The sequence below is a fragment of the Ahaetulla prasina genome, chromosome 1, assembly GCF_028640845.1.
Source record: "Ahaetulla prasina isolate Xishuangbanna chromosome 1, ASM2864084v1, whole genome shotgun sequence".
NCBI classification, from domain to species: domain Eukaryota; kingdom Metazoa; phylum Chordata; class Lepidosauria; order Squamata; family Colubridae; genus Ahaetulla; species Ahaetulla prasina.
Window position 1 is genome coordinate 351,166,914 of NC_080539.1, and position 54,027 is coordinate 351,220,940.

The 54,027-nt window shown below is 43.8% G+C and overlaps 1 protein-coding gene across 1 annotated transcript; it reads left to right on the forward strand.

Annotated features, from left to right (window-relative positions):
- The first annotated feature begins 1,388 nt into the window (after positions 1-1,388).
- On the forward strand, positions 1,389-15,757 carry PTGER2 (prostaglandin E receptor 2). Its single transcript, XM_058163067.1, has 2 exons — positions 1,389-5,174; positions 13,557-15,757. The coding sequence occupies exons 1-2, from the start codon at positions 4,284-4,286 to the stop codon at positions 13,776-13,778; spliced, it is 1,113 nt and encodes a 370-aa protein (XP_058019050.1). The 5' UTR covers positions 1,389-4,283; the 3' UTR covers positions 13,779-15,757.
- The last annotated feature ends 38,270 nt before the right edge of the window (positions 15,758-54,027 follow it).

Sequence of the window (54,027 nt, forward strand, 5' to 3'; positions counted from 1 at the left end):
ACAGTAAAGTGGGTAATGGGCCAGAACACAATGTTAGTTGATTGGTTGGAGAGTGTGGGTTCCTGCATGAGGCAACCTACGTTATGATTAGTTGCTGGGTGTAAAGGGGAAGTTTCCTTTTCCCCCGCCTTTTTCTTCTGTGTGCTCCGTATGCTGTTTTGTGATTTACCTGATGATGTAGTGAAATGCCTGACTATCTTGTCTGCTGTAAATATAGATGTAAAATATATTTATTTATACAAAATGACAAGTTTGTGTCAGCGTCCCTGACTTCCATTTGGAAACCTTATTTTTATTTTATTTTATTTTTATTTGATTTGATTTTTATACCGCCCTTCTCCCGAAGGACTCAGGGCGGTGTACAGGCAAGATAAAACCAGCAATACAAATATACAGGTTAAAATACCATTTAAAAAACTTATTTAAAATTAGCCTGAAATTAAAATTACCGTAAACTAAAAACCCCGTTTAAAAATTAATAAAATTTCACATTAAAAATCCAATTTAAGCCAGCCCCGCGCGAATAAAGAGATGTGTCTTCAGTTCGCGACGGAATGTCCGAAGGTCAGGTATTTGACGTAGACCCGGGGGAAGCTCGTTCCAGAGTGTGGGAGCCCCCACAGAGAAGGCCCTTCCCCTGGGGGCCGCCAGCCGACATTGTTTGGCGGACGGCATCCTGAGAAGTCCCTCTCTATGGGAGCGTACGGGTCGGTGGGAGGCATGTGGTAACAGCAGGCGGTCCCGTAAGTACCCAGGTCCTAAGCCATGGAGCGCTTTAAAGGTCTTTAAACCTGCTGCACAATTCCCTGACAGTGAAGATATTGAAGTGGTGGAAGCTTCTGCCTTTGAGGGTCAACCATCTGCACAGTAAAGGAAGTAGCGGTCAAGAAACATGCACAGATTAGCACTTGGTGCAGTAGCAATGAAAGGCTTGGAAAAGATATTCAGATGTTTGAATAGAATAGAATAGAATAAATGGGCCGTAATAGCTCAGGCTGTTAGAAGCCTGTTATTAGAACACAGCAGTCTGCAATTACTGCAGGTTCAAGCCCGGCCCGAGGTTGACTCAGCCTTCCATCCTTTATAAGGTAGGTAAAATGAGGACCCAGATTGTTGGGGGGGGCAATAAGTTGACTTTGTAAAATATACAAATAGAATGAGACTATTGCCTTATACACTGTAAGCCGCCCTGAGTCTTCGGAGAAGGGCGGGATATAAATGTAAATTAAAAAAAAAATAGAATAGAATAGAATTTTTATTGCCCAAGTGTGATTGGACACACAAGGAATTTGTCTTGGTGCATATGCTCTCAGTGTACATAAAAGAAAAGATACCTTCATCAAGGAACAACACTTACTACACTTAATGATAGTCATAGGGTACAAATTTAACACTTAATGATACAACATTTAATGATAGTCATAGGCTACAAATAAGCAACCAGGAAACAATATCAGTATAAACCATAAGGATACAAGCAACAAAGTTACAGTCATAAGTGGAAGGAAATGGGTAATGGGAACAATGAGAAGATTAAAAGTAGTGCAGATTGGATGTATCTATATCACATATTAGAACTGTGCAGGGAATGCTTTTCCCTGTCATAGTTTATTGAAGCAAAAGTTGGAAGAAGCAGGATTAAAAAAAAGTATTGATGTTTTTTGAACTTTGGTGTTGGAGAAAACTTCCAAGTACCAAAACAAAAGCAGAAACCAAATGGATCAGTGAAGAAATCAACTCAAAGTTCTCACTCAAGGTACAAATGACCAAGTTCAAATTATCCTACTGTGGGCATCTTATGCAAAGATCTAGCTCTCTGGAGAAGTCTACCATGGTGGGAAAGTTGGAAAGGAAAAAAAAGGGATGATTAGGAGCAAAAGTGATTAGTGAACCAGGAGAAAGACAGATCATCATGGAGAAAACCCATGTGGTCACCAAGAGTGACTTGATAGAACATAATCAATCAGATCCTATTTAGTGGTGTGATATACTCTTGAACCTCTTTTGCAGTGTTGGACTATTGGGTACCTCCCGTGCAGCCATTGACAATAGTAGATGGCCCAATTACCGTATCTTAAGTTGTAACCAGCATCTTTGGTTCTTATAGTCTTTTGTTGCATAATCATACAGGATGATCAGCTGGTGATGCACTACTAACAGGGAATTTCTGTATACAGTATTGTTGAACGCTATAACACCATCACTCCCTAAATTTGGAAACATGACTCTTCTTCAGCTGACAGAGAGGCAGATGTGTGAGAGAGTATGTGAGAGAGAGAGGGGTATGTGCAAAAAAATCAACATTTGTTTTAGAAGAGAACAGTGGAAACATTAAAGTTGTGCATTTCACAGCAGAAAAGATATATACTGCTGAATGGAGAACAAAATCAATTTATAACCTATGGCATTCTTAATGTCATGAAAAGAAACACTGCCATAAATTTGGCTATCTGGATTGCCACATCATTCTCTGCATAGCATCATATTAACCAAATGTATTGTTTTCATGGGTTAGGAAGCTAATAGTTTCAACTGGATGATTGTTCAATGTCTAGCCAATGGCTTTTGCGGCTTTCCAGTTTTCTTTAGTGAAGATCCCAGCAACCCACAGTGGTACCTGCCGATAAGAGTTACTTTGTTATATCTATTTCCAAACACTTTGGTTTCTTATGCAAGTGGGCATTTTCCCCATCACAGCCAAGCATAGTTCGCAGGATTGAAGATCAAGAGCTCGGAAAATTCGCCACATTTGGTATGCTCTGCTATTTTTGTAGATTTATGGTCTCTGCCTTTGCCCTTTTCTCCTCTCCAATTCCAAACCCATTTGGAGATATTTGATTAGGATTAAGGTGGTGGAGAGTTTCAGGAGGTACAAGTCTGAGTGAGTTACAACTGTAAATGGTAAGTCAAGTTGCAAGGAGATTCCTGCCATCTGACTCTTGACTGTTGTCTTGTTTGTCTGCTGCTCATTGATTTTGCCAGGAGACATCACTACCTCTAAGGCGCGCGCGCACACACACACAATCTCCAAACCTAGTTTCAGTTCTAGTAATTACTGGCCACTGAATGTCATTGTCAGGACCTGCTGTTCACTGTCAAGAACCAGGCTACACAGTCTGTAGGAGCAATAAAGCCTCTTGGCATAATTCAAGCAGCACTGTAGCTGCTTCAGGAAAAAAAAGTTATATATACAACAAAAAACCAGCAGTTTCAGCAGCGGGAAAAGAATGTGATATTTGGTTTTGCATTCAGCTTTGACAGAGGAATAATAACCACAAATCAATTCTCCTTCCCCAAATGAAGAAAACAGGGAGAGGGAGGAAGTCTGGAATGTTCTCTTGCCCATGTCCCTAGCACCAGTGCCAACCCTGGACTCAGGAATCATATTTGGTCACAGACGTGTCACAGGGCACAATTTAAAAACAAATAAATCAACAGGCCATTCATGACTAAGTCATTGAAGCTCTGTCTGTTTTATGTGTGAAGTATTTTAATTGTTAGAGCTGCCCTCTTGACTCTGCAGCTGCCTCTGGTTAGTCAATTCGATCTATCCTATCTGACTTGTGATATCCAGGCTTCTCTGAAAATGCTGTTCACATGTAGGTCCCGGTTCTACAGGTCACAGAGGTGCAACTATCTAAACGTCACCGAGGTACCCTGTTCTGAATTACATTACAAATTTATCTGCTATATTCCTGGTGATCCTGTGCAAAGGGCACCAATTCACACCCATTTTCTTTTTTTGGAAAAGAAGAAGTGGCAAACAAACAAAGGAGACACCCAATCTACCCATGGAGCTCTTCTTGGTTCAAACGGTGCCAGAGAAATAAAATTTATCTCCATAATGGAAAAAGACGAATGAATTCAAACTTGCTTTTCTATGCAACTGTGCCACCAATGCGCGCGGGGTGGGGATATATTTGGGGGTGGGGGGGCAAAATAAGTTTCGTTGTAAGGTATGGGATGGTTCCACTTCCGAAGTTTCATTCGGAAGAAGAGAACGTGAGAAAGTTCGTTCATTCCGAAGTACAAGTGAGAGCAGACACCGCCCTCTCAGCGCTGGGACTACCCCTTCCACCCCCCACGTGGCGCTTTCAGGAGAGCAGCGGCTCCTGGGGAAGCCGCAAGGGTAACCCCGGCTCGTCCGGAGTCTGGCAGCGATATCAGGGGCGGGCGGGTCGCGGGGTGGGGGCGGCAGAAGGTGGTGCTTAATCTTCGGCCGCCCGCCCGCCGAGCTCTTTTCCCTTTCCACGGAGGAGCGGCTGCTCCGCCAGTTCACCGCGATGATGGACGAGGCGGGCCATGGAAGCACGCGGCCGACCCCGCTGTTGGATAACAAGGGACAGGAGGCGTCGTCTCCGCCGGTCTTGGGCGAGGGCCCGGCCGTCTCGGCGGTCATGTTCACGGCCGGCGTGCTGGGCAACCTGACGGCGCTGGTGCTGCTGCTGCTGGCTCGGCGCCGTCGGCTGGCGCGGCGGGAGCGCCTGGCGCCTTTCCACGTGCTGCTGATGGCGCTGGTCTTAACCGACCTGCTGGGCACGTGCCTGCTGAGCCCGGTGGTGCTGGCGGCCTACGGGCGACATCGCAGGCTGAAAGAGCTGGACAAGCGCCTCTGCGACTACTTCGCCTTCTCCATGAGTTTCTTCAGCCTGGCCACCATGACCTGCCTGGGCGCCATGGCGCTGGAGCGCAGCCTGGCCATGGCCGCGCCTTACCTATACGAGCGGCTGCTGAGCGGCCGGCCCCTAGCGCTGCTGCTGGGAGCCCTGCCCGCCCTGTACGGCCTGGCCGCCGCCTTCTGCGCCCTGCCGCTGATGGGCTTCGGCAGCTATCAGGAGTACTGGCCGGGCACGTGGTGCTTCATCCAGATGCGTTCGACTGGCAGACCCTTCGCGCTGCTCTACGCTTCGGTGCTGCTGCTGCTCATCCTGGCCGTCCTGCTGGGCAACCTGGTGGTCATGGTCAGCCTCTGCCGCATGTACCTGAGGCGCGCGCACTCCCGCCTGTCCGCCGCCTGCCGCGGCCCCACGCTGGGCGCCTGCCGCCAGCCGGAGTCTCGCCGGGAGCGCGCGCACGGCGCCTGGAGACCCTTCTCCATGTCCGAGGAGCTGGATCACCTCATCCTGCTGTCCATCATGACCATCATCTTCGCCGTCTGCTCCCTGCCTTTTACGGTGAGTCCCTGCCCAGTTCGAGCAAAACTTGAGCTTGAAGCGGCGGCCTGGCCTTTGGCTGGAATAAGTTGTGCCGAAAAGCAGCAGGAAAAAGGGTACAGCAGCTTTTCCCTACCTGGCGCTCTTCGGGTACCCTGGGCTACATCCACCTTAACCGTCCTGGCAAGGATGATTGGATCTGTAGTCCGGCATAACTGAAGACTGCTGGGTGGAGAAAAAGGAGACTGACACACACAGATTTAATTTGGGTTTTTTTGTTTGGGCTTCATATAATGAAAAAAGGAAAGAAGCCCTGTGAATGAGCTCAGCCCCTGATGGCTATTGTATGGGGGAATCACCCATGCCATGGTCATGGCAGCATTGCAGAAGTGGTGCATTGTTGTCTCCTCTGGGAAAAATGTTCAGCTTCCCAGTGAAGACTCTCGCTGATGGTCTCCCATCCAAGAAATAAGATGCCCAATGCTAATTAATTTCTGAATCAAGGGAAGTGCAGCCTAGTGCTACTGCCTGGCCAGTCTTAACTACCTTGAGTAATACTAAAAAAGATCTAATTTTGATAGACCACAAGAAAATATTGAGGGTATTGTTTGGCATGCAAGTTGAAAAAGTGCAGTAATGGGAAATAATTCTTCAATTGTTGCCAAAAAAATTATATAGATGGGGCAAGCAAGGGCTATATCATTTCAACCCAACCAATATTTGAGTCACAAGAGAGCTTTTACTTATCTGATGATATCCTCTTCTGAATGTGCTGGATATCAATGACACTCTTCCCTTTATCAACATATCCACTAATCATCCTGACTAGGTATAATGGAAATCCCCATGACCAGAGTATGCCGGGGTGATGAGAGCTGTCATCAATACACCCGCAGCACAGGTTAAATTATATATTGGGAGGCCAGAAAGCCTGCTCATAGTAGGGTGTTTTACACGGTTCTTGGGTAGCCAAAGTATGCAGAACCAATCCTGAACTGAAACATCAGAAATAGATGTTAGAGATGTGACTTACGCGATGCAGATTCTGATGGAATAATGCAAAGGGGACAGGAGATTGAATGGATGCTCCTGTTAATGAACTAAACATATAGTAAATGATCTTAAGCTATGTTTGCATGACACAATTACCCATGGTTAAGGAAATAATGGTTTCAGTAGTTAACTCAATTTTCTGAGTATACCTGAATCATAAACTGCAGAAAGGCTAGGTTTGCCTGATTAAAATGTGGTGACTAGTTTGTGGCACAATGTGTGCAAGTGCAAAGGCTTTCATGTCACTGGCTTCAAAATTGTGGATAGGAGTGGGTGATTGGAGCCCTGCACTTTTCTGTGTGCAAGCAATATGTATTAAAAAGGGGCACACAAGTTGAAAAGTTGTAATATTGGGTCTTTGATTGCTCAGGTGCAATTACGGTAATAATTTTGATGCTAGTTACCACCATAGCAGAGGGATGTTCACTAGAGGGAATATCACCCTTCAAGGTAGATCAGGTAAGGAAACAAATGCTACAAGAAACACTAGCTTGATATTGATAAGGGATAAAATCTGACAGCATTTCTTCTTCCCTCCCTTATATACCAAAGAAAGGCAAAGCAGAACTCTCTCTAATTTCTTTCTCATACCTTCCTGTTTTCATCAGCTAACTTCATGTTTTCACAATTCTTGCATATTGAAGACCATCTCCAGACTCCTCTTCAGGTGAACATGACTAATTGTGAAGAGGCAGCAGAGGCATTTGAAATGCAGAAGTTTCTTGCAGCTGTTCCTCTTATATTCGCAGTTGGTAGACAAGCTAGTTTCTAGAATATTGATCAGAAAGAGTTGGTGTGCAGTTAGACCTTAGTTGTCAGCAACCAGATACTGTTGTTTTACAAAAACAAGACATCCTGCAACTGTCATATTCTCCAACTGTCATCTATAAAGTGGGGGAAACCATGCACAATATTTCTTGCAAGAATTGTTCAACATGATGAACAAAGTGATCCTTCTTAAGTGGTAATGATAACCATTGTTTAGGCAACTTTTCTTTCCCTATTCGGTGATCTCCATAAAAATTGGATTACAATTACAATCCAGTCAGGTAATAACACCTGCCTAATCTTCATTGATCTGAAAAATCCAAACAGCAAAGATCAATTAGTACTTGGATGAGAAACTACCAGGAAGCCACGGGGCTATAGACTGACTGAGAAATTAAAACCTCTCAGAAGAAAAAGCAAATCCTATCTGTATAGTTGCTAAAAAGACTACATATCAATGTAATCACCAGGAGTTGGCCATAACTCAAAGGAATCTCTCTACCTCTTTGTCACTATAGTGTTTGCCCGTGTTGGCTAGTGATGATGGAAGTTGTTATCAGATTCTGAACAATATCAGATTAGCAAGAGCTGACCTAAAGTTTCATTGACTTAAAGGTTCTTAAAACAGGATTTTTAAAAATCACTATAAAATGGGGATAGAGGGGGCAAATTGTGTGTAATGTTGCCAAGACAAACAGGGAGGAAGACACCCATCATTCAGTATAAAACACCTATTTCACATGCAAAAGATCCCAATTTTACTTTCTGGTCTTTCCAATGAAAGCAAAAGTGGACAATCTCCCCTCCCTCCCTCCCTCTCTCTCTCTTTCTTTCTCTCTCTCTCTCTCTCTCTTTCTCTCTCTCTCTCTCTCTCACACACACACACACACACACACACACACACACACACACACATCCATGCACAAAAACCAGCTCCAACTTTCTGGCTTGTTTCAGGTGCTTAAGATACTGGCAACAAGCAAACCATCCAAAAATCCAATGAAAACAAAGCACTTTAATGACTGTTAGAATGAATTTTATATGATTCTCGGTTAGTTTAATGGGACCCTTTTTCAAATAAATATGCAACAAGCGTTGTAATTTTACTGTTTATGTTTTATTGGAGGACATGTTAAAGCTAAATAATACCAAAATGTTCTCAAAGATTGCAAACTGCACAGCAACCAGAATTTTTAACATGATTTTTATTAGACGGCCACAGATATAAAAAGAAGCAAATAATGTTGAGTCAAGATATACTGTGACAGAACTGTATGACCTTCCTTTCCTCTGCTGGATGATGCGGCTATGTTTACAGAACTCCACGTCACTGCTGTGTGATAGACTTACACATTCAGTCAGCCAAGAAAGGGCTCATCGTTGTGCATCCTGGACTGACAACACTGAAACCGATTCTCAGAAGAAAGAGTTGTCAATCAGGATACAGAAGTACTGGTCTCACTTGTTTGCTTTTATAGTGAGCTATATGTGATGTATAAATTAGGCTATTGTTGTTCTTAAACTAACCACAACTTTTTAAAAAGTCACAGCTTAAAGCACAGCTTATTGAACTCAACCAATATAATTCTGGGGTCTTATTTAAACTACAGATAGTCCTTTACTTATAACAGTTCACTTATTGATTGTTACAATAGCACTTTAAAAAGTGACCTAATGACCATTTTCCACACTTACGACTGTTCAGCATCCCCATGGTCACGTGATTTACATTTGGATGCTTGACAACTGGTTCATATTTATGATGGTTGTTGTGTCCTGGGGTCACGTGATCACCTTTTGTGACCTTCTGACAAGCAATCAATGGGGAAGCCAGATTCACTTTTTAACAGCTGTGTTACTAATTTAACAACTGCAGTGATTCACTTAAGAAATGTGGCAAGAAAAGTCACAAAATGGGTCAAAACTCACTTAACAAATTTCTTACTTAGCAACATAAATTTTGGACTCAGTTGTGGTCGTAAATTGACGACTACACTGTCAAAAGACCAAGATGATGGAAGTTTTAATCTGGTCTAGCAGAGAGTGGATTGGTGCTGGAAATTATTTTATAGGTGTAAAGCACAAACAGAGAGGATTGCTTGGTTTGGGGTTTTATTTTACTATATTTTGTTATTCAAAGGCCACAAAGGTTGTAGTAGTGATGAAATGAAGAAGACTGAATTTGATCAGTCCTTTTTTTTAAAGGAGCATTGACAAGGTTTTAAATATGAAACAGGTTTTTTTTTTTAAAAAAAAAAGGAAAGTCTTAACTATTCTCAACATGTTGCCAAATTTCAGCAACATGACACTGGAGGCACTGGAGGCCACAAAGAAGCTGTGACTCCTGGGCCACTGCTGTTTTGAACCTCTTCCATTTTTATAAATTTTATTGTACCTTTTCCCCATGATGTCATTCAGAGTGTTTTCAAGAGGCCAACTGGACTTTCAGCTCTTTTTCTTCAGAGTTGAAGAAGCTTCTTGGATGAGAAGTGAAACATCTTCAGAGAAAAACCAGAAAGTCCAGTTGCCTCTTGAAAAAAGCATCTTTGGGATTATCAAGTTAAAAGACCATCTCCATTTCAGATTCAGGCTGTTGTTTGGGTCAACTAAGCATTCTATAACCCAGGTTTATCTTTCAACTGATCATTCATTTTTGCAACCCAGGATGAATTTAAGACAAAATATACTTTAAATGAAATGCACATTTAACTAAGTTTTTAAATGTAAAAGAAATGTAAAACTATTGGATGAGATGGTAGGCAAGCTGAGAAAAGGGTTATCTAATGCCAACCATGATCCTCCAAAATTGGCCATCTACCAAGCTGCTTTTCCCTCTGTGAGACAGGCACATTGAGAACAAAGCAATGAGATGAAAAAACATCCCTTCCCAAGAATGTCAACAGAATTAGCCAACATCTTCCAACGAATGGTTATTAGCTTAAACATTTAAATATTTTCAAACTACGTTGCACTGAATTTTTCCCATCCAGCTTAGTCAGAGCCTGAGAAGGAACAGCTGGTATATCAAATAGTATAACCGATTGCTGGAAAACAACTATTCCCCAGTTTTGAGCATCCGTATCCATTTCATTACATGGTTTTGATTTACTTGTATAACAGGATTAGGAATAGTTTTTAAGAATAGTAAGAAAATGGGGACAGGATACCTGAGAAGTTTCCAAGTTATGATACTTTCAGGAGTAAGTGAATCTGTCATGTACGCAAAGAAAAATGACTGAATTTCATATCCTGAGAATCTTAACATTCACTTGTTAACTAGGGAATGAAAAAAGTTTGCAGTTCTTGCAGTGTAAAAATCCCTTGGCTTCTCTTAATTTCAGAAGCCTGCAGTACCATGTGCAATGATGAACATACACTGTATCTCATTTAAATTAGATCCTATAAAATCTAATTTGAAAGTAAAATTGTTGATCTTGCCGGAATTTGTTATGGGGAAAACTATATTATCCTTTAAAAGCAGTTGTGATATTCAATTTGTTACAGACCAGATATCTTTATTGTTATTTTATAGGTCTCTATGAATATTCAATTAGGAAATATCATTAGAAGACAATGCAGCTGAATCTCTGAATCAAAGTAATATACAGTACTGTATTGGAAAATTGATTCAAGCCATTAAATTAAACTAAATGTGCCTGAATCATTGATATATTTGAATATTTGTGCATTCTGCATTATTTCAGAATAAATCTTTACAAAAGATACATTTTGAATTGATTCAGGAGTCTGAATTAAATCCGATCAATTTGTTCAGTCATACTGAACATTCAGATAAAGTTTACCTAGTTTGAAAACGGCTAATATTTTATTCAAGTACAGAGCAACCCGGGTTTTATTTTAATCTTTGGGGTATCAAGCTGTTCCCCACCCCCCCATTTAACGGGGTCTAATTCTCAGAGTCTGCCTGGACAAATCCCTGCAATTTTGTTGACAAGGCTTTTCAGAAGTAGTATGCCATTGCTCCCTTCCTAGGGCTGAGAGACAATGACAGGCCCAGGATTGAGAAATCCTGTCCTAAGGAACACTGCTCTAAGAAGTATACAGTATTCTCTCTAATCCCTCAGGGTCTATTGTAGCAGATAGCCTTTGTGTTTAGAGTGACTAAACTAAAAAGGTTTAGACTTTTTTTTAAGCCATCAAAACTCTATCATCGCTATAATTTGGTCAGTCAGTGGTAAACACTTTCGAAGACATAGTCAGCGCCATCCTAAGAGTATTTGCATTCATTGCTCCTAATCTTTCTGCAAACACATAGAACGTTGGGTGGTGGTGGGGGATGAGGGAGAGATGGTGCAGGTGAAAGAGAAACTATTCAACGTATGGCATTCCAAAAAGTTCCGCCAAGCATTAAATTGGAGATGAGATTGTGTTTTGGGTGGATAGTGTGGACAAAAATTACCTAGTGTTTGCAAGACCCAGATTTCAGCACTCACTCCTATGCAGTCTGTGTTCATGGGCCTGGTCTTTTTAGTCTGGTGTTTCTCAGCTGCTTCCTCCCAGCATCATTTATTTAGAGACATATTGCTTTTGGACAGGGGAATTCCATTTAGTTTTCTTAGCTAATAGAAAGTTTCAGAATCATTCTCCCCATGACCTTTTGCTGGACAAGAATTTCTACCATACTAAGCCAGGATGACAACTCAGCATGAGATATCAGGAAGAGTTCTCCATATCTTTCAGAATAATCATATTGTAGATGTGGTGCACATTTGGCCAGATAGAATAGGAAGGAGATGTGAATGATAGTCTGGAAAGATTCCAATCTCCATTTCCCCCCCCCCCTCTCTCTCCATTTTTTGGAGTGATAATCAAATAAGAATTTCGTTGTGTGGCCCTGGTGCTCTCTGAACACCAACTAGAGGAAGACATCCATGAACATCAACTAGCAATCAGAAGATATGATTTAAAAAACCGCCTTAACTCCACAACACATGGACGGACTTGAACTAGGAAACTGAACATCTTAGACCAAGGCAAGTCCAAAAACACTAAAGAATTCCTGGAAACCTAGCATCCACACAAATTGACCATCAGCAGACCCATACAGATTAATACATCTACATACCATAACAGAGAATCACAAAGTCAAAAGGAAAAGAAAAAGACCATAACATCTCCTCACCAGCAACCAACACCGAGATGAGTAGAGATTAACACGAAGATTAACAGTCCACAAAAACCAAGAAATAAACACTACCTTAATCAAGGAACTACTAATGTAGACAAACAAGTTCAATGTAAACAGCGTAATCAAGGAGCCATCAAGAACACTACCACCAACACTGAAAGGACAAGGCACTACCAGTATGGTAGTTTATAAAATGAGGGCAAACCACACTACCTTCTAGCACTGATGATGTTACCCAGTTTGGTAATGAAATGTCTGCAAGAAAACAGCCAAGCTCAGTGAGCACCAAGGACCCTACAGTTCAACCCTGAGCTACAAATGTTATCTTCCTTTTCCTATGTAGGAGTCAGCAGCTCTAATTAAAATATTCCATTCCTCCAATTGACTAAGGGAAAGCAAGGAGAGAACAGCATCATAAGCATGCATACTTTTAGGATTTATCTGCCTAGTGAGAATTGTGAAAACTTGCCTTGGGCAGGAGATAAACAGAACCTGTAAGGAAGCTGACAGATATAATGTAATTAGCCCAGGACATGCTGAGATCTGCTTTTGAACTTCAAACCGATACCGGTATGTACAGAGCTAAGCTAAGAGGCCTGCATGATGTTACTTTGCCAGCCATTAATGCAGGAAATACTTTCTAATGATTATGGAAGTAGCAGTGAGTCTTGACTTGGATTATAGCATAAAAGTTACTAAAGGATTGCAGCCAGCCAAAGAGGAAATATCCAAATATCCAGATATCACACAGACACTGGCAATATGCAGCTTTTCTGTACTTGCTCAGTTGTTGGCTAGGAAATTGGGAGAACTGAGAGTGCTAAATCGGGGGAAATTGCTATATTTAGTATCATCAGGATGGGTGGGACTGCAGTTGCCATAATTTCCAGGATGGAAGTGGTAATGAGAAGAATTGTATGGACATCTCTATGTGGGGGACTGTTGATAATATGATTCAGAGCAGAGGTGGATTTCAGCAGGTTCTGACCAGTTCTGGAGAATGGGTAGCGGAAATTTTGAGTAGTTCAGAGAACCGATAGTAAAAATGCCTTGCCTCACCCCCATCTATTCTCTGCCTCCCAAGTCCTAGCTGATTGGGAGGGGGGATTTTGCAGTAACCTTCCCTGGAGTGGGGTGGAAATGGAGATTTTACAGTATCCTTCCTCTGCCATGCCTACCAAGCCACACCCACAGAATCGGTAGTAAAAAAATTTGAAACCCACCACTGATTCAGAGAGTTCGTGATTCAAAGGTTGCTTCTGTCATGAGCTTATCAATGACAATACAAGGACATTATATGAAAAGTTGGATTAATGATAAATTTTATACATTTACTTAATTTACAAAAAGAATTGCATGAGAAAGGGCTCATAACCTTTAACTTCTAGACAGTTACTAAATATCTGTTTTGATTTAATGTTTTGTCTTTTCAGATCCATGCCTTTATGAACAGTTTTATTAAAGAAGATAAAAAGGATCTCCTAGTGATGCGGTTTCTGTCTGTTAATTCCATTGTGAACCCCTGGGCGTTTGTCATCCTGAGACCTCCTATCCTTCGGCTAGTGAGATCCATACTGTGCTGTCAGATACCCTTAAAATCGCAACCGAAGAATAGGCAGATGCCTGTGGAACAGATGGACAATTGCAGACAATAGAGCACGGACTCAGAGAAGGCATTCAGGTGCCCATTTCTCATGGTTCCTCCGGGAAAATATGGAACTGCAACTGGAATTGTAGCATGAACTCATTTCCTGGGGTCATCACTCAGCTATAGCTTCCATGATTCTGAGCTGTGTTCTCGTTCATCGGAAGGAGATCTGAGAGGACTCTCCAAATTCACTCAATCCTAAATATTTCAGTCTTAGCTGCAAGAGAATAACAAATGGGCTCAAGAAGCAGATTGGAAGGAGCTGCCTTTTGCCAATCATGACAATGCTTTATCTTGCTCCATCTTGTTGCAGTTTTTAAGGAAGCTCACCATATTTCAGGTTGGGATTTTTCCCAGCTCTACCTGCAGAGTGTCCACAGGAATGATCCAAAAAGTCAAGATGGTGGCTCAGATGATGCAATAAGAGCTTCATCTTTTTTTTTTTTAATGAGTGTCATATCTACAGAGCTTCAATCGCACTGATGCAGAAACATCTTGATTTGTTTGACCATAAACCATGGTTATCTCCTGTGCTTTCTCTCCAGGAGTGGTGCAACATCTAGAGATGCACACCATGCATGGGCCTGGGACCCCAGAAAACCTAGGATGCAAAGTTGTCACTGAACTGTATTTTTTACATCTACCAGAGGGGGGAAAAATCAATACTTAACTTATTAATTAAGCAATTTATTTAATTTATTCTTTAATTGCACATAGGTGAAATAAAATAATCAAACTTTTTTAAATCCTGACCTAGCTTTTTTTTGGGGGGGGGGGAATGCCCCATATAGGCCAAAGCTGGCCTTTGTCATGAAAAGCTATGGCCCCTTATAGTAGCACTTGGATTTTTTTAAAAAAATAAACCTTGGGATACACTAACTGGGCTGCGGACATCCAGGTAAATACTTGGTGGAACAAATATATTTTTCCGTATTTCTCTGTTATCTAGTAGCTTTTTGGATTTTTTCATCTCAGATATGATAGAACTTAGGTGTTTGTAGAATTTGATCATAGAATGAAGATGACATCCGTGGCATAAAAAAAACCAATTGGGACTTCGCTACCATCCTTACTTCATGATCACACCATGCAGACATTCCTGAGAGCTCTAGTAAAGTTTTACACTATTCCTTTCATTTTCACATTTCTGTTATCTCCCTGCATTTAAATAGTTCAGAAATAAGGCCCATTCAATTTATTACCAGATATATGAGTTTAGCATTACAGCCACAGTTAAACAAATGATCAATCAGATCTGTTTTCCTTAATGAGGGAGACAAATTACCCTGCGTCATTAAGTCAGTGCTGTGGGTTTAAGTGTGTTGCCCATAAGCCACCTGCATATCAAATCAAACAGAAGCTAACATGTAGAATTTGCTTCTTTTCTACAATCATAAAGAATTGATATTAATGAACTCACAAACAAAACATTAGTAAATGCAATGACAAAATCTAATCAGCATTTGTGGCCTGTAACAACTGACACATTTATTGTAGCATTTTATGTTTTATGAACTGCAGGCCACCTCATCAAATATATGAATATATATCAAGTGACCAGTATATATAAACTTCTAATTGAGAGGGGAGAAATGCAAATGGCACAGCTGATGAGAATATATCATACAGATATAGTTCATAAAAGTTATTTATTGGTATAGGATATTTACAAAATAGATGCAGAGAGATATGTGTGCATTGATGAGTTAATTTACACAAATTGTGTGTGTGTTTTAAAAAGAAATCTGCTCTGCTTTATTCAAGTCATAGGGCATGGAATGAGCCAGATGTGTAAAAGTAACCATTATGCTTATTCCGGGTAATGGAATAACATTTTTCTAATAAAAAGTTGTCTTCACAAATTTAATTGTGCCTTTGTTCTTTTCTGTAGTACATCTGACTCAATTTTATACACTTCTTTGGAGGAATGGAATGTTTAATAAAACAATTGTAAAGTTCAATGCTCTGACAAAAAGACCACAACTATCATTGTGTTGTATTTTACTTTATACTTGTAGATTGGGGGGAAACTCAATGGAAATCTATTAGAATGTTGGTAGCAATCTAAATTTTTCCTTGCATTAGGATAAATCAGTAGATTTTGGATTCCATTTTGGGGCATTTTAAATCCTAAAGACTGGTGAGAAGCCAGATCAAGTCTCCTTCAAATCAAGATTGATGCCTAATGACGTCCATCTAATTTTCTTTGAAATGATGTGTTATTTCCATCTTCTGAATTTTTTTTAACTTTCCACTTTAGCCTAATGCCCTAATGGTCACTACCCAAGTCTTAATCGCACTTGATCAAGCTTTGAGTAATAGTAACAAACCAACAGGTCAAAATAGAAAAGTTAAATAAAAATCAAGAATTGGAACTGACAACTCCTTCACTAAACAGTAGAGTTGTTAAGTTAACATCACATAACCTCACTAAGTTACAACATCAGCTACTGCAGGGTTGATAAGCAAATCACAGAATGTTAAGCACAGCATCATGTGATCATAATATTCTGACCTAGTCTTCCTTAGAAAGTAAACAGCAGAAACTTAGTCCCGGCAAACCTCTAATTTATACGGCTGTAAATTACTTTCATTTACAGCCTGCAAGTCTTGATAAACAGTCTTTCAGAGGAAGGTTATCCACGTATCTCACATGGGATGCTGCCAAAGAGCTAATTTTCAGACGCAGGGCAAGGCCAAACTTGGCACAGAATCACAAACAGAAGTTTCAAATATTGAATCACCCAGATGAACTAATTGCTTCCTGCAAAAGCTCACGTCCTGTTTGCTTCTCTTTTATGTCTTATGGGAGGGCCCAATCATCTCCAAGCCTTACTCCCAAGTCAACCCTGTTTCCTTAATTGTTCCTGTTTCCTGGTAGCTCTGCGCATGTGCAGACTGGGAACAGGCTCACGCTGTTCTGCCTCGATGTCAGACTCCAGAAACTCCGAAGGCAGCAAAGAACTACCAGATGGCCTTGGCCCCCACTCTGCCTCTGACTCAGAGCCCGACTCAGACTCCAGGTCTGACCCACATTCCTCCCAACCTAATTGTCCAAATCTGCTGTCAGCTCTGCTGGCTGCTGGTGGGCCACGACACATGACTTCTGATTTCCTGATGGCTTCCATATTGACTTTGCTTGTTAGAAGCTGGCTGTGAAGGTTGCAAAAGGCAATTACATGACTGTGGGACTCTGTTACAAATGCCCATTAGTTGCAGTGTTCACATGGATGCTGCAATTGCCATAACTTTGAGGACTGCCTAGAAGTTTCCTTTAGCTCCCTTATAACTTCAAATGGTCATTAAGCAAGGGCTACATGCATTCCAACATCCAGTCTGTGCCTTTCACCACTGTACATAACTGTAACATAATTGATAGTAACCCATATTTTTGTTTATATTCAATAAACCAAACGTTCTGTTTCTTCCTTTGAAGATAAAGAGTACTTTAAGGGGAAGGACTTTCTATAATGACTCCATTGGGTGGGCCAACATTACTATTCCTGTTAAATTTGTGTGTGCTTTGAAAACGAATACTTCAGACCTCACTTGAGCACAGCACCACATAGCTATTCATTAAAGCAGACCCTCTTTTCTCAGGCTTCTCTGCCAGCCTAAGATTGGTGTGGCTGGTTTAAGAACTATCTTTCCATAAAGTACAAACCACTTCAAAATTGTTTTTAGTACTTTGTAATTGTTCAGAGTACTAGCTCTAAAAAAGAGATCCAGTTTGGTGGTGTAGTTAAGGTGCTACCTAGAAATCAACAGACTGTGAGTTTTAGTCCTGGCTTGGGTGGCTTTCTTTCTTTTTTTCTTTTTTTTTTCTTTTTTATTTCTTTAATTGTCAACAAGAACAAGGAAACAAGTAACAGTATAAACATAGACATGGACACATAAAAAAATTGGCACAAAAAAAGGATATAAATAGGCAAAACATAGGCATAAACACATAGAATGATTACATATAATTGGAACAGTAGGACAGGGACGGCTGGTGCGCTTATGCACACCCCCTTAGGGACCTCTTAAGAAACATGAAAGATCCACGGTAGACAATTTAAGGTAAAAGGTATGGGACAGTGGTGGGATTCAGCCAGTTCGCACCACTTCGGGAGAACCGGTTGTTAACTTTCTGAGCAGCTTGGCAAACTGAGCTATGGGCCGGGATAGCTCAGGCAATAGAGAAGCCTGTTATTAAAACACAGAGCCTGCAATTACTGCAGGTTTGAGCCCGGCCCAAGGTTGACTCAGCCTTCCACCCTTTATAAGGTAGGTAAAATGAGGACCCAGATTGTTGGGGGGGCAATAAGTTGACTTTGTAAAAAAATATACAAATAGAATGAGACTATTGCCTTATACATTGTAAGCCGCCCTGAGTCTTCGGAGAAGGGCGGGGTATAAATGTAAACAAAAAAAAAACAAAAAAAACTGGTTGTTGGAAGAAATCATTAGGGCGGAGAACCGGTTGTTAAATTACTTGAATCCCACCACTGGTATGGGGACTATAGAGACTTATCAACAGGATCAGGTAGAGACATTCCAGACATTTACTACTCTATTGCAGAAGTCATATTTCCTATGATTAAGATTAGAGCGAATTACATTGAGTTTAAATCTATTGATAGCCCTTATGTTATTACGGTTGAAATAAAGTACTCATTTACAGGTAGAACATTTTGGTAAACAATCTTATGAACTAAGCATAGGTCGGAATGTAGACAACGTAGTTCAAGGCTATCTAGACCTAAAATTTCAAGCCTGGTGATATAGAGAATTTTATTTTGAGCAAAAAATTTGAATACTCTTCTAGTAAAATATATGATTGGCTTTAAGCCAATCATCAGGAAATTGGGAGTTCTAGGCCCATATTAAGGCATGAAAGCTGACTGAGTGACTTTGAGCCAATTACCAGGAGACTGTAGATTCTAGTCCCGTTTTAGGCATGAAAGCCAGCTGGGTGGCTGGGTGGCTTTTGGGTTTGGGCCAATCACTGTCTCTCAGCCCAATCCATGTCATAGGATTGATGTTGTGGGAAAAATAGGAAGAAAGCATATTAGGAATGTTCATTACCTTGAGTTACTTATATAATAATAAAGATGGGACAAATATCTAATAAATAAAAATCAAAGTATCATCCCAGAAGATTTGCATCTGTAGGGCCAGTGATACTACAATTCTAGTCTGAAAAATTACTTCTAGGTAGATTTGTTTGGCTTTGTTCTGTTATGAAGTATCTACCTGATATCACTTGCTATAAAATAATACTAATATACTGTTTCCCGTACTAAATAGAAAAATAAAACTCAAAAGAGCATTTTTTTTTCTCATTGAAAAGGAGTTAAATTTTCCTTCTCAACAAATGTGGAGAAACAAAATGCTTTTTTAAAAAAATAAAAAACTTACTGATGTTTATCAAACATTAATGATCTGTTTGAATGTAAAGGCAAAACATAATAATAATAATAATAATAATAATAATAGTAATAACAATAACAATAATAATAATAACAATAACAATAACAATAATAATAATAATAATAATAATAACAACAACAACAATAATTTAATTTCTATATCGCCCTTCTCCCGAAGGACTCAGGGTGGTTTACAGCCAGGTAAAAACAACAATAAATAAATACAATACAGTTAAAACCAATGTTAAAAATACAATACAGTTAAAACCAATGTTAAAAAGCTTATTCAATTTGGCCCATAATTAAAATAATTAAAATACATTACAATCATAAAAAACCCCATTAAAATTAGCAATAATAATAATTTTATGCCAGTCCTGCGCGGAAGAATAAATATGTCTTCAGCTCACGGCGGAAGGTTGCTCATCAATTTCCCTCATTGAATGGCATATTTGTTTTCAGGAATTTAAAGTGTAGAACAGTGTTTTGCAAACTTAGCAACTTTAAGATGTGTGAACATCATCGTGGTCTGGGGAATTCTGGGAGTTGAAGTCTACACATCTTAAAGTTCCCAAGTTTGAGAAACACTGGTTTAGATGGATTTTTGTTATAAAATAAAATCTCTATTTTCAAGATTTGAAAGGCAGGTTTCTTTTTATAAATTTGAGATTAACCGTACTTACCCAAGAATAAGGCCTTCTTTGAATTCTTTTGACATTATTTCTGAAAAAATGTACATAGGCTTTGACTGCATTATGCCAAATTGTAACTTTGGAAACCATTTCTCAAGAAGCATGGATATTACAGTGCACTATATAAACATTAACAGCTGTATACAGCAAACTTCCTTGCAACTTCTTGAAAATCAAGTCATTATTCCATCACAGTTTGCAATACTGTCTGTTAAGTGGTGATGGCAAAACATTTGACTCTCTTCCAAAATCTACAGGATGTATTCTGGCCTTTTGAATAAAAGTGGGAGGAGAAGGTAACAAATTGTGCAATGAGTGGAGTGACCTGGCTTGGACACGAAGATCTGCATATATATTGCTTGCATATTTATCTTGGCGCTACAGAAATATTCTATTTATGAACATACACTCACGCCCAGTGTAACGAAAGAAAACCTCTGGTTCAGAAGAAACTTATTTCTTTATCAGTCTTCCATAGTCTCAGTACTTATAATGGCATGTAGGAATGACCTTGGGAGACAAGGGGAAGAGTCACAAGCAGGAATACCATTGGATAAGAGGCTCCTTAGTCCACAAAAGGGATTGGGGCATAGCAAACAACTCACAAGGAAGCCCTTCTCTCATTTTTTGTCAATCAGAAAAGTTGGCAGTTTGAATCCCTAGTATAGGTCTCCTGCGTGAGCAGTGGGTTGCACTAGATGACTTCCAAGGTCCCTTCCAACTCTGTTACTGTTACTTTCTGACTTTGTCAGAGCTTGTTGAAGCACACACAATCAGACACAATTAAATTAACTTCAGCAGGATTCAAATTACATAAGAAACTTCTTGATATACAATACCATACAGGAGAATTCAGCATACAATACAGAGGTGGATTTCAGCAGGTTCTGACCAGTTCTGGAAAACTGGTAGTAAAAATTCTGACTGGCCCCGTCCCCATCTATTCTCTGCCTCCCAAGTCCCAGCTGATCGGGAGGAAATGGGGATTTTGCAGTATCCTTCCCCTGGATTGGGGAGGGAATGGAGATTTTACAGTATCCTTCTCCTGGAATGGGCTGGGAATGGACATTTTACAGTATCCTTCCCCAGCCATGCCCACCAAGCCACACCCACCAAGCCACACCCACCAAGCCATGCCCACAGAACCGGTAGTAAAAAAATTTGAAACCCACCACTGATACAATATCAGGAACACAGAAGCAATATTCATAGAAGCAAGTCATTACAGAGTAGAGAGATACAGAGGCTAATGTACAGAGGCACTCATTAGCGGCCAAACCAACTCTTATATATATTTCAGCAAGTCTAAGCCATACCCAGTCTCTTATGGCCCCATACAAACAAATACTATGTTTCAGTTTCCAAACTCCCCATTCGTCGACCTGTTACCATGTCTATCCCAAAAGTCTGCATTGGCTGACCCAGTTGCCATGTCCTATTTCAGGTCATGAATATACTTGGACAGACTTGTGATTCTGTTAATGTAACCTTACAATAAAGTAGAATTCATTCATCTGGGTGTGCTTCTTGTCTGAATCACTTCACAAGGCTTCCAGATATTGGAACCAACTTTTAGCCAATACCATCAGTGCTAAGAATTCTGACAATTAAAATTTGCCTGTGGGATGTACCTAGATTAGGAAAGACCCTTACTAATAGACCTCAGCAATGCTCCTGTTGATACGCAAAGGAGGTGGGAAAGGCAGTGGTGAAATCCATTTTTTTTACTACCAGTTCTGTGGGCATGGCTTGGTGGACATGGCAGGGGAAGGATACTGCAAAATCTCCATTCCCACCCCACTCCAGGGGAAGGATACTGCAAAATCTCCATTCCCACCCCACTCTGGGAGAGGTGGTATTTGCCGGTTCTCCAAACTATTCAAAATTTCTACTACCGATTTTCTGAACTGCTCAAAATTTCTGCTACCGGTTCTCCAGAACCTGTCAGAACCTGCTGCATTTCACCCCTGGGGAAAGGGAATTGATTTCTACTAGCTGTGACAGAATTTTTGAAGTGTTGCTCTCCTAGCAGCTGAATATTGGGATTTTATTTATTTATTAAATTTCTATGATGCCCATCTCCCTACAAAGTGATTCTGGGCATTTCTAATATGGTTACATCTGGAGTATATCCAGGCTACATGAAAGATGTGTCAATGAACTTGTTGATTTAATTAAGGGGCCTTATGTCCTCTTTCAGTTCTCTTTAAGTTCTGTTCCTCCTACATATGATGTTTTATCACTTGCAAAAGTATGATTACAAATGCAACAGAATGGAGCAGGTAAATATATTTTGCTGTCCTGTCATGTAAGCCCTGTGACGTATAAGATGTGCTTGGAGCTGATAAAGTGGGAAGATAGTGAAGAACAAAACAGATACATAGAGTTTCTCATGTTAGAGAAGAGGAAGTTGAACTGGGTGAAAGTATAAGCAGGAAGAGTGGTGTTTGAATTGGAGAGACAGAGAAGATGATAGAGATAAGCAAAATGGCTGCCGATGAATACCAGGTTTGAGGATGGATCAAAGTCCACTCAAGATCTGTGTATTCCTGAGTGATGGAAGATTATTGAATGCTCCAACACTGGAAGTTTTTAAGAAGAGATTGGATAACCATTTGTCTGAAGTGGTGTAGGGTTTCCTGCCTGAGCAGGGGTTTGGACTAGAAGACCTCCAAGGCCTCTTCCAACTCTGTTATCCTCTCCTCTCCTCTCCTCTCCTATCCTATCCTATTTTTAAAGATGAAGGAAATAGCATGACATATGGTAGTATTCTGTCTACCCACCAAAGAAATCCAGAAGGAGAAAAAGAGCTGTAGATTAACATTCTGGTAAGAGGCTGCCAGCTAAGTCTAACAAAAACCTTTAATTAACTCTAAGGAAAATTTAGTACAGCTATGTACATTAAAATAGCTTAAAATATACCGATTTTCAGAAGAAGCATAACTCCACAGGCAGGGAAATAGTTAATCTCACACTGGCAGAGAGAAACAGAGTCATAAAGAAATGTAATTTTTTTACTGCATGCTAAACAGCTGCTTGCCACTTACAAAGCTATCTAGTTGTAAAGGTCAAGCTGTCAGAGAAAGCAATGGTGTTTTATCTTGCATTGTTAACAATTTAAAAATTGAAATGATTCACAGAAAGGGTCTTGTATGCTATGGATTTGTCTGGCTGATTTTGAAAATCCTCAGCAGCAGCAAAACCCAACAGCAAATAGATGTATTTGGGAGAAAAGAAATTTATATCACCTCGATCAGCCATAAGGGCAATAAAAACACATATATCATGCCTCATAAAGCATATTATATACAAATGTAGCAGTATTAAAATAATCTCCATTATACAGTTTTGTTTTATGCTCCATCTAACCTACTTGGCTGGCCCCACTTAAATGGTCAACCTTGGACCAAGTTGGATCATTTCTGAATTATAATGACCCTTTCCTTCTTTTCATCTCCTCTTTTTATTATTTCCTCTGTAAAGCAGCTGCTACCTTTATGCATCATTTTATAAATATTCTCCATGGGCACTTCCAGTAATTTAAACCTAGTTCCTGTTTGAAACACATACTCTCTTTTTTGTTTGTTTCTAGAATTGGTTTGCCCTAAGTATAGACCAGTTATCATTCAGACTGCCTTATGAGAGAATGTAACATAAGGAAAGGAAATATGTGACTCTTGACATACATCTCAGTAAAAGAAAAAATAAAAGGTTTAAGATTTTAAGGCAATTTTGATGCTGATGGAGTTTTCTGCTTTGTATAGGTTCTGCTCTTTTTAACAGCAATCAGGTCTGCAGAAATTACATAAAGCTGCAATACCAAAAGAAAATCTATCAAAAATACAAAATGCACACCTGGAAAAAGTGATAAAGTAGCCTGCAGTACTGCATTCTAACCACTGTGCCACCACGGTAAGCCGAGGACTGTACTGGAGGGAAAGTGAGATGGGCAAGAAAAGAAAATGGTAGTTCTTAATATACTGAAATCTTCCATTCTTTCTTTGCTGTTTCTCTCCCACACTGCACCCCAACTTCCACCAAACAAATTCTTAGATCATCGTTCTCCTGAGACAGAACTAATGACAGGTTGTCAGAAGATAATACCACTTTATAATGCCTTGGTAAGGCCACACCTGGAATACTGCATCCAGTTTTGGTCGCCACAATGTAAAAACGATGTGGAGACTCTAGAAAGAATGCAGAGAAGAGCAACAAAGATGATTAGGGGACTGGAGGCTAAAACATATGAAGAACGGTTGCTGGAACTGGGTATGTCTAATTTAATGAAAAGAAGGACTAGGGGAGACATGATAGCAGTGTTCCAATATCTCAGGGGTTGCCACAAGGAAGAGGGAGTCAAGCTATTCTCCAAAGCACCTGAGGGTAGGACAAGAAGCAATGGGTGGAAACTAATCAAGGAGAGAAGCAACTTAGAACTAAGAATAAATTTCCTGACAGTTAGAACAATTAATCAGTGGAACAACTTGCCTCCAGAAGTTGTAAATGCTCCAACACTGGAAGTTTTTAAGAAGAGATTGGATAACCATTTGTCTGAAGTGATGTAGGGTTTCCTGCCTAGGCAGGGTGTTGGACTAGAAGACCTCCAAGGTCCCTTCCAACTCTGTTGGAGAGAGAGAGATACAATATGTAAATGAATAAGCCCCTGTCCTCATCCGAGTTATACATTTTCTGTTTCTGAACAATGCAGATGTTAATTAAAACAGTTCATGGATAATTTGGCTCTCTGTCTGGGTTCTACAAAGGGGAAGAGATGCATTTAGATTGAATACCAGGTTTAATTATAGGCAACCATCAGACCATTTTTCTGAGTTGTTTTTTTCCATTCAAGCTACCTCCAATTATTGGACACCAGTAGCACAACAGAGATTGTTTAAGAGATTGCTTCTATATTACTTCATCTCTATATTACAGCTTGCAAACCAACCCAGAAGGGATAAAATACATCAAGAGAGATTAAATTTGAAGCTCATAAAGTGAACCTGGAGGAAAATATGACGAGATTTTAAAATGCTGAACACATTCTGAAACGATTCCACTCACATCACAGAAAGATTTATTTATTTAATATTCAGGACTTGAGCTAAAACAAAGTAGAAGCAGAACTAAACTGGAAGATTCCTCTAATTACAGAGTTGTATACAGAATAAGGACAAGCATATCTTCAAATTTCACAACATATAACTGTGTTTGAAATAACTTTATTAATTATATGTCTGAAGTCTTATGCGTTTTTTGATATTGTCACCTGCCTTCTTCCTATGGTAACTACCATAGGTATTAGATTAGCAGAGGAATGAACTATTTGACATATGATTGGATCTATTAAATTTGAGCTGCAAAACTATTTAGAGGTGCTGGGTAGAGTAGTTACACAAATCAAAAAACTGGTTGTGAAATCTAGATTGCAACCTGAAGTGCCCATTCTTTATATTATCAGGATTCTTTTTCAGATAAGGAGACAATTCAGAGTTTGGATGAGTAATTTAGCAGAGTGAGAAGGTTAATTAAATGCCTTCCATTCGGCACCACTTGGTAAAATTTCGGCCTCACATCTGTTTTTTAAAATAATACGGTAATGGTCAAAGCCTGAAGATCCACTTACAGATATCCTTCCATATTGCATAGTTTAGCCCTCGATGTTTATTCAACAAAAAGCTATCCAGAAGAAAAAGATCATTAAAAGCTTCATTTAGATGAAGGAGTTTGAGAAACAAGACAAATATAACAAGGAAAGAATCCCAAGCATGGGAAAGATGGCGCAATTAGGACCAAAGATGAGAAACAGGAGACCTACCCAGAAAATTGTACAGAGCATAATAGAAAAACTGGTATCGCTTGACTATAATCTGTGAAATGCATTTGACAATCCGCTTTTAAGGGCCATTTTGTCAAGCATTTTGTTCCGAGTATTGCCAAATTATTTATCAGGTGACACAGTAACCCCTGAATGATCTTGGACTCTCTCCTCCTACCCCGCTGTCTCCCTAATCTATTTCATAGGACTTTCAAAGATGACCATCTGCCATTATCCTTGAGCTTTTGGAAGAAAAGCAGGATCACAACATGATACTTAAATAATGCACGAACACTGAAAATAATTTAAAAAATGACATAGTTGTAAACCCAAATGAGGGCACTTAATAATTTCAATAAAACTGGATTTCTGTAATAGGTTTTTCATGGGTTTTCCATTGAGGACCAAGAAAGCTAGATTGCAAAATAATTGGATGATATCACAGCCATCCTATGCTAGCCAGTGCTTTTCTGAATCATTCAAGACCCAGATTATAGAAAAGGCAACCTACACTCATATGTGACTACCTGTGTATTAAAGTCATTTTTGGATGCTCTGATTCAGCAAAATCAGTAAAGGTAAAGCTTTGTAAAGGTAATCAGTGAAGTAAAATCAGTAAAGCTTTGGCTTCTAATTCTGACATTCCATCTCAAAAATCACGCAGCTAGTTCTATCATTTTTAAAATGACCTTCTAATGGATATTTTGTGACTAAAACATTTTAAAGTCTTTGATTTTCTTTTCTTTTTTCCCCCCTTTCAATTTCCTTCCCCTCTTGTGGCTTAATAAAATAATCACAAGACTTGATATCTGATTCGTAATCTTTTCTCCCATCAGTGGAAAAAGACAAATCCCTGAGGCTCACATTAATTTCACGGTCTGGCCTCTGGTTACCAAGAAACTCTCATACCCCTTTCTAGACCGGGATGCCTTATGCACGGTCACTCATGCCCTCGTCACTTCTCGCCTGGACTACTGTAACGCTCTCTACATGGGGCTCCCCTTGAGGTGCACCCGGAGACTTCAGTTAGTTCAGAATGCAGCCGCGCGGGTGATAGAGGGAGCCACTCGTGGCTCCCATATAACACCGATCCTGCGCAGGCTGCACTGGCTACCTGTGGTTTTCCGAGTGCACTTCAAGGTGTTGGTTACCACCTTTAAAGCGCTCCATGGCATAGGACCGGGATATCTTGGGACCGCCTTCTGTTACCACATGCCTCCCACCGACCGATGCGCTCTCATAGAGGGCCTCCTCAGGTGCCGTCAGCCAGGCAATGCAGGCTGGCGACCCCAGGAGAGCCTTCTCTGTGGGGCACCTACCCTCTGGAATGAGCTTCCCCAGGACTTGACAACTTCCAGACCTCGGACTTTTCATGAGCTTAAAACATATCTATTCTTTCGAGCAGGACTGGCTTAATAGGGTTTTAAATATGGATTTTATTGGGGTTTATTTTATATTCTGTATTGTATTTTAAATTTAGGCTATTGGAATAAGTTTTTTATAATATTGTTTTTATTGAATGTATTGTCTTTATTTTATCTGCCTGTTCACCGCCCTGAGTCCTCCGGGAGAAGGGCGGTATACAAATTAAATTATTATTATTATTATTATTATTATTATTATATATTGCTTCTTGTTTATTTAATACAAACTATTTCCATTCAAGAGGCCATAGCATTTTAGCCTGTGGCTTTAAAATGTGAAATATACTGCATCTTTTGAGGGAACTGGGGTTGGCAGTTAGAAAGAGTGTACCACAGCAGAAAGGCCTGGGGGTCATTTCCCCTTTCCACTAATTAACTCTAACACATTCCTGTTATATCTTAGCTGCACTGGGCTATTAGAATAGCAAATGTTGTGATGTGGTCTGAGCCTCTTCTTTTTGTTGCTTTATGATATCCTTAGACTGTCTTTTCTCTGGAAGGCTGAGTTTTATCCCCCACAACAACAACCTTTTGACAAAGATCAGGCTAAGAGGGAGCAACTGGCCCAAAGCCACTCAGCGAACTCTGTGGTCAAGCAAGAACTTGGACTATTTCCATGTTCATTACTGAAAGACCACCCACCACTCACAGTGGTGGCAAAAAAGTTTTCTGTCATAAATGAGATTGCACAGATCATCAACATTATCCTGATTTTGTAGCAGTTTGGTGCAGACCACTGTTATCCTCCTGGTGGGTGTGCTAATACATTCCCTCTTTGCTGCTGTTACCCTTCTTGGACACCTAACATCAAAAACATCATCAAAAAAGCACAACAAAGAATGTTCTTTCTACGCCAACTCAGAAAGCTCAAACTGCCCAAAGAGCTGCTGATTCAATTCTACAGAGGAATTATTGAGTCTGTCATCTGCACCTCTATAACTGTCTAGTTTGGTTCTGCGACCCAACAAGACAAACACAGACTTCAGAGGATAATTAGAACTGCAGAAAAAACAATTGTTACCAACCTGCCTTCCATTGTGGACCTGTATACTGCATAAGTCAAAAAGAGGGCTGTGAAAATATCTACAGACCCCTCACATCCTGGACATAAATTGTTCCAACTTCTACCCTCAAAATGACGCTATTGGGTTCTGCACACCAGAACAACAAGACACAAGGACAGTTTTTTCCTGAAGGCCATCACTCTGCTAAACAACTAATTCCTACAACACTGTCAAATTAACTACTCAGACTGTATTACTATTCTTCTTCTCATCCTTAAAGACAAAGGTAAAGGTTCCCCTTTCACATATGTGCTAGTCATTCCCAACTCTAGGGGATGGTGCTCATCTCCGTTTCAAAGCCAAAGAGCCAGCACTGTCCAAAGACGTCTCTGTGGTCATGTGGCCAGCATGACTAAATGCCAAAGGCACATGGAACGCTGCTACCTTCCCACCAAAGATGGTCCCTATTTTTCTACTTATATTTTTCAAGTACTTTCAGACTACTAGGTTGGCAGAAGCTGGGACAAGTAACAGGAGCTCACCCCATTATGCAGCACTAGAGATTTGAACTGCTGAACTGCCGACTTTTCAATCGACATCTCATCCTTACTACTACCTATCTCTTCCCACTTATGGCTATATCCATGTTGCTTGTATCTTTACAACTTATATTGTTTTTATTGTTTCCTAGTATGATTTGATTGCATATTAGTATCCTATGACTATCACTAAATGTTGTATCTTATGATTCTTGACGAATATATTTTATTTTTTCTTTATGTACACTGAGAGCATATGTACCAAAGACAAATTCCTTATGTGTCCAACCACACTTGGCCAATTAAAAAATTTATTCTATTCTTTCTCAACATGAGGAGAGAAGAATGTACAAACCAGGGTGCTGAACCTAGGAAGACCTGCTGGGTGTGCCTAACACTATTTCTGGTTTGTCCCATTTCACTTTTGTACCTTCACAGTACTCAAGCTTTACCCAACTCTGCCTCTTCCTCCAAAAATAAATTTAGTGATTTATGGCCTTTGGTTCCCCTGATTTTTGTTTTAAGAATTCTTGGGTACTTCATGTGGCACCAAATGACATAGCAAAATTGACTGACGCCATTAAGGAAAGCTGTTAGAATATGCATTTGGGAATCTGCTGAATACCTAATTCTCACAGTACTGTCTAATGTCTCTATATATTTACTCATGTTGTGTGACTGTAGTATTATTATTACCCCCTTATTGGGATGATGATGATGATGATGATTCTGTTGCTTTGCATGTGTATAAAAGCTTCTGTATTGGAGACAAATTCCTTGTGTGTTTAATTACACTTCAATAAAACTGTTCTGTTCTGTTCTGTTCTATTCTGTTCTGTCCTCTTCTATCCCATCCCATCCCATCCCATCCCATCCCATCCCATCCCATCCCATCCCATCCCATCCCATCCCATCCCTTCCCATCCCATCCCATCCTATTCTATCCTATCCCATCCCATCCCATCCCATCCCATCCCATCCCATCCCATCCCATCATATTGTATATTGAGGGGTCCTTGGTGCTCTCTGAGCATGCTTGTTTTCTTGCAAATGTTTCATTACGTTTGCAAGAAAACAAGCAAGCTCAAAGAGCATCAAGGACTCCTCATTTCAGCCCTGAGCTACAAATACTTATTTTTATTATATTCTTAGTTGTGGATTTATCTGTATTGTTTTTATTAATGAAAATGACTGAGAGCCTTTGAATTCTGATATAAATTAATTTAGAAAGATGAATGAAGATAGATAGATAGAAAGAAGAAGGAAGGAAGGAAGGAAGGAAGGAAGGAAGGAAGGAAGGAAGGAAGGAAGGAAAGAAAAGAAAAGAAAAGAAAAGAAAAGAAAAAAGAAAAGAAGGCAGGGCAAGGCAAGGCAAGGCAAGGCAAGGCAAGGAAAGGAAAGGAAAGGAAAGGAAAGGAAAGGAAAGGAAGATTTTTAAACAAGTGGAGAACAAGGAGAACTAGTATTGAGAGGGCAAGGGAGAAGGGATGGCAGCAGGGGCATGACCCCAACTTTTGATGAAACATCTGTGTGGCAGTTCAAGAAAGAAGGTTGCCCGTATTGATTGCCCTACCCTAGATTTTATGCACCTTTGCCGTAACAGCAAACCCTACTTTTAATCTGGACCATAAATAACTGAACACTGGTTAAATGAAGGTTGGAAATAAACAAAGACCAGCACTGATGATCTTTCAGAAGAGAACAGCTTGCCTTTAGAAGCTGGTGTCTTTAAGAAGAGATTGGACAGCCATTTGTCTGGAATGATATAAGGTTTCTGCTTGAGCAGGGGGTTGGACTAGAACAGGGGTCTCCAACCCTGGTCCCTTTAAGACTTCTGGACTTCAACTCCCAGAGTTCCTCAGCCAGCTTTGCTGGCTGAGGGACTCTGGGAGTTGAAGTCCACAAGTCTTAAAGGGACCAAGGTTGGAGACCCCTGGACTAGAAGGTCCCTTCCGACTCTGTTATTCTGTATTTTGTATTCTGATTTCAGCTGAAAGAAAGGAAAGGAGCTTGATCTAAGGCCTCTTGAATCAAAGAGTTAAGGCTATTTTCTGGCTCTCATTTCTGAGACGCTGAAAGGCCAGGTGGCATCTTATGTCAACATAATTTCATTTGAGATTCTGCCCTTTTGACGTAGCAGCTCCGTACATGGGAATGCATGAATAATTCACCCAGTTTTCTTTACATCATCATCTCCCTTTCTCTCTCTTTACTATATTCCCTACCATTAATGAAGTGGACCGTATGACACCCACAAAAGCTTACACAACGATAACTGGTTTCCCTTGAGAGAATCGCAAGACCTTTGTTTCCCAGAGAAAGACAAAAATGACTAGTTTAAAATAGCAACATGAGCCTTGGGTTATAAGTTTCTGAACCAACTTTGAATATAATTCCATCTGATCATTTCAAATGAACTATCATTTGGATTAAAATCCAAGCCTTTGAATGGGTTAGGGGATTCGATAGACCCTTTTCTTCACCCCAAAACCACTTTCTTGTTTGTAAAGTATCTGTTGTGACCCAGGTTCCTGGACCCGGACTCCTGGACTCGGATGATTCAGAAAGTGAGGGAGAAGACCTGGCCAGCCCTGCTTCTCTTGAGCCCTTTCCCTCCCTGGCACCCACTCAAAGGGAGGAGGAGGGGCCGGCAAAGCCTGATTCCCTGGAGCCTCCTTCTGATTTGGCAACACCCCAAGAACAGTTTTGGAGTGATGCAAGATTACGTAGACGTGATCAGCGTGCGCAGCAGCGGAAGAGTTGGGACAAAGCCAAGTCATAATTGTCATGCAGTGACATCTGCAGAGACTATAAATAGGAGGCGGGACTGCCTGGTTTTTTGTCTTGGACAAAGCAATGAATTGGTGCGAGCTAACTGTCTCAATGGAGGGAAGAATATATTCGTGAGTAATTCTGGCCTTATCTATAATTTCCTCGTTATCTCCAGAAACTTGGCAGGCCCGTGGGTAGACGTGGCCAGGACATGTATCTATGTAAATAAAAGGAGAAAAGAAGGCCTCTGACTGACTCTTTGCTGGGAGTATTAGGGGGAGGGAAACAGAACATTTTGTCCAAGACCCTGACTAAAACATCTTCCACCAAAGATGGACCAGCAGCAGGTACAGCAGCAGTTAGAGCAGCTACAAGCGGCTAATCAACAGCTCCAGCAGCACGTGGCTCACTTGGCAGGCCAACTTGCTGCCAGGAATGTGCCTGCAGCCCCCCCCCTCATCCTCCCACTCCTCCTCTTCGTCGCAAGTGCCCGATAACTGTGCCGGATAAGTTTTCTGGCAGCCTGAGATGTTCCTGACCTTCTTGGGACAGTGCCAGCTCTACATGGCTATGAGGCCAGAGGATTTTCCAGACGACCGGGCTAAGGTGGCCTTCGTGATTAACCTTCTTTCCGGCTCGGCTGCTCGATGGGCCACGCCCCTCTTGCTCCAGGACAGCCCCCTGCTGGCGGACCAACAGCGTTTTTGGCAGCACCTGCGCACCATGTACGAGGACCCCGTTCGAATGCTGACGGCAACCAGGTGCCTTAAGGAACTCCGTCAAGGGAAACGCCCCCTGCAGGAGTACATCGCCGAATTTCGTCTTTTGTGCCAGGACTCTGACTGGAATGATGCAGCGCTGGTGGACGCCTTCCAGGAGGGACTCTCAGAGGAATTGCAAGGCAGAGCTGGCCAGCGTGGGCGCGCGGACCCTCGACAACTTGGTGCCCCTTTGTCTCCGCCTCGATGCCCGTCTGCAACAGCGACCGTCCCGTCGCAACCCCCGGGACCCGCCGTCGACATCTGCACCCCCACTTCCTGCACCACCAGCACCCAGGGTCGCCCCACATTTTGTAACCGCTGCAGAAGAGCCCATGGAGTTGGGAGCAGCCAGACCTAGCCTGACAGCCCAGGAGCGGAACCGGAGGCGCCAAGGGGATTGTGCCTGTACTGTGGGGAGCCCGGCCACCGCCGCTTCTTGCCCCAAGCGAAGTGGGGCACGCACGCCGGTCCCGAATCACAGCGTGACCAATCGGGAAGCGGAGCAGGCCCGACCTCGGGAAACCCTAGGTCGGGCACGTACTAAGCCCCACTGGACGTTGGAAGTAGACTCTGGGCCCCTCGGCATCTGATTCTGGACACACGGATATGGTTGGGGAACCAGTCGGACGGGCTCCAGGCGCATGCGCTGGTGGACTCAGGGGCCACAACAAACTTTATGGACCAGGCCTTTGTGACCCAGTTTGCGGTCCCGTGGTTCCGTGGACCCTCCGATGCGGTAGAGACAATTGATGGGCGAGAACTGGTGTCCGCCCCATTAAATTTGCCACCCAGCCTTTGCGCCTGGCTATTGGGGACCATGAGGAGGCGATCCAGTTTTATGTCACGGCGGACCTTCATTTTCCCTTGGTCCTTGGGTTGGCCTGGCTTGGACCCACGATCCTCAGGTGGCCTGGTCGCGAACGCCATCTCTTTCCCGAGTCTGCAGTGCGTCGACCACATCCGCCACACCTGTGCCGGCCAGAACGCCCCACCGCTGCCATCACCTTGCCTCCTGAGCTGATGGACTTCGCCCGGCGTGTTCAGCGAGAAGGAGGCGGACCGACTACCCCGATCGGCCCTACGATTGCCCCGTGGACCTTCTGCCCAACGCACCACTGCCTGTGGGACGCCTGTATTCCATGTCGGAGCCCGAGTTGGCCGCCCTCAGGGACTTCCTGGACAAAAACCTGGCCCGAGGGTTCATCCGCCTTCAAAGTCCCTCTCGGCCCCAGTCCTCTTCGTGAAGAAGAAGACAGGGGACTTGCGCCTATGCTGTGATTACCGCCGGCTAAACGCCATTACGGTGCGGAATCGCTACCCCCTGCCGCTCATCCCGGAGCTACTGGAGAGGTTGCGGGAGGCCACGATCTTCACCAAGCTCGATCTCTGGGGGGCCTACAACCTGGTGCGGATGCGAGAAGGAGACAAATGGAAGACAGCATTCGGCACCCGATACGGACACTACGAATACACTGTCATGCCATTTGGGTTGACCAATGCTCCCGCCGTTTTCCAGCACTTCATGAACGACGTGTTCCGAGACATGTTGGATCGGTTCGTGGTTATCTACTTGGGCGACATCCTGATTTACTCCCAGTCCAGGGAAAGCCACCTTCGACACGTCGGTCTGGTTCTGCAACGCTTGCGGGAGCAACAACTCAATGCGAAGCTGGAGAAATGCGTCTTCTTCCGGACTTCCATAGAATTCCTCGGCATATCATCTCGCCCGAGGGCATAGCCATGGACCCATGTAAAGTAGAAGCTTTGTGTAGCTGGGAAGCCCTCGTCGGGTGAAGGATGTTCAGCGCCTGCTGGGCCGCCAACTACTACGGACCTTCATCCCGGCTTCGCCACACTGACGGCTCCACTTACCCAGCTCCTCAGGAAGAAGGTTGCGTTCGGTGGGGTCCCCGCAGCAAAAGCATTCACAGCCCTCAAGAAAGCCTTCGTCACGGAACCCGTCCTGAGGCATCCCGACCCGCTCCGGCCTTTTGTGGTGGAAACGGACGCGTCCAATGTGGCTCTGGGAGCGGTGCTGCTACAGGCTCCGACGAATGGCGGCACACTTTTCCCTGCGCTTACTACTCCCGGAAACTCAATCCTTCCGGCGCAACTACACTATCTGGGAAAAAGTTGCTGGCTATCAAGGCTGCATTCGAGGCTTGGCGACACCATCTGGAGGGCCCGACATCAGGTGGAGGTCGAGCGGACCATCGGAATCTCGAGCACCTCACCACAGCTCGGAAGTTGAACCAGCGGCAGATCCGGTGGTCGTTGTTTTGCCGGTTCAACTTCCGCGTGACCTACATTCCCAGCGGTCACAACCGGAAGGCGGATGCCCTGTCCCGCAAGCCAGAGTACCTCTGCGCCAAGGACCCCCTTCCTCCACGGACTGTGCTGCCGGCAGAAGCCTTGGCCGCAGCACGGGAGCCAGTGGACTTGCGGGCCCAGGTGCGAGAGGCGCAGCGCCAGGACGCCTGGTCGCAGCAAAGGAGAGCGGAGGTGGGCCCCGCGTCTCCTTGGACCTTGGAGGAGGACTTACTCATGTTTCGGGGGCGATTATATGTGCCCACAGGACCACTCCGAGCCCTCGTCATGACCCAGTGCCACGACAACCCTGCAGCAGGACATTTTGGGTTCTTCAAGACCCTCCACCTGGTGACACGGACCTTTTGGTGGCCCCGAGTGCGGCATGATATACATGCCTATGTGACATCCTGCGTACCGTGCCGGCAAGCCAAGGCCGCCACGGGGGCCCCTCCCGGGCTCCTCCAGCCCTTGCCGACACCCGACAGACCCTGGGGGGCGATCTCTATGGACTTCCTGACGGACCTGCCGCCGTCCTCTGGGTTCACCACGGTGCTGGTGGTGGTGGACATGCTCACCAAGATGGCACACTTCATCCCATGCTGCGGACTGCCCACAGCCGCAAAACGCCCGCCTCTTTCTGCAGCACATCTTCCGCCTCCATGGTCTACGGACAGGGTGGTTTTGGACCATGAGTTCAGTTCACAGCCCGCTCCTGGAGGAGCCTGATGGCCGCGTTGGAGGTGCAGGTGTGTCTGTCATCATCGCACCATCCGGAGACCGACGGGGGTACAGAGAAGGTCATCGGTATACTGGAACAGTATCTCCGTTGCTTCATCAACCAGCAACAGGACAACTGGGCCGACTACCTGTCCCTGGTGGAGTTTGCTTTTAACAACTCACAGCACACCTCTACTCAGATGACCCCGTTCTTTGCCAATGTGGGGTACCATCCGCGGCTCTTCCCTCTGGCACCACCGGACTCTCCTGTTCCCAAAACGCAGACCTTCCTGACGGAATTGCATGCGGTCCAACAGTTGGTACGTCAGCAGCTGAATCGGGCAAAGGAGGACTACAAACGGTCCGCCGACCGCTCCCGACGGGCAACGCCCCCGCTGGCAGTTGGAGACCGGGTGTGGCTCTCCACAAACACCTCCCGTCCGACCGCCCGGTAAAGTTGGACCACCGATTCATCGGCCCGTTCCCTGTCGAGGCAGTCATCAACCCAGTAGCCTACCGACTGACCCTGCCACGATCCATGCGGATCCACCCGTTTTCACGGTCCCTTCTGGTTCCTGAGGCCACACGAGTCCCCTTCGGTGCCCAACAGCACCGTCACTGTCGCCGAGGACGGATCTGAGGAATCTGAAGTCCACAGCGTCACGAGACTCCCGCTGGCTGAAGGGTCGTTTCCAATATTTGATCGCGTGGAAGGGATACGGGACTGATTTCTCCTGGGTAGATGCCTCCGACGTTCATGCCCCTGACCTGGTGCAGGCCTTCCATGAGCAGAACCCAGCCCGACCGCATCCCGATCGTCAGCCCCGGGGGAAGGGCCCTGCGGTGAGGGATAGTGTTGTGACCCAGGTTCCTGGACCCGGACTCCTGGACTCGGATGATTCAGAAAGTGAGGGAGAAGACCTGGCCAGCCCTGCTTCTCTTGAGCCCTTTCCCTCCCTGGCACCCACTCAAAGGGAGGAGGAGGGGCCGGCAAAGCCTGATTCCCTGGAGCCTCCTTCTGATTTGGCAATGCCCCAAGAACAGTTTTGGAGTGATGCAAGATTACGTAGACGTGATCGGCGTGTGCAGCAGCGGAAGAGTTGGGACAAAGCCAAGTCATAATTGTCATGCAGTGACATCTGCAGAGACTATAAATAGGAGGCGGGACTGCCTGGTTTTTTGTCTTGGACAAAGCAATGAATTGGCGCGAGCTAACTGTCTCAATGGAGGGAAGAATATATTCGTGAGTAATTCTGGCCTTATCTATAATTTCCTCGTTATCTCCAGAAACTTGGCAGGCCCGTGGGTAGACGTGGCCAGGACATGTATCTATGTAAATAAAAGGAGAAAAGAAGGCCTCTGACTGACTCTTTGCTGGGAGTATTAGGGGGAGGGAAACAGAACAGTACCTTATGTAACTGCATTTTGTCCAACCCAGGTAATTTAATTCAGAATAAACCAGTGATAAAGATGGCACACTGACTTCAGCCATAGTTTCTTTCCTTGAGAACATTAAAACTGTTAGCTATATGAGGAGGAATAGGGATCACTTACATTGTTGGTATGCTGTTGTTGTTTTTGTTGTGGACCGCCAGCGGCCAGTAGAGCTGGCAGTAGACACGGACAGTGAGGAGGTTGGGGAGGAACGTGGGCCAGTCTGGGGAAGGCTCGGATGATGGCTCTGAGTCGGAGGCAGAGAGGGGGCAAAGGCCATCTGGTAGTTCTTTGCTGCCTCCAGAGTCTCCGGAGTCTGACATCAGCAAGGCAGAAGAACAGCATGAGCCTGTTCCCAGTCTGCGCATGCATAGAGCTGCCAGGAGACACGAACAATTAAGAAAACAGGGTCGACTTGGGAGTAAGGAGATGATTGGCCCCTCCCATAAGACATAAAAGAGAAGCAAATGGGACGTGAGCTTTTGCAGGAAGCAATAAGTTCATCTGGTCAGTAAAAGCTGTGGAAAAGTTCCGTTTGACTCTGCCAAGTTTGGCCTTGCCCTGCGTGTGACAATTAGTTCTCTGGCAGCATTCCAAGGGAGATAAGGTGAGTGTTTGTAAACATTCCCCTGCAAGACTGTTTGATAAGCCTTTCAACTGGAAATGACAATAATTCACAGCCGTCTGAATTAAAGAGGTTTGCCAGGGCTAGGTTTGTGCTGTATACTGTCTAAGGAAGCCTAGGTCAGAACAGTCTTCACCAAAATGCACTTTCCTCATTCATTGGAGGCCTCTCCATTCAGCTACAAAGTCAACTGAAGTCAGGCATCATCAAAATCGAATAAATAAAAATAAGTAAGTAAATAAGTAAGTAAGTAATGAGACTGTTATAAAATTAATGTAGACCTGAACAGAGCCTTGATGTACCTTCAAGGTTTAGCAGATTAATTATGGTAAAATTAATCTGCAGATTAAAGCCAGATTTGTCAGAGCCATCTTTTAGACCCAGCTGAGTAGGCTCAAACCTTGAACTATCTATCTGGACTACAAGTGGAATAGGACCATTAAGATGACAACAAAGAGACACTTGTATTGAATTGCTACCATCCAGTGGAAAATAAAGTATTCATATCCCAGATATGGCAGTTTAGTTTTTGTGTCATTTAGTCAGTGTTGATTCCTGGTTTCTGCCTGGACTAGTCCCTGCAGTTTTCTTGGCAAGATTTTGGAAATAGTTTGCCATTCCCAGGGGCTGAGAGAAAATAGTTGGTGGAAGGTTACTTAGCTGGCTTTGTTCCTAGGACAGAACTAGAGCCTGCAATCTATTCTAGTATCTTAACCACAGTGGTGGGATTCAGCCAGTTCGCACCATTTCGGGAGAACCGTTTGTTAACTTTCTGAGCAGTTTGGTGAACTGGTTGTTGGAAGAAATCATTAGGGCAGAGAACTGGTTGTTAAATTATTTGAATCCCACCACTGCTTAACCATCATGCCAAACTGGCTCTATTATTCAAATTTCAATAAGAAAGTGGAGCTGCACATAGTATTATTTGTGAGACAAAGTACTGAATAAAATTAACCCTATGTTTACACTTTCTAAGTCACAACCCATGCAAACTTTCTTTTTTCTTATTCCATCACAGATATTTCTCCTTGTCAAAATTCAGTTCCCACCATAAAATCTAAAATGTGCCTCCCATATTTCTGGAAATAAATTTCAAGAAATTTTTAATTTTAAAAATTAATTAAAAATTAGAATTGCAGAGAATCTTGGGCACCTGCCCCTTATGCTGCCCCAAATCACTGCATAAATGGCTGATGAATAATAATAATAATGTGGGGTTGTTTTTTTTCCACTGAACATTCCTGGCTCAGTTCTGGTTAATGGTTGGATGGAAGGTATCTAGGCAATACTGAGGCTATAACCTAGCATGAAAAGTTTTTTTAAAAAACCTTCCATAGGTTTCCATAAGGTTAATAAAAAGTATGCATGGAAGCTCTAGAAACTGAACTCAACTCAAGGATACTAACCTTCATTTTTAATTATTGCTACAGGTAGTTCTTATTTACAGCAACAATTGGGACTGGAATTGCCATTACTAAGCCATGTGGTCACAAATATTACCAATGGCTAATACCTCTAAGCATGATGTCACATGACCGCACTGCTTAACGATGGCAGTTCTGGCAGTCCCAGTTGCCATTGTTAAGTGAGGACCACAGGGACTTCACATGACCGCAACTTTTGAATTCCTGCTGGCTTCCCCATTGGCTTTTGGGAAGCTGGCAGGGAACATCGAAAATCATCCATTGCTCGCTGCAATGTCATAAACATGAGTTGGGCACCAAATGCTCAGATCACAGTCACATGGCAGCAGAAGCAGGGACCCATATTATTTGCTCAGTGCTCTTGTAAGTTTGAATGGTCGCTGAACAAGTGATTGTTAAATAAGGACCTGTATTTTCAAGAAGCAGGATAGGAAGAATATTGTACTTTTGAAATTTGATACTTTGGAGAAGACTCCTAAAAATATCATGGACAGTCAAGATAACAAACGAATCATTGAACCAATCAACTCAGAGTTCTCACTCAAGACACAAATGACCAGGCTCTCATTATCTTACTTTGGACACATTACGTGAACACCTAGCTCTCTGGAAAAGGATCTAATGCTGGGAAAGGTGATAAGAAAGAGAAGAGGATGATGACCAGCAGCAAGATGGATGGACCCAATTACAATGACAATGGATGCACAATTGAAAGACCAGGTTAGGGACAGATCATTGTGGAGAAATAATTGTTCTTCTTCTTGTGCCATATCTGTCATTGGACGTTGGTAATCATCTTGGCGATCCAAAATAATAAAAATAAAAATAAAAACAAAAAATAATTGTCAGGCATAAAAACAATTTGATGGCACATAATCGAAAATCAATGACTGCTGCTAAAATATCAGAATAGAAAAACTTTCCTAGATCATACCCAATCTTGCTTCCCACAGTAGCCAATCATATAAATCTTTGCAAGCTTAAATCCAGAGGGAAACTCCATCTTCATTATAACCAGAAGCTAGATGGACTTGTTCCAAGGGGAAAAGACAAGTAAACTGGAAGGGGAACATTGTGACCAAAGATCCTACAAAACCTAGATCCAACATCACCCTAGCCCCATTTTCCCGAATAATGAACATCTTTGTTCTGTTAAATTATTACATCCAGAACAGACAAATTCCTCATTTCTTTTCCAATAAAGGCTTCGTCCACCTAGCTCCAGGAAATGTGGGGATGTGGCATCTTGCCTAAGTTTTTATTATGAGCCAGATGGGTCAGAGGTTCTCTATTAGAGGTTCTGACTACTTCAGTGATTCTCAAGCTTCCCTTCATTTAGATGGTGGACTTCTAGAATTCCCCAGCCAGCAATTCTGAAGGAGTTCACACATCTTAAAGGGGTCAAGGTTAAAAAACATTGCTCTACTTCCTGAAATAACAGCCTTCCCAAATATCCCCTTTATTCCTTCCAACTCCCAACTAGGTATCCAGGTCAGTTCTGCCAAGTAACATTTACTGTTCTCTCATAACCTCACTTCCTTTTAGAGCTGGTTGGCCCTAATTCCACTAATAGGTTCTGCTAATGAGAGGCTGCAGAGGGCTTGGGCAAAATAATGCAATAAGGAGGAAATGACTTTTCTTCTCATTGGCCATGTGCCACCTCTGGACTCTGGAAGCTGATGAATAGAAACGAAAACCATCTCTCTCCTGAGAGCTGCCGGCCCAAGGTAGCCTTCTATAATCTAATGCTGGACCAGAAATCCCATCATGACCAGCTGGCCTGAAAAAGAGGACTGGACTGGGGAAAGTGGAACAAAATATGCGATCACAACTTCTTTTATATCCTCCTTTTCCTTCTCATGCTCTGATAAGACTCTGCAGTGCTTCAAATATTCTTTTAAAAGGTGCTTTGAAGGATAGTGGGGTGGAAACACAGCACCAGTCTGCACCTGTTTAAAACAGCCATATTTACCCGGAAGATGGGACAGCTGAAGGCAGACACATGATACTGGGAGGAAATGTTGTTGCGGCTGCTTGAAAGGGTGGAAGACTGGTGCTAAGTGTGCACCTGTATGTAGTCTAAAGGACCTATTTCGAATTGTTTCTAAAGTGCTGCCCAGCCCTGTTAATTCATTGCCAAAAAATTTTGTCCATTAACGGAGCTTGAACCTGTTTTGCAGTCCAGGGTTGAGGGGGATTGCCTAAATCAGGGGTGTCAAACTCAAGACCCCAAGGCCAGATAAGGCCCGCGGGTTGCTTAGATCTGGCCTGTGGGGCCATCTGGAAACAGCAAAGGACTGACCCGCAGTGCCTCTGCAGCAAAAATGGAGCTCGGGAAGGATGCGTGTGGCCTCCCAAGTTCCAATTTTGGCTGCAACGGCCTCCTGCAACCCTCTGCCAGTGAAAACAGAACTCCGTTTTCAGTGGCAGAGCACTCGGGCCCCCACAGGCACCCCCAATGAGTGACGTTGAGCTGGCCATACCCACCCTGGTCACTCCGACCTCGGCCCCCTGAGGTCAAACACAACCCTGAAGTGGCCCTCGATGAAATCTAGTTTGATACCCTTGGCCTAAATGCTCATTCAGCTATCATGATTTGCAGAATCAGTAAATCATGGTTTGATTAATATCAGAAAGAATGAAGAAACTTTATGCAAGCCAGAAATAGGAAAGGGATAAGCATGGAAAATTCCTCTTTGGGTGGGAGGTTTATCTTAATAAACATCTGTTTCTTTTCTATTAGACATCACATAGGCAGATGATACCACCGTTCTACCTGGGCTGTTTACATCATAATTGGAAAACAACCAGGTAAGCTCATGCACAATTCATCCTCCAGCTAACATAGGTGCCGCTACAATTCCTCTATGGCAAACTGAACTTTCTAAAGCCACTCCTGGTCCTTCTTTTTTTTTTGCAGTACTTCAAAATGCAGGAATGACTTCTTTGAGAAAAGCATTTTCTTTCCAGGTTGCACATACAGTAATGTGGCTGGAATGAAGCATTTCTATAAAAATGGGAGTATGCAGGAGGTGTTGTGGTCCGCCAGCAGCCTGCGGAGTTGGCAACGGAGTCAGACAGCAATGAGACTGAGGAAGAACATGGGCCAGTCCTGGCGGCTGGGGAAGGCCCAGATGAGGGCTCTGTGTTGGAGGCAGATGTGGGGCCAGGGCCGTCGGGGAGTGATGTGCGGACTCCGGAGCCTCCAGAGGCTGAGAAGTAGTGAGGCAGAGGAACAGGAGGAACCTGTTCCTAACGTATGTATGAGAAGAGCTGCCAAAAGGCAAGAGCAGCTCAAGCAAAGAGGACAACTCGGGAGTAGGGCCAAGAGATGATTGGCCCCTCCCATAAGTTTTAAAAGACCAGCAACGGCGTTTAGGCTTTGCTGGAAAACAATGTTGATAGCTTTGTCTTGGTGCATTTGTTTTGTATCGGTGTCTTCTGAACTTTTGCCAAGAAAGGCCTTTGGCAGTTTGCCTAATTGGACCAAGGTTGGTGATAGGACTGAGGAATTCTGTTGGGAGGAATTTGCTTTAGTTTAGTTGAACTACACTGAGAATGAAATAATTCTCAGCTGTTCGAATAAAGTTTGGTTTTTTTTTACATTGACTGAGTTTCCTACTACCTACTTGGGCCTGGATCACAACAGGAGGATGTCTGAAATTATCAAATAAAGGAGAGGAAAATAGGTGTGTGTGTGTGTTTGTGTGTGTGTTGTGCTGTTATCTCCATGCCAACTCAGTTCCCCCTTCTCACACTGTTAACATGTATGCAATGACATTTCATTTTAATGTATGCCGATTAGTGTACATTCAAAGCGACAATAAACTTATTCATTCATTCATTTAGGTCCACTTATACTCCTATCATGCAGTTTCCATCTCTTCCTTCCACCACCATCACCACCCCTTTTTAAAAGCTTGGGGGGAGGCAGAAAAGGGGAGCATTACTAGATGTAATTAGGCTTTCTGAAAAAATGGTCTTGCCAGAATAACAAGGGCTCTCCTACCACAAAAGGAAGAAACCTAAATTTCTTTGGTTACTTTCCTACCCCTTATCTGCAGATAATTGTCCTGCCTTGGTTCAAGCATACAGCATTCAAGCAAAGAAGTCCAAGAACCAGATCTCTTTTTTAATTAAAAAAAAATCAATATCCATATGTAGCCTAAGGACCACAAGTTGCCAGTTGCCAAGCTGCAGCAAACAATATATGTTGTTGGGATTCCCAGGGTAAGAAAACGGAGACTGGAGGAGGAAAAAAGTAACTAGGGGAAGTTCTATCTCTTTTCAGAAGCAATCACAAGAGAGACAGCTGAAGTGAGTACACAGGAGGACTGCATCTTGCATTCAAGATTCCTCTTTTGTGGCAAGATAACTGTTAAGTTTGGGCAATGACGAGGCAGGAGACCACACAAGTGACAACAGCTCTTTAGTTTATTGTGACCCAGCGAAAGACCAACAGCAAAAACCCTTCTTTAAATACTATTTTGGCTGAGGCATCAGCCAATCAGCAACGTGCTAGTTCCCGCCCAAACTTCCCTCCTAAAGTTCAAATACATAACACTCTTCCCCTCCCAGAACGCATTGAGCCACTTTTTTGCATGGAATTTGCATGTTATTTCTCCACGTAGTCACGCAGGTAGACATGGCGTCTCCTAACTCTTTCTGACCTACGCAATTCATTCCCTGGGAGTGAGTCGAGCTGGTCGGAGGGACTGTTTGTTCCTCCCAGCTCCTCCTCTGGGCCCTCCGGCCCTGGATTACTTGCAGAGTTGTCCCTGCAGTCCTCCGGAGGAGTCGGTTGGCGTCGCTGGACTTCTTCAAATTCAGATAAGTCCTCCGATCGCCGCAGGTCTGAGTTAGCTGTTGGTTCAAATATTTGGTAGTCAGGGTCTGGTTTCGCGGTTTCTGATTTATTTTGTACCCTTCTTCGTAATTGATCTATGTGGCGCCTCCATACTCGGCCATCCCTCATGTCCACTATATGTGATTTTGGACCTGTTACTCCAGTGATTGTTCCTTTAAGCCATGTTGGGCCTTCACTATAGTTATGTGCCCACACTGAATCACCCATTGCCATTTCCCTGGTTTTTTCCTGGATGCCTTGGTACCTGTCAGGGGAATATGTTGGGTTTAATCTATCTAATGGGCACCTGAGTTTCCTACCCATCAGTAGTTCGGATGGGCTGTGCCCTGTGGCTACACAGGGGGTTCTGTGTTGTACCGCTAGGAAGGTATCGATTTTGGCTTGCCAATCACCGGGGGTTATTCTAGATAGCGCTTCCTTGGCACTGCGAACGAATCGTTCTGCAAGTCCGTTCGTCGCCGGGTGGAAAGGCGCCGAGAGGACATGTCGGATGCCCTCTTCTGCTAAGTACCCCTCGAATTGAGTAGCCGTGAATTGCGGGCCGTTGTCGGACACTAGGGTGTCTGGCAACCCGTGTGTTACAAAAAGGTGCTGCAATGTTGTAATTACGGCTTCGGCTGTTGTGGATTTCATAAGCAGGATTTCTAACCACTTTGAAAATGCATCTACCACGGTTAAAAAGGTTTGCCCATGGAATGGCCCGGCAAAGTCTATGTGGATCCTGGACCAAGGGCCCTGGGGTTTCTCCCACTCCCTTATGGGGGCTGTCGGGGGTAGTGGCCTTGACTCTTGGCAGGCCTGGCATTCTCCTACCCTGTCGCTAATGTCTTTATCCATTTGTGGCCACCAGACATAACTCCTCGCAAGGCTTTTCATTCTCACAATCCCCGGGTGACCCACATGTAATAGTTCCAACACGTTTTCTCGCAGTTTCTCCGGAATAACCACTCTATCCCCCCATAACAGACAACCCCCTTGAACCGACAGTTCTGAGCGTTTTTTTGTAAAGTCCTTGAAACGATCCCCCGGTGCATCGGGCCATCCCCTCTGTACCCAACCGATTACAGTCCTTATAATAACGTCTCGGTACGATGCCCTAGTCACTTCCTTAGAAGTGACCGGCCCGGAATCTAGAGAGTCAGTTAGTAGGATGGGTGTCCCCGGGGTCGGGTCTTCGATCGTCTCTGGTAACGGGCATCTACTCAAAGCGTCCACGTGTCCTAGGTCCTTCCCTGGACGGTGGGACAATTTGTACGAGTATGCCGCCAGGAAAATAGTCCATGGGTCATTCTGGGTGATAGAGCAACCGGAGTTGGACGGTCCCCTGCCAGTCCTAATAGCGGTCTGTGGTCTGTTACTATCTCGAAATGGCGCCCAAATAGGTATTCGTGAAATTTTTTGACTCCTGAAACTATGGCCAGGGCCTCTCTGTCTAACTGGCTGTAGTTTCTTTCTGCTGCTGACATCGTGCGGGAAAAATATGCTATGGGGGCTTCCGATCCATTCGGTAGCCTATGGCTGAGGACAGCCCCTACCCCGTAGGGTGACGCATCGCAGACTAGCACTAGTGGTAATGTCCCGTTGTATTGGATTAGCAGGCTATCACTGGACAAAAGGTTCTTAACACCCTTGAATGCCCTGGCCTCAACCTTGCCCCACGTCCAAACAGCCTTTTTTGCCAATAGCTTGTGCAGCGGCTCTGCTACTGTTGCTTTATTTTGCAAGAAAACCGCGTAGAAGTTCACAAGCCCTAAAAATGCCTGTAACTCAGCCTTATTTTTGGGAGCCGGAGCCTTTTGATGGCTCGCACTTTGCTCTCCGTGGGGTGGATGCCTTCTCTGTCTATTTGGTAACCCAAGAATTCTACGGATTCAACTCCTATCTGGCATTTGTTGAGCTTGACCTTAAGTCCAGCAGACCTGAAAATGCCCAAGACCTTCCGTAGTTTGACCCCTAACTCCTCTAGGTTCTCTGCTGAAACTAGTACGTCGTCAAAATATGGTACGACCCCCGGTATTCCCTGTAGCAGACGTTCCATTAGATTTTGGAACAACCCTGGGGCTACGCTGACTCCAAACTGGAGTCGAGTGCATTTGAAAGCGCCTCGATGCATTACAATCGTCTGTGCCTCGGCTGTGTCATTGTCTATGGGTAATTGTTGGTAGGCTTGGGCCAAATTGAGTTTGGCGAAGACCTGCCCTTGTCCCAATGAGTGTAACAGATGTTGCACTACGGGAAAGGGGTATGCGCTCTTTTGCAATGCTTTGTTAAGCGTTGCTTTGTAGTCAGTGCAAATCCAGACTGATCCGTCCGGTTTGACTGGAGTCACAATCGGTGTCTCCCATTTGGCATGGTCGATGGGGACTAGTATGCCCTGGTTTACTAGTTTGTCTAACTCCCGGTCTATCTTGGGCTTAAGGGCGAAGGGGACCCGCCTAGCCTTTAACCTAATGGGAGCTACCTGGGGATCTAAATTAAACGAAATAGGGGTCCCCACGTACTTGCCCAGGCAGTCCTGGAAGACGTCCTCGAACTCTTTCAGCAGTTCATCCTTTAGGTTGACTCCACTGCTGTGAACCCCGGTCACTTCCATCCCTAGAGCTCTGAACCAGTCCAGTCCTAGCAAGCTTGGAAGGTTTCCATCTACGATGGTGATCGGTAGAGTTTTCTTAAAATTCCCGTATCTCACTTTGACAGTCGTGACTCCTCGAACAGGGATCCGGTTTCCCTGATAGTCTTGCACTCTCAGCTTTTGGGTTTGCAGTTGTCGTTTCGCGACATCTGGTAGGTTCCTCGCGACGGTGTCCCAGAACATGATCGTGATCGACGAGCCGGTGTCCACCTCCATCTTACATGGCACTCCCTCGATGTGCGTTCGTGTGAATATCTTTTTTTCTATTCGCGTTGATGCGTGACCCACTCGTACAGTTGTTTGGTTCAATTTCGCGCCTCTTTTGGAAGAGCCAATCCCTGGCCATTTCATCGGTCCAGCGCTCTGTTGATTGGCCAGTTTGAATTTTGGGCGGGACGGTTGTGGAGCTCGACAGGCTTGTGCGATGTGCCCTTTCTTTTCGCACCGCCGGCAAATTGCGTCCTTGAATCTGCAATTTTGTCGTTGGTGTTGCCTCCACAGCTTATGCACTCGTCCCGGTCGCCTCTCTCTGACCTCCCGGTATGGAAGACCTCTTCTTCTTCCTCGCCCCCAGATTCGGCCTCGATGACCTCGCTGTGGACCGGCGCTGCTTTCGTGCCGGTGTTCGGTGCGTTCGGTTTCTGTAGGGTCTCCGCTGCTTTGGTGGACATCTCGTGTGCCCTTGCCTCGTCCAGGGCCAGGGCTAGGGTTAGGTTGCTTTTGGACAGCAACCGCCTCTGTAACCGAATGTCCCGGACCCCACAAATGAGTTGCTCCAGTAATGAGTCATCCAAGTCCCGGTACTCACAGTGGTTCGCGGCTTTCCTCAACGCGGCCATGTACATGCTTATCGATTCGCCCTCTCGCTGAACTCTCTGTCTCAGCTCGAAACGCTGAACAAACTTCGACAGTACCGGAGCGTAGTGTGCCTTCAGTGTCGTTTGTAGCGTTTGCCATGGTACCGACTGCACCGGCGTTGGTTCCGATAGCGATTCAGCGGTATCGAAGACCTCTGGTCCGCAGTGACTCAGGAAGTAAGCACGCTTCCGATTCTCCGAGACTCCCTGTAGTTCGTTCGCTTCGAGGAAACACTCGAAACGAGCCATGTGTGACCCCCATTTCTCCTTGGCAGGGTCAAATGGCGCTGGCGGTGTATAGCTGGACATTGCTATGTAACCGCTCCCGATACTGGCTGGGTTTTGCGAATCCGTACTCCTTCAGCTCTTTCATGGTCTCGCTGCCTCAGGATCCCACCTTCGTCGCCAATGTTAAGTTTGGGCAATGACGAGGCAGGAGACCACACAAGTGACAACAGCTCTTTAGTTTATTGTGACCCAGCGAAAGACCAACAGCAAAAACCCTTCTTTAAATACTATTTTGGCTGAGGCATCAGCCAATCAGCAACGTGGTAGTTCCCGCCCAAACTTCCCTCCTAAAGTTCAAATACATAACAATAACAAGACAAAATAGCAGTGGTGGGTTGCTACGGGTTCGCGCCGGATCAGGCGAAAGGTAGTGGCACTGGCGGGAGGCTCCACCCACCCACCTGTCCAGACATCTCTGCGCATGTACAGAAGCTTCTGGGCATGCGCAGAATTGTTGTGCGCGTGAGTGTGTGCATGCCCACGAGCAAACCAATAGTGATGGGATTTGAATCCCACTACTACAAAATAGTGAGCAAATCACCCCAACTCCTTCCTTCCTTCCTTCATCATACATATACAGAAAAGTCCAACTGTTTGCAAAGAATAACCTTCCTTCCTTTTTTCGGAATTACAGCTGTTCTCCTACAAAAACTTCATTGCTTCTCAAGAGCTTTTATACACAAACCCTCCCTCCTCCCTCCACCAGTTTATATAACCCATATTTGACTTCAAATATCAAACCCGCAAAGGGGATCTTGCCAAGAGATACATTCTTGGGAAAGTTGCAGCCACGTGCTGCCTGAAATTAGAGCTGCATCGTTCAAGCGGCATTATTCGTGTGATTTTTAAACAAAAGAAAGAAAATAGATCATTCCATTGAGTTTTCCCACCAAGAGTTCAATAGGTCAATTTAAAAAGTTGGAAGTTTATCTCTTCTCTGGGACATGAAAGCATTTTCAGAGAAAGCAGTGCCTGAAATGTATTTTATTTTCAACATTTATAACCTGCATTTTCAAAGGTTTTTTTAAATTATTCCAAATCAGCTTATAAAGAATGTTATGCCTTGTGAAGATGTTGGATTTCCATGGCCCTGTAATTTAAGATAACAGGAGCAGATGCCCAGTGACTCTAAATGGCACAAAGGTTAGGGAAACCTGAGTTTGTTTCTGCATACAGCAACAGGAGTTTTCTTCTGGTGCTACATTGGATATTAGTCTTGATTCCTTCTTTGAATATCTGAAACCAGTGGTGAAATTCAAACTTTTTTACTACCAGTTCTGTGGGCGTGGCTTGGTGGGCTTGGTGGGTGTGGCATGGTGGGCGTGGCAGGGGAAGGATACTTCAAAATCCCCATTCCCTCCCACTCCTGGGGGGAGGATATGGCAAAATCTCCATTCCCACCCCACTGTGGGGCCAGCCAGAGGTGGTATTTGCCGGTTCACCGAACTACTCAAAATTTCCACTACCGATTCTCCAGAACCTGCTGAATTTCATCCCTGTCTGAAACCCACAGGAACTGAGTAAAAGACTGCAAAGTTTCACATCTAAGTATATGCCAGTTAGATAAAGGATCAGGGTTCCTATAAAGGTAATCCTTGCCTTATGATCACAATTGAGTCAATACATTATGTTGCTAAGTGAGACATTTGTTAGATGATTTTTGCTCCATGTAAGACCTTTCTTGCCACAGTTGTGAATCACTGCAATGTTAAGTTAATAACGTGTTTAAGTGAACCTGGCTTCCCATTGATTTGCTTGTCAGAAGGTTGCAGAAGCTGACCACATAACCCCAGGACACTACAACCTTCATAAACATGAGTCAGTTGTCTAGATTTTGAATTTTGATCATGTGACCATGGGGATGGTGCAATGGTTGTAAGTGTGAAAAACAGTCATAAGTCACTTTTTTCATTGCCATTGTAACTTTGAACGGTCAGTAAATGAACTGTTGTAAGTCGAGAACTACCTGTCTGTCGTGTCCCACTCCCACTCCGACGAATGAGTCAAGGAAGTCCGTAACAAACTTGGCAATGAAGCCTCTGCAGCTTGCCAAGTTCCTTCGAGGTTTATCAGGGCAGGCAGGAGTCCAAGTTGTGACTTCAGCGATAGGGTCCGATATCAGCAAACTAGATAAGACTTTGCTTGACTCAAGGTTGGAATGCCAAAAGCAGGTCCTTTATATAGGCTGTGGGGTGTGGCTCCATGACTCAGCATTTATCCAGGCCTGCCCCACCCCTCCTTCTGCTGGCGTCGCCTCTCAGATTTCTGGAAGCGAGGGTCCTCCTACTCTGAATTGTCTTCAGCTGGATCTGTTGTCAGCGTCTGGGAAAGGGAGGGGTCAGAGGGAATAGGCCCGGATAATTCCAGCACCTGGCTGGCTTCCTGCTCTGAAGGCTGAGCCAAAGGAACACACGCTGTATGAGTGAGGTTTATTGGGCTTCTCCTTTCACTCCTTGAATCCTCTCCGGGCATGGGGCCAGGGCAAGGGGCTGGAGTCATGACAGGCCATTCATCTTCATTATCAGACTCGGAGTCTGATAAAAGGCCCAGTTGGAGATGGGAGGGGCCCAGCTGAGGAGAGGAGGGAGGACGAGTCACAACACTGTCCCTTTAATTATTTTTCTGAAAAAGCAGTTCCATAAGGTATAGTCTGATATGTCACTTCTATCTTCTGGAATCTCCATGTCCAAGGTATTATGGCTGTTTCTTATAGAAGATGTAGAGGAGTTAGGCCATTGATGGCTAACTTTTTCCGGACTGAGTGCCCAAAGCGCGCGTGCGTGCCTGAACCCCCAAAATGCAATGCACTTGCGGCAGTAGTGGTGTTCACTTACCTTCGCTACTGGTTCGGAACTGTGAGCATGCATGCCACCTCTGCCTACGCGCAGAGCGTCTGTGATAATGTCTGGGCAGTTGGGCGGAGCCTCCCGCCGCCGCTACCGATATAACCGGTAGAATCCCACCACTGGCGTGTGGGACCAGTGCATGCACCCCAACCCCCCCATGCATGCACATGGCCCCACCTGCGCCCCACACACATCTGCATGCGCTTCACCCCCGCGCATGTGCGGTCGAGACTCAAAGACCAGCTGGCCGGTGGGAGGTGTGCGAGCATGCACAGTGGAACTGAACTAGGGTGACGGCTGGCATACCATCAGAGAGGGTGCTGCATGCCACCTCTGGCATGTGTGCCATAGGTTCACCATCACGGAGTTAGGCCGCGGCTTAATATGCTTTATAGTAGCTATTATAAAAACAGTAGCTTAGCAGAAAAGCAGAGAGAGATGGGGAGAAAGAACCTTGTTGACCTTTCTGGATTATTGTGGGTATAAAAGGGAAGAAAAAGGGGAAATGAAAAACTCTCAGATCTTCAAGATTCTGCTATTACTGTTTACATCAATAAAAGTAGAGTGCTAATATTTCTTGTGGTTACTCTTTCTTTTCCTGTTCTACTACAAAAGATAGATAGAAGCCGTATTTGTCATTTATTTTTTCAAATGGGTACACAGATGTTCCTGGCAAATTATCATAAATTTGATTTTTTCAGAACTGTGTTGATGATTACCATTAAGTTGCTAGTAATTTCTTTATAAAATTAAGAAGCAGCAAATTTATTCGGATACATTCTTAAAGATGGCTTGCAGGTGATAGATCTTTTCCAAGAACGTATAATTTTGCAGGTTAATCATCAAATAAATTTTAAGGTGCCAGATGTTTTTAACCAGGTGGTATTTCAGGAGAACGTAAGAAAAAGTAGTGTCTCCTATTTATATCCCCATTTGGTTGTAAATAATGTTTTAAATATAGTACCAATGGGAAACTAAGGGATCCTTTCGTTGGCACAGCTTGAGAAGTGATTATTCTTTCAAAATACGAATTTATGGTTGTAGGTTAAGCAAAAAAGGTTATGGTTAAGCAAAAAATAAAACATCTCTATTTCTGATCATCTGCTGCAGAAAGCCATGTACTCCTAAGAGTGAAGAGTTGCTAATGCTTAGGAAGATCTGGTCAGAATTTTTAAGTTAAGGATAAAATAACGTCCTTACAATAAAAACAGCTTGACTGTGGAAGCAATTCTTCAGAGAAGCGGTGCACTTATGTCAGGCCCCAAGATCCAAAGAATGACACATAGATTTACTTCTGAGTAGTTTCCTTCATTGTTCTTCACTCATTTGTAGACAGACTCTGGCCATTAATTGCATAACTATACATATATTTTTTATTTTTTATTTTATTTTGTCACAACATTATATATAAGCATAAGCATGAAATAACTATAAGATATATAAGCATATATATAAGCATGAGTATGTAATAACTATATGAAATTTGGATACAATCAAAGGGAACATTGGGACAGGAACGGTAGGTACATTGGTGCTCTTATGCACGCCCCATATAGACCTCTTAGGAATGGGGTGAGGTCGATAGTAGATAGTTTTTGGTTAAAGCTTTGGGGATTTTGTGAAGAGACCACAGAGTCTGATAGTGCATTCCAGGCATTAACAACTCTGTTATTTAAGTCATATTTTCTCCAATCAAGATTGGAGTGGTTCACATTAAGCTTAAATCTATTGTGTGCTCGTGTATTGTTGTGATTGAAGCTGAAATAGTCTTCGACAGGAAGGACATTGTAGCAGATGATTTTATGAGTTATACTCAGGTCATGCCGAAGGCGGCGGAGTTCTAAATTTTCTAAACCCAGGATTTCAAGTCTGGTGGCATAAGGTATTTTGTTGTGATCAGAGTAGTGGCGAACTCTTGTAAAATATTTCTGGACACGCTCAATTGTATTAGTTCCGAAATGAGGTATGGGTTCCAGACAGGCGAGCTTTATTCAAGAATTGGTCTAGCAAATGTTTTATATGCTCTGGTTAGTAGTGTAGTGTTTCTGGAGAAGCTACGCAAAATTAAGATTACGATTAAGATTAAGATATACTTTGGGAATAGCTAAGAGGAGTCATTTTAACCTTCTTCCTGCCAACCAAACTTTCCAAGCTTTGCCGCCTCCCTCTGTATCCAAAATACATTTCACCACAACTTCCTAAACAATGGACTGTTTAAGGAGAGGCTAGGAAGACATCTGTCATGAATCCTTAAATTTGGATTCCTGCACTGAGCATAGAGTTAAACTCAGTGGTGGGATGCTGCCAGTTTAACAACTGGTTCCGTGATCACGCGCTTCGCACACATGCACAGTTTTACAAATACTAACCTTCTGTGTTACTGTTATGTATTCATGTTTGTACCTTTAAATATTTGAGCGGGAAATCAGCACGTTGCTGATTGGACGAAGCCTCCAGCAGAACTGTATAAAAGGAGAGGTTTTTCCCCCAGCCTGTTGCTGGGTTCACCATATATTAAAGAGCTGTTGTCACTACCCTGGTCTCCAGCCTCGTTACTTCCCGAACTTAACACTGGCGACGAGGATGGGATCTCGAGGCTAAGGAGAACCAGAACCGAGCTGAAGCACGATAGACCCGAACCCAGCAAACACAGGGCAGAAAAGCGGAGATGGCCAGTTACACTCCGCCCGCACCGTTTGACCCGGCTAAAGAGAAATGGGGAACGTATATGACCCGTTTCGAAAGCTTTCTAGAAGCCAACGAACTGCAAGGAGTTCCAGATAACCGAAAAAGGGCTTATTTCTTAAGCCACTGTGGTCCTGAGGTCATTGATATCGCGGAAGCCCTGGCAGAGCCAACGCCGTTACAATCGGTGTCGTGGCCAACTCTACAGACTTTACTAAAAAATCACTTCGCACCAACGCTGTCCAAATACGTGCGGCGGTTTGAATTCGGAGAGCGAAGGCAGATGGAGGGCGAATCCATCGGTGACTATATGGCCGCCCTAAGGAAAGCGTCCAAGGACTGCGGATACGCGACCTGGGCGAGGTGCTCCTCGAGCAACTCATCCGAGGTCAGAGACATCCGTTTGCGGCGGCTGCTAGCAAAGAGCAACCTAACGCTGGCCACCGCTCTGGACGGCCAGAGCACATGAAATGTCCACCCAAGCGGCGGAGACACTGCAAAGCCTGTCCACCAAAGGCGAGCATGAAGCCAACCCCAGTGCACCAGGAGGAGGTTCAGACCGAATCCGACGGTGAAGATGAGGAAGGGTCTGCCGAACCGAGAAACGCGACAAAGGGACAGAGGCGAATCGGAAGCTGCGGTGGTCAACACCAGCGCCAACGCTGCAAGTTTAAGGACGCGACATGTCGGCGGTGCGGGAAAAAGGGCACCTAGCTCAAGTCTGTCGAGCGCCCAACCTTCCCGCCGAAAATTCAAATCGGCCAATCAGAGCGCGGAATCGGCAAGGCGACCCGCGATTGGCTCAAACAAAAAGGCGGATTCAAACCAAACGACTGTGGTCATAGGCGCGCCTCGACCAGTGGAGAAGAAGATCTTCACCAAACCAAAATAGAGGGAGTACGGTGCCGGCTCGAAGTAGACACGGGATCAGCGATCACCATCATGTCCTGGGACACTTTGGCGAAGTCACTGCCGTCAGTCGCGAAGCGCCACCTGCAAGCACAACGGCTACGCGTCCACGACTACCAAGGAAATCGCATCCCTGTTCGAGGGACCACCTCCGTCCGAGTCGAGTACGGACCACACAAGAAGACCCTGCCCATCACGATCGTCGAAGGGACCCTGCCCAGTCTGTTGGGACTAGACTGGT

Excerpts from the sequence above, each read along its gene's own strand:
- PTGER2 (XM_058163067.1), top strand. The coding sequence starts at position 4,284 with ATGATGGACGAGGCGGGCCATGGAAGCACGCGGCCGACCCCGCTGTTG. Across the intron at positions 5,175-13,556 it reads TCTGCTCCCTGCCTTTTACG|ATCCATGCCTTTATGAACAG; the intron begins GTGAGTCCCTGC and ends TTGTCTTTTCAG.